The sequence below is a fragment of the Sorghum bicolor genome, chromosome 5 (assembly GCF_000003195.3).
Source record: "Sorghum bicolor cultivar BTx623 chromosome 5, Sorghum_bicolor_NCBIv3, whole genome shotgun sequence".
In the NCBI taxonomy this organism is placed as follows: Eukaryota; Viridiplantae; Streptophyta; class Magnoliopsida; order Poales; family Poaceae; genus Sorghum; species Sorghum bicolor.
Window position 1 is genome coordinate 58,136,064 of NC_012874.2, and position 72,089 is coordinate 58,208,152.

At 41.6% G+C, this 72,089-nt stretch overlaps 3 protein-coding genes and 1 pseudogene across 14 annotated transcripts; 2 read left to right on the plus strand and 2 right to left on the minus strand.

Moving 5' to 3' along the window:
• Positions 2,379 to 3,801, plus strand: LOC8054095 (nicotianamine aminotransferase A). 3 transcript variants are annotated; one of them, XM_021460929.1, is made up of 3 exons: positions 2,379 to 3,174; positions 3,257 to 3,349; positions 3,474 to 3,760. In XM_021460929.1, exon 1 carries the CDS (start codon positions 2,389 to 2,391, stop codon positions 2,977 to 2,979), a length of 591 nt encoding a protein of 196 aa, XP_021316604.1. In that variant the 5' UTR covers positions 2,379 to 2,388; the 3' UTR covers positions 2,980 to 3,174; positions 3,257 to 3,349; positions 3,474 to 3,760. The 3 variants fall into 3 exon arrangements, with proteins under 3 accessions (XP_021316604.1, XP_002449603.2, XP_021316603.1); XM_002449558.2 differs by having other exon boundaries at positions 2,379 to 2,705; XM_021460928.1 differs by having other exon boundaries at positions 2,379 to 3,349; positions 3,474 to 3,801.
• Positions 17,709 to 36,959, plus strand: LOC8056963 (metal transporter Nramp4). 10 transcript variants are annotated; one of them, XM_021461572.1, is made up of 15 exons: positions 17,711 to 18,072; positions 22,166 to 22,202; positions 23,747 to 23,825; positions 23,934 to 23,969; positions 30,616 to 30,656; positions 30,782 to 30,860; positions 31,520 to 31,624; positions 31,801 to 31,910; positions 32,246 to 32,427; positions 32,773 to 32,842; positions 33,358 to 33,528; positions 34,046 to 34,150; positions 35,473 to 35,598; positions 35,690 to 35,785; positions 36,329 to 36,959. In XM_021461572.1, the coding sequence occupies exons 1-15, from the start codon at positions 18,050 to 18,052 to the stop codon at positions 36,617 to 36,619; spliced, it is 1,551 nt and encodes a 516-aa protein (XP_021317247.1). In that variant the 5' UTR covers positions 17,711 to 18,049; the 3' UTR covers positions 36,620 to 36,959. The 10 variants fall into 10 exon arrangements, 8 of the variants coding, with proteins under 8 accessions (XP_021317241.1, XP_021317247.1, XP_021317249.1 ...); XM_021461571.1 differs by lacking the exon at positions 22,166 to 22,202 and adding an exon at positions 22,782 to 22,845 and having other exon boundaries at positions 17,919 to 18,072; XM_021461566.1 differs by lacking the exon at positions 22,166 to 22,202 and having other exon boundaries at positions 17,710 to 18,072; positions 23,744 to 23,825.
• Positions 45,568 to 46,984, minus strand: LOC8056964. The gene is made up of 3 exons (XM_021462091.1): positions 46,342 to 46,984; positions 46,111 to 46,229; positions 45,568 to 45,993 (listed from the first exon to the last, which is right to left on the minus strand). Exons 1-3 carry the CDS (start codon positions 46,982 to 46,984, stop codon positions 45,568 to 45,570), a joined length of 1,188 nt encoding a protein of 395 aa, XP_021317766.1.
• Positions 63,685 to 65,520, minus strand: LOC8056965 (annotated as a pseudogene).

Sequence of the window (72,089 nt, forward strand, 5' to 3'; positions counted from 1 at the left end):
TTATTTTGCACATGTATTCATGTAGTCATTTTTTGGTGTTATCCAACGTATATACACTCTATTTGCAAAATCGACCAAACGGAAAGGTTAAATGGTTTCTCTTAACTACACCTGTGACTGTAGCTTCGGCCCAAAGAAGTTCCTTAAAATTAAAGTTATTGAAGAACTATTTGAGATCAATTATGTCACAAGAAAGGTTAAATGGTTTGGCTATGTGCACCATCAAGAGAGATATCTTAGACAATATTGATTTTAATACCATTCTCGATGATTTTGCATCAAAAAATGTCCGAAGAAGTATATTTGTATAAGAAGCAATGAATATGACGGAGTTATTTTTTTTATGGTAATCGTATTAGTTTTAGAAGTACAAATATATTACTTTTTAATCTACATTGTTTCTAGCTATTGATAATTATCAAACATATTTAATTTTAAATATATTATTATATTTGATTTCTCTTTATAAATAAAATTAGCCTATATATTGTAGACTAGAGAAGCCGTCGCAACGAGCTCGCAAGAGGCCCTCGAAATCGTAGGCTGGCGCTGGGGGTAGACTCCGTCTACTTCGTCAATGGCGGCCGAACTCAGCGCTGCACGCTGAGCGGTCGCGTCCTGGAATGTTCGGTTGAGGGTGCGCGGGTGGCGCGGGGGAGAGACAACACGGGGTGATCTTGTTGCGCGGACCGGGTAGGGGGGGGACTAGATCAACGCGCGGCTTGGTCTACGACCGGCCATGGCGGAGGGAGGAGAGGTGAGGACCGAAGGTGGGAGATGACGAGCGGGACCCGCATGTTGGTGAGAGAAGCGGTGGGGCCGACGAGGAAGTGAGAGAGAGGTGAGAGCTGGTGGGCTGAGACAGGAGGAGGCACTGGCGCCCTACTGGGCTTGGCTGCCGACGCGACGAATGGATTGTGGGCCCTGGCGGGAGGAGGGGTGCAGGAAAGGGAGCTGGGCTGACCAGGTTTTGGCCCAGAGAGGGAGAGAGGTTATCTTTTTCTTTTTTTTTCTTTTTTTTTCAAAGCCATTTCAAAAGCATTTAAAATCATTTTCAATTTTGGATCCAAACCACTCAACAGAATAAATTATAAGCACCAGCTTGATTGCACAATCATGTTGCTAGATCATGTCAGGAATTTTAATTAAATAAAAAAAATATTTTTTCCTATGTTTTCATTAGCACCAAATACAAAACTAAATCATTAACTCTATTTGAAAAGATGCAAATTTTAGGATGTTAAAAAAGCTGCTTCATATTTTAGGAGACATATAGATTTTATACCCACCTCTGTTAATCCAAATTCTGAAATCGTTTTAGTAGTAGTGCGAGTAGCTAGACGAGAAGCTCGGCAAGCACGACCTCATTAGTGGAGGAAGGGGCATACATGGACCTTCGACATTTTTGGTAGGAGAAAGAGGTGTGGATGTTGCGGTCTTGGAGAGGCGGGGCTAGGCACGGGGGGCGTAGGTGCGGCAGACACTGTGCGGTGGGTCGGTGGATAAGGTGGCGATCAGAAGCCGCTATCACTACAAGAAATACATGATTTTTTGATATATTTAGTATGACAATAGACGTGATGTCATTATATCATCCAGATTATGACATTCTGTAATAAGCATTTTGACCTAGTGACATAAAAAGACTGGATGTCATAATAAATGTCATAGAACTATTCTAATTCCATACTATGACAATATTCACTATGTCATGAGGCTTAATTTATAAATGTCAAAACAAATTGACATAGGTTGGGTGTCAAAAAATATTTTTAGAAATATTTAAAATACTCTTGTCCATGTTGGCATGTCTAATTTCCATGTGGATAGTTTCTTTTCTTTTTTCACTATTTTTTCTTAGCCTGATTTCGATTGGTCGGCCCACTATATTTTCAAAATCTAATATCCGCACACATAAATTACTCTTCCACTTTATTTTTCATCCCACGGGTTTTAGAAAACACTAGTCATTTGCTATCTAAAAATTATGTCATATTTCTCATATTTTGAAATTTAAATTTTGAATTCTCCAATTGAACTCGTATGAAAAAAGAAGAAAAATAAAAATTTGTAGATCTTGACAAGTTCTACTACTTTGCTGTTGACTGTATTTCATTTGAAGTCATTTGCTTAGTCTTAGTGCTAACTAGTGTATTAATTAAACAATAATAAAGAAGCTTATTGAAAAGTACTAAGTTGCTTATATGACCCACGGGTCCCCAAAATTAATGGCCCAACATCAGTTTTAGCCCACTAAGCTTAAAGGAGCCCAGCACTATCCTAACCGATCTCGGCCGTCCATCTCAATCCGATGGCCAGGAGCAAATTTCGGGTGGAATAAAGCCCCCAGGCAGACGGCGCTCAAACCCTAACTTCATTTCTATTCCCATGGTGACCGACGGCGGCGAGAAGGACAGCGGGCATGCGGCGGAGTGGCGGTTCGCGCAGGCGGCGGCGGCGGCCAAGGATGAGGGCGCGCTGGCCGTGGCCGACGATAAGATGAGCATCCTGGCGGTGCGGTTCAAGATCAACGCGAGCGTGGATGCGCATGACCCGCGGCCCGTGCTGCCGCTGGCGCACGGGGACCCCTCGGTGTTCCCGGCCTTCCGCATTGCAGCTGAGGCCAAGGACGCCATGGCTACCGCAATCTGGACCGGCAAGTACAACTACTACCCCACCGGCGTGGGCCTCCCCGACGCCCGCTGGTACGTACGCACGGTTTGGTTACTTGAGGATTTGTTTATCGTGCCATGTCAGACTTGGAGGAGCACCACTTCGAATCGAAGGCCGACGCTGGTGCGTCCAAGACCTACCCGCAGCAGCCTGGCACCGTCCGCAAGCACGGGTTCTGATGTGTGCTGTGAACTCATTTCTGTAGGCCATCGATTAGTATCGATCCATCAGATGCCTGCTGTAGACCATCTCCCCTGTGCTTGGCTGTTTGTGATTATCCGATTCAACTCATTTCAGTACTATTAGGATGCATTTCTTTTTTGCTGCATGTGTTTGAAAAAGGACAAGAATCGCTAGTTTAATATTTTGGAGTATAATTGTTAGTCTTGTTTGTTTCAGTTAGCCCAGCTTGTCAATGGAATTAGAGGGTGAAATTGTTGTTAGAAGTTTTGTTCGTGTTTTGGTAAAAGAAATTCAGTATGCTTTAACCCAAAGCACATGGTATCCTTCCTTTGCATTTGACATAATTTTTGCCTTTCATAATATGGGAATTGTCCATCAACTAATACTTGTCTTCCTGTAGAAAAAATGCTAGAAACTCAAAAACAACCATGAGCAAGTTCAATACCATCAGATGACTGGATCTCGAAGCTATGTTGCTCAATGCTATGTCATGGTAAGAAAAATGAAGCCATCTGTTATTGTGCTGCTGCAGCGACAACTATTGTCCTGTTCCTGTCACTTTTGCAATTATATGCTCCAAATGCTTTTAGTTACTTTTGTGTTTGTTTGTATTTCAGAAGCAAACTAAATTGAAGGATGCAACACCAACTGCAATTGACATGTCTTGCTGTTATGCAAATTTGAGACAACAGTTTCTTGAATTGTAAGACTATTAGAGTAAAATTATTGTGAGGTCTTGCTGTGTTTGAGCAGCAGATTCTTGAATTGTAAGACTGGTGATTTGGAGATAATATTATCTGATGTATGGGCTGATTTCTGTAATGTATGGGCTGCATTAGCCGAATTCTATGATGTATGGGTTGTGTTGTGATTTATATGGGATGAGCTGAATTTTGTGGGCTTACATACGACAAAAAAATGAAAAGGGTTAGTGGGCTGAAAAAATAGATAGGTTGAAATTGTAGTGCTGAAATTGATGTTATCACATTTATTTTTCTGTGCCATGTCATCGCCACGTCAGCTTTTCATCTTACGTGGCATTTTGCCTTGTGGCGAGGTCTCAGAAACTATGACAAATAACCAATGTCATACCTTATGACAAAGAATATATAGATGTCACATTATTCGTTTATGACAGTGATTTTTTGACACATAGTTTTTTGTCAACTAATTGTCACAACTCTTATGTTGTGACATTATTTTCATATGTAATGACATAAATATAAAGTCAAAAAATCACAGGATTCTTGTAGTGTATGGAGACAACGGGGCTAGAGTGGTGGCGGCAAGATAGGGGATACAATGGTTATTGGGTTGGATGAGCTGAGCGATGGTGGCTATGTGGAGCGTCCTTGGCAAGGGAAGGGTGGTGGGTGTTGACGGTCCTTAAGTACTATAATTAATAATCAAATAAACATGAAAAAGGATCAATATGGAACAAACATCTAGAATTAGGGTTTTATCTGACAGAATTCCACGAGCTTTGGTGTTTATCTATTTCTGCAGGGGGTTATCAGAAAATATGGAGAGAAGGCCCACATGTCATGTTTACAACGAGATAATTACGTGCCGCACAATTTTTCTCAATCTAGAAGAGTCCAGAAGCCACAGGAACGAACGAGAAGGGAATCGGGCTCGGGGGCAGGGCGCCCGCCCACCCCCTTGGGCGCCCGCCCAGGGTTGGAACCCAATCAGGACTCTGCTTCGGGACTACGCTCCACCGACCAAAAGGATCAATCTAAACCATACAATCTATGTCGGTTTGATCTGACGGCTACATTCACTTGAGGGGACTATAAAACCAGACCCCCTGGCTCCTGGAGGAGAGGAGAAGAAATCATTATTCAGAGGTAGCCATCAAGTTAGGGTTTAGAGTTTCTCTCCCACAGAGAATTAGAATTAGCTACTCCCTAATCCTTCAAGTTTAGAGGTTTGATTAGATAGCAATTAGAGAAGTAGAGCACTACGCTTTGGATTCGGATCTTCGGTAATAAAGATTGGTATTATTCATATCTTTCTCTAATTCTTTGTTCTAATTGCATTATGTCTCTAATTATTATGTTCTTAGTTTGTTCTAGTTCTATATTTGATATAGTTCTAATTGATAATGAGTTTATGTATAAGTTTGCAAAGCGCTTAGCTCTTGACGCGAGGGAGTTAGGTGATAGATCACATGTGAGCGTGGTGCTTAGATGTTATTTATCTGCAAATGTATCCTATTGGCCGGGTCGTGTGGTAGTTCGCGATAGTGACAGCTTCGTTGATTCTTATATAGTCCACCCTCCGTTGATAGGACAGGCAGAACCGGTATTGTGGAGTAAGTCATGCGATGCTCTGATTTACTTTATCAATGTTCCCTATACATGATTGAAGAGTCTTTTATGCTATATATGATCTTGTAGATAACTAGAGTAGATTATGATTTAGTAGTTAGTAGATAACTTAGAATCCATTCTCTAGCTAATCCGACATCACCTACATATATGAGGAGTAGTCTATTTTCTAATCGCTGTGTTCTTTATCCCTTGAACTTATAATTCGTTATCATTATCTTTATGGTTTACCCCCTGCTAAAGTAAGTGACTGTGTGACGAGTTTCTCATTAGTAATCATGTTCTTGCAAGTTTATCTCTAGTCTATGCCTTGATAGATTTTGCCCCCTTATTTTAATTTCATCCCTTGAGCAAAATTATAAATAACGATAGCTGGAATACTTATCTTGGTGAAATGCTACAATGAGGTGTTTTATCTGTGCGCTTGCGGATAGAATAGATTATTTTCTAGAGAGCCTTTACATTTATAAATACCTTTGTACACTCTGGCGTCATGCTAGGGATGACAACCTAGTATCTAAGTGGTGTTAGCTAGTGTCAACAAGCATTTCTGGCGCCGTTGTCGGGGATATTATACGAGTCTCAGGAATAAGTCATAAAGGGGAACAAAAGGGTAACACATAGGAACGGTAAGGAAGCCAGAAAATCAGTCAAGGTTGTTCATATAAAATATTAGACTAGACTATAGAGAAATAATTGCATGAAAACAGCTACTAAGTGAGAAATCATAACAAGGCACCTCTGCTTTGGCAGGTTCACCCTGTTGTTTTTCTATGTTTATATTTTTATACAGGGTATATCAGGATTGACTTTGGGTGCATTCAACTCTTCATCGTCAGAACCAAAGCAATCAAGAGAAGAAGAAGCTAGCTACCAATTGCTGAAGCTATGGCACAAAAGACCTTGCAAGAATTCTCTGCTCCAAGTCTTGACAACATTCCAACTGGTCCAAGATTTGCAGTAGAAGAAGGAATACCCGAGTTTGAGCTCAAGTCAAGCCTCATCAATTTGGTACAAGCTACACAATTCAGTGGAAAGGCACATGAAGATGCTAGTGCACACTTGCAGAATTTCTTAGAGATTGGAAGCACAATCCACATTAACGGAGTTGACAAAGACGTCATACTACTTCGCCTTTTTCCATTCTCACTAGAAGGGAAAGCGAGGAAGTGGTTCTACACTCATCAAGATAACATCAACAACTGGACAAACTTGTCAAATGCCTTTCTATCAAAGTTTTTCCCTATAGGCAAAACAACTGTCTTAAGAGGAAATATTGTCAGTTTCCAACAGCAGAAGACAGAAGCCATTTTAGAAGCATGGGAGCGTTTTCAAGGATACATATCAGACTGTCCTCACCATGGAATGGCCACATGGTTACTTATGCAGACCTTCTACCATGGATTAACCCAGAAGGCTCGTGAGTGCTTAGATGCATCTGCTAAAGGATCATTCTTGGAGCTTACAACTGGAAAAGCAGAGATACTTTTGGATAAGATAGCAGAAAACCAAAGCTGGTTCCAAGATAAAGCTCAACAACGTCATCAAACTGAAGAAATACCAGAAGAAGTAAATGCATTATCAACTAAGATGGAAAATTTGCTCCATTGGATTGACCAGAGGGCCGAGTTCAAAGAAGATCAAAGGGCCATTGAGACAGCATACAAATATCAACCAACTTCGAGTCAACCCAATAGCAAAGGTATGAATTCAGGTAATACATTCAAGCAACTTTCATTAAAAGAGATAATTGCTCAACAAACCAAAATTAATGATGAAGTTAAACAAAGGCTAGATACAAATGAATCATCTCTAAAAGATATACACAATAAAATGGATTTTCTACTAACTGCCTTTGATGAGCAAAACACTCTTAATAAAAGGGTAGAGCTTAAATTAATAAAGTTAGCTGCTGCACTGCCTGTTGCTACTAACATGGAGCAGGTAAAGAATATAACTACTAGAGGAGGAAAAGCTACCAGAGATCCCCCATACACAAAAGAGAAACAAAGAACATCAGCACCAGTGCAACCAGCAGTGATAGAAGAAGAAAGCCCAGTTGAAGCAGAAGATCTGCTCCAACCACCAAGAACTAGAGAAATGAGGAAAGATTTTTACGACACCAACTATTTGCCATTTCCCAGAAGAAATAGAGGACTGCAGTCGGATGAGCAGTTTGGTAAGTTTGTAGAGGTCATTCAGAAATTATATGTCAACATACCTCTGCTCGATGCCATACAGGTACCTACATATGCAAAGTACATCAGAGATATTCTTAACAAGAAGAGGCCACTGCCCACCACTGAGGTTATCAAGCTGATAGAAGAATGTAGTGCGGCCATCCTCAACAAACCACCAAAGAAGAAGGAAGATCCCGGATGCCCCACTATTGACTGCTCGATCGGAAACCAACACTTCAACAATGCACTTTGTGATCTCGGAGCAAGTGTCAGTGTGATGCCAGCATCAGTCTACAAAAAGCTTGAGCATGCGACCCTAGAACCAACATCAATGTGCCTACAACTAGCGGATCAATCGGTTCGACACCCGTTGGGCATCGCCGAGAACATTCCAGTCAAGATCAGAGATTTCCTGGTGCCAGTAGACTTCGTAGTACTAGACATGAGTCCTGACTCAAAAGTGTCCATCATCCTTGGAAGGCCATTTCTGAGCACTGCCAATGCCCACATTGATGTCGGAAAAGGAGAAATCAAGTTCAACATAAACGGTCAAGAAGAACACTTCACATTCAAACCCAGACCAGAGAGAGACTCTACAGTGAAGGAAGTTCATGAAGAACCACTGGAGACACCATCTCCAGAGGAAGGTAACTCAGAAGATTAAAAGATTTGGAGGTCTAGCTTGGGGGACCTAAAAATCCCAAACCCTCACCGGGAGGTAAATCGGTATTTATCCGCATTATTAATTTCTTCATATTTAAATTCTTGCATAATTAATTCTTGCACTAGTCATATATATTCATATCATTATTATAATAATCAAAAGCCCCATATAAATAATATTCATGGTGTGTAACAACCCATATTTATTAATTAGTGTGGAGGCACAAAAAAATATTTTCCATAATCATTTTAATTCTCATAGATTTTCCTGCATTATAATTAATTATATTAATCTTCTAGAAGCATGACCCACACTCCTTGGGTCCCACATGTCATACATTTCACCTCACATATATCCCATCACATAATTTCACCCACCAATATGTTTCCACTCACCTGACATCTTTCCACCGTCCAACCACCACCAACACAATATTATTCTGCGTGAGATCAAAGCAAGGAAGCAAGTGGAGGAGGCACACCCAGGATGGACACCAGGAGTGGGCGCCCGCCCACCTACCAAGGGCGCCCGCCCTGTCCCCTCTTGCTCCTATAAATAGCCACATTCTACCTCCATCCTCTCCACACAAGCACTCCAGAAAACCACACAAGTTTCAGTTTCCCGAGAAGGAGCTCTTGTAGAAGAGAGTAGAGAGAAAGAGGAGAGTGGAAGAGAAAGTTGGGAGTTCTTTTGAGAGAGTGATTATCACCTAGTAAGTAGTGATCCCGTTGTCTAAGCAGAAGTAAAAGTTGTTTAGGGAGGTTCTACCGAAATAGAAAACTTATCTTGAACGACTAACCCCTGGACTACTGACACTCCGGACAACTGACCACTAACATTTTCTCTCACATTTTCCACTAGTTGTGTTTTTGCCAACTTTTGTTTGCAGGATGTTTAAGAAGGTGAAGAATGCAGGGAAGGCTCTCAAGAACATTGGTACAAGGAGTTCAGCCCGACACTCCTCACAGCCATCAGAGATGAGCGTCGACCCGACACCCACACAAGCTCCATCATCTTCATCAAGTCAGCAAGTTAAGGTCCTTCTCAAGATAGGAGACCTTGGACTGAAGACCCGAAGAGAGAAGGAAGTATATCAGCAACTGAAGGACAAAGATTTCATTCACACCCCTACTCTTGATGCAATCTTGCTACAAGAAATAGGTATGGACACTGAATTCGACTTAATTTTTCAGATGATAGGTTGGACAAATTTTTGGAATATAACTGAGCTGGGTTCTCGTCTTCTCACCCTTGAATTTCTTTGCACTTTACAATACTATGAGGGGGGAATTGTTTTTCGGATGTTCAAACAGGAGATTATGTTGTCTTGGAGAGAGGTGAGCGACCATCTTGGTTTCTCTTCAAGATGCATCCTGAACATTGACTCTGATTTACCCAACTTTGAGAGACACCAGTTTTGGAGGGAAATATCTAGAGATAATTTTTATAGTCAAGCCCGAACCAGTGACATGGAACACCCTACTCTTAGAATGTTCCACAAATGGCTTGGGTACAATCTTTTCTATCGTGATGATATTAGGAAAGTAAGAGTAGGAGATTTACAACTTTTATATGTTGCTATTAGTAAAGTACCCACTTCACCTGTTACACTTTTAGTTTCACATTGGCTTAGTGTACCTAGTCTGCAGGGACCAGTAGAATGTACTTCACTTATCACTCGTCTAGCCATTAATCTTCACTTACTAGAAAACTCGTCATTGGATTTCATAGAGGAATTAAGAATTTACCATGGCTATGACACGTTTAGACAAGCTCGGATGTTAAAGAAAGAGGGGAATATAATATATATGCTATATGATGATAGAGGCAAGATTCGGTTACCTAACCCGAACCTTGGCCTATACGTTGTCCAAAATTTTTTGATTGAGATTGCAGCAACACCAGTGAACCAAAGAGCTCCACAGCGAGTGGCATCTGAAAGGGTGACCACCCATCGAGAACTCACCTGGTATGGAGCTGACCCTGGACCAGAAGAAGCAGCACACCTGCATTATTGCGATTACAACCCTCGAGTCCTTCGAGACCCATGGGTTCGACATGCGCAACCACAAGAGCCAACAGAGGAGACATGGCCGAAAAGCCAAGATCACCAGTGGACAAACCCGTCTTTCCATACGGGCAGGTACTCCACTGATCCATATGGAGCTTCAGGATCCAGACCTCCGCCCCAATTTGATGCAGGACGATACTCCGATGCCTCCTACGCCTTCACGAATGACTACTATCAAGAGGCCGGTGCTTTCTTCACTCGTACCGACAACACCCTCCTCGATATCCAGAACACGCAAGCAGAACATGGAAGACTCCTAGAAGAACAACAAAAATGGAACCAGGACCATGCTGCTGCAGTACAAGAGCTGAGACAAGATACAACAACAATGAATGACAACATCACAACTATGATGCGGTTCTGGAACATCGGGTAAGACCGACGTCAACATCCAGCTTGGGGGAGTTCCTCCCCAATTTATCAAGTAAGTTTTTATTTGCTCTTCTTATTTATTCTTTTCTATTTTAGTATTTTATCTTAAAAGGAAAAAATTAGAAAAGCCAATAAATATTTTCTTACTTTAATTTACTGCATTTTATAAACATGAAAACAAAATAAAAAGAGTGTGTAGATGAGTGTGCTTTATTTTCCTGCTAAGTTTAATCTCTAGACAAATAAAAGACCAAAAAGATACGTGATGGAAATAATGAACAGTTGCTCTGGTTGCTTACTTTCAAGTACCTAGCTTTTACATTAGAGTTCTTCCAGGAATTACTAAAACTGAAATTATTTTCTTTGGGAAGCATAAAACTAAAGTCTAGGTAAGAGAAAGGCATGATATAAAAGTTGAGTTGCTGTTTATCTTGTTCCTACTACACTAAGTTCTGGAGATTTATTTTGAAAACTTACAAATCACATGATGAGTTCCTAGCATACAAAACTACCTACCACAACCATACTTGCTATAACATCTTTTACTATATTTACATTGAGTTTGATCGAGCTGTGTTGACCCTTAGGAGCTTTTCATGTGGTTAAATTAAGATATTCACTTGCACACATCTACCACACCATCCATCACCATTCATTAAAATTGTTAAAAAAAATAAAAATAATAAAAATAATATATATATATATATATATATTATCACTCACTGTCCCAAATATTGTTATTTTCTCTCTCTAAAAAGATTCAATGCAGAAGAGGCATGGGTTATGCAAAAATATACAAGGAAATAAAAAGGGGCAAGTGCCCGGAACCTCGATAAAAGAAAAAGAGTGAGATGAGAGGTAAAAATGGACAAGTGTCCGAAGTAGAATTAGGGGTACAAAGATGCCCACTTGAGCGGAAAAAATAGACAAGTGTCCGACAGTAGAATTAGGGGTATCTACTACCCACCTGGAAAAAAAAGAAGAAAGAAAAGATAGCCCATGTTCTCCCAAAGTAAAGATCAAAGAGGAGGAGAGATAGCAATATGAGGAGCAATGAGAACTAAGTTTTATTATCACTTATGCATTTTCACTATCATTTACTCCACCACACATGCACATCTTGATTTAATTATATGCTGAGTTCCTTTGGATCCATAGCTCGATTAGACAACATATGTATGAGCTGTTTTTCACTCCTATGAGCTCCACTTAAATATTCCATTAGCTATAGGTAAGTGACATTATGGTAAGGATCCACAAATACCACATATAGAGAGACTTGAGAGATCATTGCTGGGAACTCTGAGTTTTATTTTGAAAACTTATGAAAAACTCTGGAACAAAGGTGAAGTATGGACAGGAGAAATAGCGCTTGACTTAACTATTTGTCTTTCGATTACTTAAGATTTAAGTGCAGGTACTAAACTCCATAACACTTCACACTAATCTGGAAGAATTTTTATAAAAGCATGTGTGCCTATCAGGAAAGAAAACATCGAAGCAACTTCTGATTCGTCTAAGTTTAGCTGTTTCCTCAGGGACGAGCAAAGGGTAAGCTTGGGGGAGTTTGTTGACGGTCCTTAAGTACTATAATTAATAATCAAATAAACATGAAAAAGGATCAATATGGAACAAACATCTAGAATTAGGGTTTTATCTGACAGAATTCCACGAGCTTTGGTGTTTATCTATTTCTGCAGGGGGTTATCAGGAAATATGGAGAGAAGGTCCACATGTCATGTTTACAATGAGATAATTACGTGCCGCGCAATTTTCCTCAATCTAGAAGAGTCCAGAAGCCACGGGAACGAACGAGAAGGGAATCGGGCTCGGGGGCAGGGCGCCCGCCCACCCCCCTTGGGCGCCCGCCCAGGGTTGGAACCCAATCGGGACTACGCTCCACCGACCTAAAGAATCAATCTAAACCATACAATCTATGTCGGTTTGATCTGACGGCCTACGTTCACTTGAGGGGACTATAAAACCAGACCCCCTGGCCCCTGGAGGAGAGGAGAAGAAATCATTATTCAGAGGTAGCCATCAAGTTAGGGTTTAGAGTTTCTCTCCCACAGAGAATTAGAATTAGCTACTCCCTAATCCTTCAAGTTTAGAGGTTTGATTAGATAGCAATTAGAGAAGTAGAGCACTACGCTCTAGATTCGGATCTTCGGTAATAAAGATTGGTATTATTCATATCTTTCTCTAATTCTTTGTTCTAATTGCATTATGTCTCTAATTATTATGTTCTTAGTTTGTTCTAGTTCTATGTTTGATATAGTTCGAATTGATAATGAGTTTATGTATAAGTTTGCAAAGCGCTTAGCTCTTGACGCGAGGGAGTTAGGTGATAGATCACATGTGAGCATGGTGCTTAGATGTTATTTATCTGCAAATATATCCTATTGGCCGGGTCGTGTGGTAGTTCGCGATAGTGACAGCTTCGTTGATTCTTATATAGTCCACCCTCCGTTGATAGGACAGGCAGAACCGGTATTGTGGAGTAAGTCATGCGATGCTCTGATTTACTTTATCAATGTTCCTTATACATGAATGAAGAGTCTTTTATGCTATATATGATCTTGTAGATAACTAGAGTAGATTATGACTTAGTAGTTAGTAGATAACTTAGAATCCATTCTCTAGCTAATCCGACATCACCTACATATATGAGGAGTAGTCTATTTTCTAATCGCTGTGTTCTTTATCCCTTGAACTTATAATTCGTTATCATTATCTTTATGGTTTACCCCCTGCTAAAGTAAGTGACTGTGTGACGAGTTTCTCATTAGTAATCATGTTCTTGCAAGTTTATCTCTAGTCTATGCCTTGATAGATTTTGCCCCCTTATTTTAATTTCATCCCTTGAGCAAAATTATAAATAACGATACCTGGAATACTTATCCTGGTGAAATGCTACAATGAGGTGTTTTATCTGTGCGCTTGCGGATAGAATAGATTATTTTCTAGAGAGCCTTTACATTTATAAATACCTTTGTGCACTCTGGCGCCATGCTAGGGATGACAACCTAGTATCTAAGTGGTGTTAGCTAGTGTCAACAGTGGGCAAGCAGAGCATGTTGGAGGCTAGTATACCACACCGGTGTGGTGCGTTCTCGCCGCCTACCGCAGGCGACAGAGATAGATGAGTTTAGGATTAGGGTTTGAGATTTGAAAAATATATCCAATGTCCTTCAGCCCTACATGTACGGTGAAGGGCGGTGGACGGCCAGTTGGCGGTTTGAGCACGAAGATGGCGCTATTGTTGATCAGACATTAGAGGACAACCAGAAGGGTATGGTTAGCAGCAGGGATGACCGAGCACAACATTAGTAAAGGGAGGGGCTGTGGTGGCAGCGATAGGAGGTGGATGGGAATGTTGCCGTCACCTCGTGAGGCAAGGAAGGCCAGCGGGGAAAGGGGCGGTTGAAAGCCCTAGTTTGGTTTTGGGTAATGGATGAAACCCTAGTACTAACCTCTCTACTAAGTGTGTGTAGACTTAATGAGGTTGGTACATGCCAAGTGATGGAGCAAGAGATGATCATGGTGATGATGGTGATGACCACAAGATGATCAAGTGCTCAACTTGGAAAAGAAGAAAGAGAAAAACAAAACCCTATGGAGATCAAGGCAAATGTATTGCTTAGGGTTTTGGTTTTGGTGATCAAGACACCATAGAGGGTGTGATCACATTTAGGATAGATAGCCGTACTATAAAGAGGGGAATTCTTTGGCTAAGCGGTTACCAAGTGCCACTAGGTGTCATTGTTTATGTGCTTGTATTTAGAACCTAGTGAGCTAACTTAACTCCTTCGAAGGAAATGATTGTGAAAATACACACGTGCACATGTTGGTTTACATATTGTGGTGTTGGCACACTTTGAGAAGGAGGTGGAGTTTGAAGGGTAGAGAGAGGATGGGTTCCTCTCTCCCTCCCGCCGAGCTTGTGAGGCGGGATTCGACGCTTTTTGAGAAAATGAAGTGCATATTTTCTATTGCGCCGGTGGGAAAATTGGACAAGTCGTGGGAGTGTTTCTCGCTAAGGAACACTCACGGGACGCGTCCGGTGGCCTGCGCGTTTTGCAGACCTCTCTGTGTTTAAGACCGGTGCGCACCGGACGCGTCCGGTGCCAACTTGCTTAGCGTCCGGTGCTCTGCAGGTTACCGTTAGACTCTGACATGTGGCTGACTTTGGGGCACCGGACGCAGGTGTTGAGCGTTCGGTGCCCCTTTAAGAGCGTCCGGTGACCCCGTGTTCAGCCCAGTGAAAGAGCCAACGACTCTATTTTCTTGAGGGGCTTATAAATACATGTTTGGCTGGCTTGGGGCTCACACTCTTGGCATTCTTGACTACTAGACATCTTTGTGAGCCTAAGCAAACACCTCCCACTCATCTCCTTCATAGATCATTCATCTTTGTGAGATTGGGAGTGATTCCAAGTGCATTTGCTTGAGTGATTGCATCTAGTGGCACTTGGGGATCGTTCTAGTTGTGGTTTTTTTGTTACTCTTGGTAGTTGCCGCCACCTAGACGGCTTGGAGCAGCAGAGAAGCATTGGCACGAGTTGATGATTGTTTGTGGCCATCTCCCGGTGATTGTGAGGGGTTTGTGCCTACCTCGGTGGAGAGCCAAAGGCAACATTAGTGGATTGCTCATGTTATTGAGCTACCTCACTTGTGGGTAGGTTCTTGTGGTGTCTTAGTCAGGACGAGGTTCGTGCTACACCTCTTAGCCACCGAACCACCAAGTGTTGGTCGACACAACGGGGACGTAGCGTGCCGGCAAGCACGTGAACCTCGGAAGAAAATCATGTGTCTTCATTGTGTTTGTTGATTGGATTTCTTCCGGTGATTGGACTTCATATTATTGATTGGTTCATCCCCTCTACGTGGCGGTATAAAGATTAAACTATCTCTCTTATATTCCCGCAAACTAGAGTAGCTTACTTACTTGTATAGTAACTTTAGATAGCTCTCTAATGTAAGTAGTGTCATAGCTCTTGTGTGCCTAGTGATCATATCAACTAGAATTATGGATAGGTGGCTTGCAAACATCCCATTAGAGCTAGAGCATAAAGCTACGCTTTGTTATTTACTAACCACTTGCTCTAGTGAGTTTTGTAGAATTTTTAAATAGGCTATTCACCCCCTCTAGCCATATTAGGACCTTTCAGCGGTTGGGAGAGATGAACGGATGACATTAAGGGGATGTTTGGGACTGCTCTGCTCTCATTTCTCCAACTTCGCTCCAGCTCCGCAGTGCCAAACACGTCCACCTCCAAAAACTCCGCTCCCAAAAAAGGTGGAGCTAGAGGCTAACTCTACATTTTTCCTGGAGTACCTCAAGGGGTACTCTATTTTTTAGAGCTTTGTACTTACACGTGGAGTTCTCATGTAATTACCCACCTTCCTACTGATTAATCACCATCCCATCTCCTAACCTTTCAACTCCCGTACCGTACGTAACAGCCTGTTCATCTCTCTCTACCACCGCCCCTACGTCTCTCTCCGCCACCTTGCCACCGATTAATCATGGCCTTTGTGAAATTTTCTATCATTTATAATTTATCAAGCTATTATTTATATTATAATTATGGCATGCTCAGTTTATGTATTTTGTATACGCACATTGTTCTTATTGCGTATAAGTAGTCATATATGTTCGACCAAGTGTAATTTCAGCCAGGGCACAGTGGACTATTTGCATGAAAACAACTCATTTCTGGAGCTGGAGCAAAGTTGTGTGCCAAATAATACTGTTTGCTCCACAAACTCCACGATAGAGCTGCTCTATGGTGGAGTTTGTGGAGTAGAGCTAGAAAAACGGGAGCAGAGTAGTGCCAAAACACCCCGTAATACGCTTTCTGATGTTTCTCTTAAATTCTTCCCCCAACGTGCCCTCGAGAGTGGTCCGTTTCAATGCACTGTTTCCAAAACAAATCCGCTGACAGAGCATCAATGAAACGAATAATGAAACAACCTCCACAATGCATGAGTTTCACCTTGACGTTTTCTAGGTTGGGCAAAGCATTTAACTACTGCAAAATGATTGGAGCACATGCAAGATGGTGAAACGATTTAGCCTTCAGTGGGGATTTTATCTCGTTTCACCACGTGGGAAACAACACCCTCGGGGTTTCACCATGGTGAAACTACTTTCTTCTCTCTCCTCTTCGTTTTATGCAAAAAAGTGTAATTTTTTACCACGTGAGAAACAACACCCGCGGGGTGGTTCTCCGCCTCCTGCTCTCTCACTCAAAGCCCGTCCCTGCTGCTTCCCCGCGCACTCCACACTTAGCCCGTTGGTAAGTGCACGCTAGCGCTATCCCCTTGGTACCCAAGAGACGCACACGGCGCACCTAGCAATTCAGCACAGCATGTGGCACGTACGCGCGCACCCCGGCGACAGTTCCGGAAGAACCAACAACGACTGCGCGCACGCATGTGAAAGTGAATGGCTGGCACGGCGCCGCGATCGAGATGCTGACCGTGCACCAAGCTAGCTAGGCCGGCCGGCCACCTGACCAGCAGCGAGGTCGGATCGGGAGGTCCCCGGTCGCCCCCCCGCTCGATAGATCTCATCTCAGGCAGCCCTGGACGTACTCTGTATCCATCGCAACATCCGTACCAGTAGGTAAAATCCACAGCTAATCTAAAGCGAGACTCACGCTATGCCGTAGTACGCGTAGTAGAGCCGTGTGTGGCCCTAAAATAAACAAAAAGCCCTCCAGACAAGGCCATTAAGTAGTAGTACTACATTTTATTAGTGGATTAGACCACCATTAAACTTACTGGTTAGGTGAGTTCCGTACGCCAGCAGTGCAGTGTACTCTATATGCACAGCGACGACTTGTTGCATTGCTTTGCTCCCTCGACGCTTGCGTCTCAACCGAAACGATAGATCCATCGCGGGCCTTATTTAGTTCACACTAAAAATCCAAAACTTTTAAGATTTTCTATCACATCGAATTTTTCGGTACATGCATAAAATATTAAATATAGATGAAAATAAAACTAGTTACACAGCTTGTAAATCGCGAGACGAATCTTTTAAGCCTAGTTACTCTATAATTGTACAATATTTGTCAAATAAAAACGAAAATGTTACAGTATCGTTTTTTTAAAAAAATTTATAATTGTACAATATTTGTTAAATAAAAACGAAAATGTTACAGTATTGTTTTTTTAAAAAAATTTGCAACTAAGGCCCGAGTAGTATATCACCGACGCATGACAGGGAGCTAGCGGAGAGTTGACCTGCGTTTATTTTGAGCGCGCACCGTACCCCAAACCCCCCCAAAAAAAATCGCAGGTCTCGCGTTCGATCCGGCAACCACTTGCAAGTCGCAACACGCAGCAGCAGCAGCAGCCGCCATGGAAGAGGAAGCCGGGAGAAGGATGGAGAGAGGCGAAGGTGATCAGCTGCGTGGGGCGACGACAGGTAGCCGGAGGGTGGCGGCGGCCGTCGTCGGAGCTAGCGGCGGCGAGATTGAGATACAGATGGAGGCCGCCACGGTCGGTAGCGGGGCATCTGCGGCGGCAGCGGCGGCGTCGACGTCGTCTGGTCAGGAAGGCGATGCGGAAGACGGCCTCCAGCAGGTTCCATCGCGCTTTTCAATTTTTTTTTCTGCCTCTCTCGTATACAGTACTTGTGTTCGTACAGCTTGCATGCATATCGTGGTTGCATCACCGATATATCTGAGGTGTTCTATATCCTTCATAATTATTGAGAATAAAGAATTTGTGGAAAAGATATATTCTTTATTAAATTGTTTAATTGGATATCTAAATATATTCGATTGCTATTTTGATTTCTTGCTAAGCAAAGATAGACAATAAGAATGACTATATAGAATATGTCTAAGATAGAGAAAAGCTATTGGAGAATGAGAAAAATATAGAAAGCTATTGGAGAATGAGAAAAAAATAGAAAAACGTATTTTCATTAAATCGTTTTCTAAATATAACGATTTAGAGAATTAGAGAGTGAGTTTTAGAATTACCCTCGGAGATTCTCTTATTTGAAGCACTTTAAGCTGATGTATTAGTGCTACCGGAGTAAACGAATTCTTTTAGAAGGCCAAAGAGGGTGATTTTTCTCTCTGAATTGGAAAAGTTCATATATATAATGACGACATGCTGTTCAATTTTATGTCTCTAAGACAAAAAAAACATTACAATTTTACATGATCCACACTAGGTCAGACGACTCGGCATTTGGTTCAAACCGAGAATTCAGTTCGGTTTATAGAAATTTCGGTTTTCACCAATCAAGAACCGTTTAGTTTATTTTAATTAGAATTAGAAACCAGTAGATTCGACTTCAGTTTTCTCCTTTGATTTTTGGTTAAAACCGATATAACCGAAGTTCACAACATGGAGGGATAGTTGCAAAGAACATCCACCATACCAGCCGCCGCTCGTATGCCTCAGGCCTGATGCCCTGTCCTTAGCTGCACCACACCTCCACCCTAGGTCGGTGGTCCGTGCTCGGTTTCCCACCCGATGCTCACGTGCTCCAACCTTAGGGCCCATTCGGTTAGGAGTGATTTTGGATTGGAATCGTTCCTGGTGATGGTAGCTATAGAAATTAAAGAAGGAATTCCGGTTGGAATGCTTCCACGCCTTCAAAACTTGGTAACTGAACGTAGCCTTAGTTGTGCTGCCCCCACACTGGTGCTTAGCTTGGCTCGAACCTCCACCGTTGTCTGTTGCACACCAGTCTGCGCCACGCTTCTGCCCACCATCGTTCTCGCACACACCAGGTTGCGCCGCACCTCTGCCCCCGGATAGCCTTTGACTGTGGATCCCGGTCGGCCTTCACTCCCTTGCAACGCAGCCAAATGAAGATGGAGATGGGGTACGGGATGGGGAGCTCTAGGTTTTACAGACTCACAGTTGCGTTGTGTCCGTGACTTGTGTGGTTGTCTCCTTGCGACGATGGGAGTGGGCTTGACATAACTAGGCCGAGGTGTGTTGAACTCGTGAGCCCATCGGTTCGGACCGACCATTAAGAACCGGTTGTACTGTTGGTTCAATAGTTTTAGACCGGATGAATTGAACTGTCCTCGAATACTTCAGACCGGTGCAATATAATAAGTGCAACAATATAGCATAGTACAGTTGATCATATATACAAAATAAGATGATAAAGAACACGATTATAAAATCAACTTCCCACTAGTATAGCCACAAGTCCACAACAAGTATCTCAAAATGCATATGAAAAGGTAACATTTGGACCACATACAAATGGGTAAAAAAGAACTTAAATAGTAATTTAAATACCCACAGTTACAAACAATCTTAAATGCTAAAATGGAGTACATCATTGTCAAGTGCTTGTTGAGATAATTAAACTAGATATATTATTTATTTAATTTGGAGCTTGTATGAAAAACCTATAAAATTTCAAAGATAAAAATCAGTACTTATGTAAGCTGGCCAAAAGTCAACACCAGCAAGTGCATGCATTCAGGATTGACGCAACGTCCAGCGGAAGCAGCAGCCAATGGGAGATCTGGTAGGGCCCACCTGCGTCAGGTGCTGCTTGCGTAGGCCACTAGCCACAGCCAGGAGCCGACGACCCTGGAGCAAGCCGCACGCGCGCGTCAGCTTTTTTTTTTTTCACGAGAAACATAATGCATTTATTTTTTTTCACGAGATACATAATGCATTTATTAATAGGAAGACGCTGTGAGTAACCTTATAGTAGGTAGAGAAATATTGTCGAGAGCCTGAAGAACAGGGCACTGGTCACCATGAGCCTCGAAAGAACATTCAACTTAATTTCGAACCGCCTCGGTACACACAGCTCAATGTTTTTTTACAAATTTGATTCCACACACCGTCTTTTAAGTGAATTAGACCGATTTAGACTCTGGTTTTATCTTGGTCTTTTAAGTGAATTAGATCGATTTAGACTCTGGTTTTATCTTTTATGGTTAGATAGTTGGTCAGGTCTAATCTGGTCCTAAGAACTGTCGCAGGATGGACAACTGATTTTTGTTGGGTGGCCAGACAAGTTTAAACTGCTCTTCGGTTTGGTTTTTGCTCAAAACCGAAGTCAAAGCAGACAACCAAAGTTCCCAGAACAAAAACCGAAGCTGAACCGAAAAACCAAAAACCAACAATGTAGGTTCAGTTTTTGGTGTTCGGCTTAAATGTGTCCACCCTGAACTCTAGGGCATGCCCCAATAAAGTCTGCAAGCTCTTTAAATAATGTGTCATATGATTCGTACTCCATCTGTCTCATTAAAATAACGTTTTTGATTTTTTATATTGTGTTTGACTATTCATCTTATTTTTTTACAAATTGTAAAATAAATAATCACTATTAAAGTAGTTCTAATGATAAAATAAGTCATAACAAAATAGATAATATTTATACAAAAGTTCTAAATAAGACGAATGATCAAATAAGATGACATTGAGTTGGCCTCGTTTTTTTTTTGATGCACCCAAAAATCCAAAACTTTATAAGATTCTCCATCACATCGAATCTTGCGGCACATATATGAAGCATTAAATATAGATAGAAAAGATAACTAATTGCACAGTTTACCTGTAAATCACGAGATGAATCTTTTAAGCCTAGTTGCTCCATGATTGAACAATGTTTGTCAAATAAAAACGAAAGTGCTACAGTATCCAAATTCAAAAACTAACAAGGCCTAAAATGTCACTTTCATTTGGATGGAGTACATGACTGCCGGGTCTAAATTTTGCACTCCAAAATTTTGCACTACTGCTCCCAACAATGATGGGTCTCGTACGTCTTGTCGGTTCAAAAACGATGTGTAGAACATTTTACTGGCAGTGATAGCATGAGGCGTCACTGTTGGGGTTTAACTTTTACCAGACAATGATAGCTTTTAGGTCACTGCAAGATCGATGGTAGTAATTCGCAAGACGATCCTGAAACGGACCAAGCTATCCTGACAGTAAGCTTCTCAAACTTCAGTCACCATAGCTCCACCTCCACACCAACTCCACAGTCCAATACCTCTTCCTGAGCAAGCTAAAGAACTCGATCTGAAGAAGGTACTCCAGCATTTCTTAAAAAAGAGACCTTGCCCAGAGCATGGTTGGTAGGCATGCCCTTTATAGTAGCACATATTTCGTCTTTTGTGAAAGGATCATCCAATGAATTAGCTCGTAGAGATTCAGGTACGTGCTCTCTCTGTCCCCAAAAACATATGATGGTTTAAATCTTGTCCCCCAAAACATGTAAATCTAGTGTGGAGACAAGCTTTATGGTGGGACCCACCAATAAAGAAATACACATAGAAGTGAAAAATCATGTTAACTTTGCACTTCCAGTGAAGATTCTAGATGATTCTTTTGAGTTCTAGGTGTTTGTCAAGAAGATAGCAGGAGCACATGCGTAATTTCACATTTTCACTATGGCCTTGAAAAGCAGATTTATATCATGTTCTTTGGGACAGAGAGAATATATAATAAAAGCTGAGATCGATTCTCAACCTTTCTGTGAATAATTCCATAAAACTTCAGCCTTTAAAACATGGTTAGTTACAACTGACCCATTGAACAAATTGAGACGAAAAATTCTGAATTTCATTCCCAAATCGAGCTCACTTCACTTTGCTTCGCTGCTTCCAGTAAACTCTCTTGGCTTCTAGAAGTTTGTGTATGTAATGTTTAACAATTCTTCTCAATTCAATTCCACTAGGTTGAAGGATCTTTGTTCTTCAAGACCACCTAGCAAAGTAAGTACCCAACCATAGTTGTTGATAAGTTTGTCCGGAAAGATTTCTACTCCAAGTTCTCAGTCCATGCATGCCTGACTTGCTTAGACCTTGAGATAACTTTGTCTAAGGTGATGAGGAAGAGGAATGCCACATGGCGTGCGTAGCCAATGCTTATTCGAAGGGTGAGCATGTGACACATGGTTCCCACATCACCATATGGATAGTTTGGCCTAAAAGAAATATTTAGAGGACTTGAGTGGCAAGTTTGATGCTTTAAGGACTAAGTGAGCGTTAGAGAAATGTTGGATGGCAGGATGGGATCGAGTTAGGACATTTTCCAAATATATCTGAATGAAGCTTTATTATGTATGAAATTGTCACTCTCAAGTAGATCAATAGGTTTGCCATTGATAAGGGCATTTGTAACATATGAATACTAAATTGTGGGTTCAAGTCCATAAATTGCATGAGAGAAAAATCATGTGATCTATGATTTGTGAAAAGGCATATGTATTTGCATTGTCGACAAATCATTTTGGTAGTTCATAAAACTGAAGTTATTTTTTAACTTGAAGTGATGAGGAAATTTTCTAGCAGAGAGAGTTCATGGAAGATTGTTGGTCATGTACTATGGAGGCCACTGATGGAGGCACCAATCGAGGTAGATGATGATATGATTATTAGCATGTAGGCCTAGTATAGGGGGCTAGGTAAGTGAGACCATAACTTCAGTTTAATAGTTTGTGGACCAAAATTCCATTTGGGGTTAGAATTGAAACTTTATTTCCTCGGGTAGCTATTGGTTTGTGCTCCTTTATTGAAGAAGCAATGCATTTCTCATTGTTAGTGACAACAAAAGTAAAAATTTCAAAATGATGTTCAATATTATGTTGCACAAAGAGAACTTGATTGTAGAAGAATGATCTTATGTGTTTAAAACAAGCAATGCAATCACATCCTCTAAAAAAGTTTGTATATTGGAAGACGAGGATAGCAAGATGATAACTGGAGAGGCTAAATTTTCACATTCACTTTTTAACACATGAAATGGGTGTTGTCTTGATGTAGACACTCAATTCGTTCGACAAATAGGTTTACTTCACTGTGTTAAAGGGGATTTATACGATGTGGACATTCTTGTAAGTATGGACAATTTGGCTATGATCATTATGGTGATACCTGTCTACCCAGTTTTAAGTCCTAGACTGGTCACCACATAGTGTGATTTCATTACAGGATGGAATAATATATGTAGGTGATGAATTCTTTTATTTAGGAACCCTAAAGTATTTTTCTATATTGTTTTGAATAATTCCTATTAGTTAATTAAGGCAATGTTGTCTCTATACTGTTGTCATACCACTGTTCTTGCCAAAATATACCATCCAAAAGTTGTAACATTGCCCAAATAACTCCAGCTTTGTTTCTGATGGCCCTTTTCAGATTACATCTTCTGATGAGTTATATTTTAGCAGCATAGTTTGAACATAATGCATAATGCTATGGAGTCAAATCATTTAAATATTTCTTATTGTTTTTCCTTACCACTATGTTTTTAGCAGACGCCAACATGGAAGAGATTTCTAGCACATGCTGGACCCGGTTTCCTTATTTCCTTGGCCTACCTTGATCCGAGCAATGGTAATAATATCCATTACTCTCTCTCTCTCTCTCTAGCTCTCTCATCTTTCCATTAACCAAACCTCACCAATATATCTATTTATGCTTTTTTTTTCTCAAAAAACGCAGGAGAACTGCATCTCATTGTATTAAGAAGAAAAGAGGGTATAAGAACCTAGAACTTACAACGCAACCCAAACACAGCTCACTCACATAACACATGCTAATAGATGCATCTAAGCTGGCAGCAGGGTGACCGATGGGCAGTCAAGAGGGAAAGCCCTTGAGCCCCTGTAGTGGACCACAACCAGCGCTCCTCACCAGCCAGCACTAAAGCCCTAGCCATACTTGGAGCCGCTCCATAGAAAACACAGCGATTTGCGATAGTTCCAAAGCGTCCAGCCCCCCAAAATAATTAGGAAATTAACCCCTTGCCTCACCAAATCAGAAGTATCATTATTAGCTCTCTCCCACCAATCCAATCCAGGAAGAAGTTATCAGTAGGTTGGGGAGACAGGGCCTGGAGACCGACCTGCTGCGGCAAAATAAACCAAAACTCCCTAGCGAAGACACATTCCACCAGGAGATGGTTGATTGATTCTTCTTCTTAATCACAAAGCAGACAACAATCTGGGTGAGGCATTCCATGACGTGCAAGGCAGTCGGACGTCCAACATTTGTTGTGGGCCACTAACCACATGAAGAATCAACATTTTGGTGGCGCCCAAGTCTTCCAGACTAGCTCCTAGGAAGAAACCCTCATATGCCGCCTTGGCTCAATATTGGCCATTTGATGAAAGCCTCCAAATATGTTTATCCTTCCTTTCTGGTTGCAGAACAATGCCTGAGAGGATGTCCCACAGCTGGAACACATCAAGCAACACTTCCACAGTTATAGCCCCTTGTATATTAGCAATCCAAGCCCGGTTATTAAGCTCTAACTTGACTCTATGCTGCTTGATCCTTCCTTTAGAGATGACAACAAATAAACGAGGAGCCAGTTCTATTATACACTGACCATGCTGCCACTTCAGCCCCAAAAAGGGTATGTTCGCCATCACCAACTTCCGAAATAGCAGCCACTGCAAAGAAGGCCTTCACGTGACTAGGGACTTGAATTGGGAGATGTGCCCAAGGGCGGTTAGATTCTGTTTTCTGCAGCCATAGCCACCTCATTCTCAATGCGCAGCCAATGGTTTTTAAATCTGAAATTCCTAGTCCACCAAGTTCTGTTGGGCGGCAAACCTTTAGCCATGCTACAAGACAATGCCCTCCCCTCACTTCCTTGTGACCACGCCAAAGAAACCACGCCTTATTTTGTCAATTACTTTGATAGCCCAAGTTGGAAGATCAGACGCCATGACAATGTAAACAAGCATACCAGACTACCAGTGAGTACAAATTGAACCTGAATCATCCTTCCTGCCCTTGTCATCAACTCCACCTTCCATCCCAGCAACAACAATGGGTTGCACTTGACTCTTACTTAGCTTTTTCAATGATGAGGAAAACCTAAATATTTGCAAGGGAACTCAGCAAGGGAACAGGGCAGCAGGTTTTAAATAATGTCTAGTCCAAGTCACCACATCTAATTGGCGGAACGCTGCTCTTCTGAAGATTTGTATTAAGACCTGAAGCTTCACCAAAGATTTTAAGGATATCCATTGTCATAGAGATATCGCTAGCCAATCGACAGAGGAAGAGCACCACGTCATCCGCGTACAGAGAGATTCGGTACTGCATATTTCTTGCTAAGAGAGGCTGTAAAAGGCCCTCCCTTGCAGCTTGGGCAATCAACTGTCCTAATACATCCATGACCAAGATGATAAGCATAGGAGAGAGGGGGTCATCTTGCCGTAGTCCTCGGCGATGGGAAATATATTTTCCTGGGACCCCATTCATTAGAACTTGAGTGGTCAAGGAAGATAGCAGCCCACAAACTATATCTCTCCAGATTTGCCCAAAACCCAAGTGTTGCAAGACCTCTAAGAGGAAGGGCCAAGAAACTGAATCAAATGCCATGGAAGTATCCAATTTAAGGAGTATGCGGAGCTGTTTTTGTTGATGAAGATATCTAGCTGTTTGTTGCACCAAAATAAAATTATCCTATATGAAGCGCCCTTTTATGAATGCACTCCATTTGCTGGAGATGAGCAGCAAGCCGATTAGCCAATAACTTGGTGATAAGTTTAGCAAAACTGTGCACCAAGCTGATGGCCCGAAAATCCTTGGGCTGCTCTGCACCATCCTTCTTGGGAAGCAGAGTGATGTAAGCTGAATTGAGAGTGCCAAAATTCATAAACTTCCTTCTCCAAAGTGCTGAGACTGCCGCCATGATGTCCTTCGTTGTTATTGGCCAACAGGATTTGAAAAAAAAATGTCAAGCCATCCGGCCCTAGGGCTTTATCTGATGGCAATTTCAGAAATGTCTCCATACTTTTTCCTCACTAAAGAGATGATCCAAATCAGCTATGTCATGCAAACTAATCCTGATCTCAGCCAAATTAACAATATATGGCCTGTCTGAGCAGCTTCCAAGCAGATTTTCATAGAAATTATCAATGACTTCAGCTTTGTCTTGGTGGCTTGTGTAGATCCAATCCCTGGAAATGAGATGACCAATAATTTTTCTGTCTTTCTATGAAGGGCATGCAGGTGGAAAAGCATAGTGTTGGCATCCCCTTCCCGGAGCCATCCAATACGTGACCGCAGCCTATCAATAGTTCTGCTCAAGGAAGCAAGAGCAAGGCTGTGCTTCTTCAGATTATTTTTCAGCCATAATTCTCCAGGAGATAGGGGTTGATTGTCTTGAGCTATCTCAAATTGATGAAAGATTTCCCATGCTAAGCCAAGCTGAAACTTCAAGTTACCAACTGTTTTGTTGCTCCACCTCTGTAATCCCCTAGCGGTTGCTTTAAATTTCTGGCTTACAGATAAGTAGGGGCATGAGCTAGTAGGAACTGCAGCAGCCACCGCCCACTGAAGCCCATCAATCTTGGTCCAGAACGACTCAAAATGAAACCTGCGCCTTCCTACTTTATTGTCTAGAAGTCCCAACAAAAGCGGGCAGTGATCAGAATGCTCTAAAGCCATACTCTAGAGCAAGCAATTAGGGAATTTATCCTACCAGTCTACAAAATAAAGGACCCTGTCTAGCTTTACCAAAGTAGGGCAGTCTTGATGATTAGACCAAGTGTATTTATGACCATGGAGGGGAATTTCTTTGAGGGCCATATCATTAATGAATCGCCTATACTGGCCCATCATAGCCCTATTCTAGTTGACATTGTTCTTATCCTCATCTTCGTAAATCAAATTGAAATCTCCTGCTACCATCCAAGGCCCAGGACAAAGCTGCCCGGATGTCACGTAGCTCCTATAGAAACAAAATTTTATCCTCAGTCCCCTGTGGTCCATCAACACAGGTCAGCCACCACGCTTGTCCATTATCCGTGAAGAATTGAATGCACATACTGAATCTATCAATCCTCTAAGCACCAAAGACTCCCACAATTCCTCCAAGCAACTAGAGTACCACCACTAGCCCCGGCTGAGGGCAAAGCTAAATATCCTATGAAATCAGACCCGAAAGAAGATAGAAGGACTCATTGAGACATGGCAATGATCTTGGTCTCCTGCACACATACAATATCTGCACAAGATGAAACTACCATAGAACGCACTACATCTTATCTAGTAGTAGAATTTAGACCCCTCACATTTCAAATCAAAACTTTTGTTGGATCCATTGAACACACAAAAAGAATGACCACAATCCGACCCAGATCTGACCCACACCGCCAGCACATCCTCATCCCTGGGCTCTAGATCCTTAGGGGGAGACCAATTTAATAGTGCAGTTAGAGCCTAGAGATGGGAATCCGAGAGTGGCTGCCCAAACAACTTGAAATACTCTTCCTGGGCATGTTGAGTTATACCTTCATGCTCGCCAATGATGTTGAGGGATCTCATCGCCTTCTTCCTTGGTCTTCCCCTCAAGTCTACAGGGATCTCTTCAGCCTCGACACCAGCAAGCCAATGATTGTGGCGAGGGCAGACCCTGGGTGGCACAAACTTGCTTCTATGTTTGTTGATGACAGGAACAGGTAGCAGGCCATTAGTGCATTGAGTTATCTTGTCAAGGAATGTTGTCCGAGCATTGGGTGGATAGGGGGACCAGGGAGGACACCCACCATAGCCAACAAAGAGGAGAGATCTCCTACGACCGCTGAAGTTAAGACCGTTGTGGCTGTCGGATGGGGCACCATCGCAGCCACCAGAGGAAGCACCGTTGTGGCCACCTCATTAGGGAAGATCCACAAAGGTGAACACGGTGAGGCCGGCAAGCGTTACATTGCCTCACTGTGACCCTCCATTTTAGTCCCAACAATGGAAGGCTCAACATCCTTTTGAGGCCCAAAGGTTGAGACCACAGGGCCATGGGCAGCCAACCCAAGTGTACTAGAGATGGTCCAGGGGAGCTTTAATTCCTCTTCAACTGCAAACTGCACGAGCATAGGGGATACCACCGATGGGGCCGCTTCATGCAACAAGAAAGGCTTGGTGGCTGCTAGCATGTCATCGAGGGGTTCTATCTCTAGGGAACCCCAAACATCTAGCATGCCTAGGAAACCTGTGATCTACTCTCGAGGAGCCTAGAGCTAGGAGGTCACCATAATTTTGATGCTTGAAGGGGCCGCCATGTGGTCTGCACAAGACGAGGAAGGTCCCCCCTCTCAAGGATAGGTTGATGCTAAGAACCAATATCACCATGGTCCCGACTCACCGATGATGAGGACTGGTGGTGCTACCATCGACAAGCAGGAAGTCATCTCCACCATCATCCCCAGCAGGAGCGCCAAGCCCGAGCAAGATGGAAAACTTGACTTCAATGGGGTAGGACTATAATATCTTCATCAAGGGGTCCTGCATGGAAGCGACTGGAGGTTCAATGACCTAGAGCTCCTAAGTCGTTGGAAGTGTAGCCAAATCCTTGCACCATGCTGAACATATGAAGGTGGATAGGCCCCTCATCCCAACGGTCTCTGGGTGAACTTGCTGGATGCAAGCTTGAGGATTCAAGAACTACTCCACAATTGAGGTCTCCTAGACATGCGCCAGAATTCCCTGAAGCTTAAGATCAACCAACAATTCCGAGGCACCGGCCAACAGACTCCACCGTTTGCACAAGATGGTGAACGTAGGCGAGCGGAGGCAGGGTTGTCACTGATTCACTAGGTGCTAGACAAGGCCAATATCTAGGAGGATGAGTACATAGCTCGAGTTGGGAGCTTGACAAAGCACCAGGGATCCAGCCTCAACACCCAGACAAATAGCTAGTACCTCCACAACCTCCCTAGTTGGGGCCAAGGGCTCCACACCACAAACCGTCACGATCACGCCATGCTCGATATCCTCTTTTGCCATAGCCATGTGATTATCCCAGATGATAGTGCATGGGGGGACTGCATAGGCATGACAAAAGCTTCAGGGGGAGCCACCGACATAGAAACAAAAGGTGTAGGATCAGCATCCATGGAAGATTGGGTAGGCTAACAAAAATAGGGTCGACATCGATGACGCGTCGACCTCTCCCTGTCTCCCACGGCCGCATCTGGTCCCAGCGACAAAGTACTTCTGGCAGTAGAACGTGCAGCTCGACCCAGCTCAGCCCCCGCGCCATCGCCATTAAGGACCTCACACACCAGAATGTTGTTGCAGGGATTGGAGTTGGCTAGGGACTGGGCTAGAGATTTGCATCTCCAAGCACGCATGGCAGCTCTCGGGGCATGCACAACACTTGCACCATTGCCGGTATAGCCACAACGACCATAGACTTCTCAGCCGCCGGTGAACCATTGTGGGAATAAATGCCTAGCTGCGACATGGCTAGCCCAATCTGCCTTCAAATTGAGGTGCACTCCGACATAGTCGACTTCATGGGACACACGTAGGAGAGGTGCCCCAGTGAACGGTAGTGGAAGCACCTGGTTTTCTGCTGACATAGGCTAGCAGTATGACCGGCAGACAAGGAGTTGAAACACTTCCCCACTAGATCAGCAGGGACTTGAAGTTTAGGGGGGCGTGCGTCCCACTGGTGCCGCCGCCGCCGTGGACCTCACGACATGAACACCTCCCAACCTCCTAGACCAGGCTTCTCCACACTCTGCCGCCAAGCATCAGGAGGGTAGATACGGATGAACCTGGGAGAGGCAGAGGCATTGGTATAACTTCCACTGTGGCAGGGACTCCGCCACCACGGCCGCCGAAGGTGCCGAGGAGCTTGGGCCAGTAGACGAGATGACAACATCATGGAGGGACGGAGTAGAACCATCGGAGAACTCTAAATTTGGGCTGTCTCTGCCCCACCTCTGATGCTTGGAACGACCACAAGAAAACAAGGGAGGGGGAAAACCATCGCCAATGGGGATGGATTGGGATTGGGAGCCTACATGGCCGAGGAGGAGGTGGCCGGTGGGCCCAGGACGGGCACTGGCCGGGGGGGGACAGGGGTAGGCGAGGCGACGGGAGAGGGAGTGACGCTTGGTATCCCTTCGCTCTTGCGTTTTTGCATTCTGTATTTATGCTCCATGTTAGCTTGGTTGTCATGATGTTTTTGTCTAGCTGTTTGGAGCTGTGTTTTGGTTATGTGGACCAATTTTTAATATGTTGTGCTCATGTTACACTTCATTCAAGTTTTCTATAACTGCAAGGCTAAGGTGTTTTGTCTACTATAACATTAGCTAGTATATCCAAAAGAAAGACTATCATTCGCCTTTATTAATATTTATATTTGATTGGGTTGGAACAGTGCAAACTGATTTGCAGGCTGGATCAATTCACAAATACGAGGTAGAACTCCCAACTATACTTCAATTTATGAATTTTTTGTTTTCACTAATGGGAACAGATTATGACATTTCATTCCTACATAATTTCATTCTATAAGAATTAGAACTAAAATGGTTTTTTTCCAGTTGTTATGGGTTCTATTCTTTGGGTTCTTTTTGGTATTGGTCATACAATCTTTGGCAGTAAAACTGGGCATCATTACAGGTGAGCCTATTCTATCAAGTTGGTAATTATGAATGTACTCTTAGAAATATTCGACGAATGTCAAGTGTAATAATGTGTAGCGACAAGTATCTACTAATAGGATTTGAGAACAGAATTGAATTAATTCCTAATTTCATTGATAGTTTACATCTTTCAAATTCAGCCATGCCCATACCCATGACTCAACGTAAATTAGTTTGAATTATAATTAAACAATTTACTTGTTAGATCACTATACCTGATCCCATAGCCTGAACAAAATGTTTGTAAAGCCTGTATCCGTGCATATAGTTCTATTTGGTATTAAGTTTTGTTATTAGAAACAGTTCTTTTATTGAAAATTTATTTCTTTGTTGCTGCATATGAAAATGCATCCCGTAGGTTCATGGTTGTACATAATGGATCCAAAACCTTGTTAGGTCCATTTGAATATATCCCCTAGGTTCCATGGCTGTAGACAATGAAACTCCCTGCAACACCAAAATGGATCATGAAATGTCTTTGTTATTTTTTGGCCAACTTTTATTGATCAGAGAATTTTGAACATTTCAACTTTGATATAAGAAATAAAATTCTCATGAATTTTAAAATTGACAAATTTTTATTGTTATTATCATATAGTAGCAAATACCATCTTAATTTCAATGTAACTACAACAGGAAGGAATCTTGCTGAGATGTGTATGTATGAATATCCAAAGTATGTGAAGTATGGCCTTTGGTTGCTCATTGAGGTTGGCGTGATTGCTGCCACTATACCAGGAGGTATTGATTTTGCTCTTGTTCATTACTTCTCCCTACTTTGGATGCTATGAATGTATTGAGAAAAATTAAAGAGCAGTAGAATTGTACTAAAAAATAATGTTATAAAACAAATGTAAGTTTAGTATGTATATCAATGTGAGAACTCATTGCAGCATCTTTTTTTATCTATTGTATAGTTTTAGGAACAGCTTTGGCATACAACATATTGCTCAACATCCCTTTTCTGGCTGGTGTTCTGATATGTGGAGCAAGCACTTTCCTGCTTCTAGGTTTACAGACCTATGGGGTAAGATTCTCATGTCATCACAAAATATACAAGTAATTAATATTGTCTGTCACCACCTAAGTTTTATAAATATCATATGCATTTTCATTTAACTAAAAGAGCCCACAAGATACTTTCAGGAAATGATGGGTATGTGTGTATTTATATAATTCTTTCCATTTCACTTCTAAAAAGGAAAAGTATTTTCTGTTATGGAGGTCAAATAATAAGGGCATAAATATAAGAACAATTATGCAGCACAAAAAATTCCGGTGACTAAACAGTAACATATATAGTGCTTCAACTTTGGTTAGCATATAACTGACATGCAAATGATTCTTTCTTTTTTCTTGAAGGTTAGGAAAATGGAGCTCATAGGAGTTATTTTTATGCTCCTTATCACTGTTTGCTTCTTTATTGAACTTAGTAGTGTCAATCCTCCTATGGGTGAGGTAATTGAAGGCCTATTTATCCCAAGATTGCGAGGGGTTTATGCCATGTCAGATGCAATTGCACTATTTAGCGTCCTCATTGTGCCGTAAGTATATACAATTTTGGATTAGGATCTTGTTATGAAATAGACCCTCTGTTCCAAATGTGTCACTATAAGATTCAAAATTTATCCCACAATCTTGTCATTGTAGCTTATGGACAACTAATCGAGCTATCAACTTTCATTCCATCCCTCATGCATACACAACCTGGGGAAGATTACAACCTTTCCCATTTCTTAGTGTGATAAACAGCGTAGCTCACTGCAATAATTAGAGCACGTACGTAAATTACCTTTTGCACAAATCTGTCTTAAAATTGCTATAGTGACATGTATTTTGGGATTGAGGGAGTATCAAATATGCGTCTCTCACTACTTTTTTGATATTAGGCATAACCTCTTCCTGCATTCCTCATTGGTGGTATCAAGAAAAATATCACCTTCTTCAAAACGATTTAAGGTAAGTGACCAATATTCATAATAATTCACTTTCAATCATTAGAGCATTGCAACTCTAGTTAAATTTGGAATCTAAGAAGGTTGTAAGGTATGTTAACAAATTTATACACAATCTTGAGGTTGATGTTTATGCATTAAGGATTGTAAGAAGAAAAATCATGTAATTATTAACAGTTTACTCCCTCCATCCCAATATATAAGGTGTCACTTCTTATTCATGTCCCATGATAAAAGACATGCTCTCTCTTGAGGCACATATTTCAATGTAGTAGTGCTATGCTGAGAGAATAAAATGTGTTTCTTGGTCTTTGAACCAAATGCGTGGTTACGGATGGAGTATAATGGAAGTACATGGTGCATTAAAGTTTAGATCATTGCACGCGATGTCTCACAAAGAATTGTATAATACCAATAACAAGGATATATTTCGTTAAATATCACTTGTTTGAGTTTATTATGCAAAACATTTACATTTGAAATTCCAATTACAGTTTATTTTGGCCCTTGTTTATCCAGGACACTTCAACATTCTTCTTGATTGAGAATGCATGTGCTATGCTCCTTGTGCTACTTGTAAATGTAGCGATTGTGTCAACTACGGGGACTATATGTGCCAATACTCAGCTGGTTGACAACATCGATGCATGTAGTAGTCTTACACTGAAGTCGACATCAATATTATTAAAGGTTAGTACTTTTTTTTTTGCGAAACTACTATAAGTTAGTACAACCCAACATTATATTGTGCAGGATTTGTTGTAGATTTTAGTCACAGAGAAGAACGTTAGTTATTTAGCGTTGGTCTATACTATATATTAATAACAGTAACCAAGCACATTGCAATTATAAAACTTATTATACCTTTTCATTGCAACCAATTAACCCCTGCCAAGAACCAAATGAAAAGGGTCCTCATCTGTTTTTGTATACTTTCCCTTTTGTCTATATATTCCGCCTCTCAATCATCTACGCTGCTTTTAATTATCACCCAATAAATTTGCCTCGTATTCTTTTCAGTGGTGGCCATGCATGATTCAGGTCCATTGGAACATATAACAGTTCTGTAAAACATCTGTAGCTTATAAAATAACAAATTAAACTATTTTTTGACTGTAGAACACTGAGGAAGACAAAAAAAAACAATCCCATATGGATCTTTATTATTTAATATTCTTTTAACACATTATCAAATATTTATGTGCAGAATATGTTTGGCAGATCAACTTCAAAAATATATGGCTTGGCATTATTAGCTTCTGGTCAGAGTAACACAGTGACTACCAGCTATGCTGGACAATATATTATGCAGGTAATGGATGACTATAGGGAATGTAAGTTTCTATGCATATTATATTATATTGTATTGTATTGTATTGTATTGTATTGTATTGTATTGTATTGTATTGTATTGTATTGTATTGTATTGTATTGTATTGTATTGTATTGTATTGTATTATATTATATTATATTATATTATATTATATTATATTATATTATATTATATTATATTATATTATATTATATTATATTATATTATATTATATTATATTATATTATATTATATTATATTATATTATATTATATTATATTATATTATATTATATTATATTATATTATATTATACATGGAAGTGTAGGCATGGGAGGAAACTAAAAATAAAACTCATATGTGCATGGCTTCGTCGTAGGGAATGGGTGACGCTCCAAGGAAAGATGCATGTTATGAGGCTAATTCATGGTGTCCAATGTCATAGTCTCATAGATAGGAGGTGCCAATAGCCTTAGGAGGAGAGACATGGTGAGTGAGAGTGGAGGAATAAACTTATAAACCTCTTCCCTACTTAATTAATCTTATTACTAAGTCCATATCCTTTCTTTATTTAGTGAAATAGTTAATTTGAAAAAAAAGTCCTGCCAAACGCATCACATCAATCTATGATTCTTTAATTTTCACCATGCAAGACTCCCCCACCTCAAGAATGAATGAGGAGCCTGATTTCTTGTACTGTGGCTCCACTACCACATAGTAGGGTCAAGCAAAACACGTACCTAGACATGGCTATGTAACCTACCCCTCTCTCTATCTCCCTTAAAACAACTATGAAATATCTCTCTATTTCAACCCATTTGGAAAAGCCCAAAATTAAAGCAGGATGTAAGGTGTTGCGAAAATTGTACCTACGTGGCAGCAGCAACTTCTACAAAAACCGCTTCAGATTCCACCGACTGCAAAAGCAGCTTTAGATTCCACTGATTTGGTTGGTGTTCCACTTCTTGATAGTAGAAACACTTTGTATAACCTAAATTAAGCACAGTTGTTCCCTTATTATATTGTCCATAATACTATGTCAACCTCGAAACTAGATAATAGTAAATCACGTATACTAGAAATTAGTGTATTATGACCGAACACATATGCTTGTCGTGCACTTTGTTTTACCAGAATTAACCACCGTCAAATAAATTAATTTTTACAGAAACAAAGGGAGTTTATTAAATATTTAAATTTGCCACAAATGAAGTCATATATATTGTGAATTGTTTTCCTGTTTATGTGTATTTTTTATTAGAAATATGATCCTACAACCTATTTGAATGACAATTGAAAAATATCAGTCTTCTTTTGGTACAGGGTTTCTCCGGGATGAGGAAATGCATCATTTTTATGATTGCTCCCTGTTTCACCGTCATACCTAGTTTGATAATTTGCAGTGTTGGTGGTGCCCCTAACATTCGACAACTCATCAACATATCTGCTGTAACTTCTCTGATAACCATCTTCTCGTGATACATGAATAATCAATATTAGTAGTGGTATAGAATTCTGATAATTTTTCTTCATCTTGCAGATCATCCTAGCTTTTGTGTTGCCATTTTCCCTAGTTCCTCTCCTAAAATTCAGTAGCAGTTGTGTGGTGAAAGTACCATACAAGAACTCAAATAGTGTAAGCTATCTAATTCAATGGATTAATTTACGTACAATTTCTCCATGACATTCATGATAAAATAATCAACATGTTGATGGTAGGACCATACAACAACACAATATATGTAAGCTATCTAATTCAATTTGTTATTGTGTGATTTCTACATGACATTCATGATCAACTAACCAAATTTCAATTTTGATAAATTAAATGAAAATATTCCTTAGGCTTTTCTTTAGCATTGTTCACCTAGTAGGCTTGTACCTATAATATCTTGCTTTGCTGCTTACTGTTGTATCATATTTCTTAGTTAACACTGATATTCTTTCACTAGAAAAAGGAGAATTAACAAAAGAAAAGTTTTACATTGAATTTTAGAGGAATGCATGATAAAATTTGTTTATGCATTCACTAATTGTAGGTCATTTCCTACAAGTGGAATCTTGTTTAGAAAAACTTTAACTTTGTTGTCAAATATCTCTACCTATGCTTTGCATTTGTTAATGTAGCATTACTTTTGTTATTTGTTATACTCACATCAATTTCTGTCTTCACTTCTAGATTGTCAAAGTCGCATGGATTCTCTCCGTTGTAATTATGGGGATCAATATTTATTTCTTTTGCAATAGCTTCATAAGTTGCCTTGTACATAGTGAACTTCCAAGAGCAGTCAATGCTATAATTAGCATCCTTGTCTTCCCATTCATGGCGGCATATATCGCAGCTTTAATCTACTTGGCTTTCAGAAAAGTTAATGCTGCTGGGCTATTCCCATCCGTGCCAGTTTCCAATGGGACTGAAGTAGAAGCATGGAGGCAAGAACGCATCGCTGATGATATTGGTGTACGTTGATATGTTTAAAACATAGTATATAAATCTATTCTTTCATGGAAAAAAAGAATTTATTCATACAGCACATAATCTGGGAAGATGTCAAACCATTGAAAGATGTACATATATAGCTATACATATAGTTTGATGATATGGGTAGATTTGTTATCTAATTAGGCATGTAGTATAAGCAGTTTATATTTTTTTATCTACTTTGGTATCTAACATAAGTTATTTACTGTTGGCGGTTCCTCATATTATTTGGTTGGAGCGATGGTTAGGGCCCATCTGAAATGTGAAACAATTCTACAGAACACTAGATGTAATTGTTTGTTGTTAATTCATTTGTTACTTTCTGCAACATGGAGGAAGATAATATGCTGTCCATGGTGGTTACTCATATTATCTCATTAAGCAATTTTGACCCATCGGGAATGTGAAACAGTTCAGAGGACAGAGAACAGGATCAGCACTGTTTGTTCTTAGTTCATTTGTTACTTCTTCACAACATGAAACAAGACTCATAATGAATAGATAGAATTGTTTGTGGGTGAACTTTTGCCACTGAAAAGAGGCTACAACAGTAGATCAAAAGAGCACAATACCATCCTTTTGGCTTTTGTGGTCACAAATGGTATGAATCAATAAAAACCTGATACTGCAAACCTAGTTGTACCATAAGTTCCCTACAAAACTAAAATAGATATTTCGTGAGGATTGAACTTTTTTTCACAAAAATATGAATACCGCCAAAAAAATAGTGTGTGATGGTCATCTGTCTAGCAAGAACCCTCATGAATCACACACTAAGGACATTGCATTTTTTAGGTTGTCAACTACAATTTAGTCTTTCATAACGTACACTACTCTGTGATGGTCACCTCCATGAACATGAAGTGATAGTCAGGTTTTGTAAGAACATATATGTTGAAGGCCACCTTGAACAAAATAATTAAGTAGATCTCAAATCCGTCACAAAAATATTGTTGTAGAACTTGATGGAATCGGCGTATTCCACCGGGTGCTTAGAGGGCCTTCGCTTGATGTGGCGGAGGTCCCAAGTGTAGAGAGACAATAGGCAATGGAGAGCTAGGATTTCATTAATTCCTTTCACCTACCTCCCTTACATGTATTTACAACATCCCTTTTATAGGGCATAGTACTCCTTGTCGCTATTTTACACAAACATCCCGTGACATGGCAGAATATCCTAGCATATACCTCTTGTAGGCTAGTCCTGGCAGGGTCACTAACATAATATCCTCCACGAACCGCCTTCAGCTTGATGGGCCTAGGAGCAAGCCCGTGTAAATCCCAAGACAGGGACTTCATTATGAGTTGGCCCATTCAGCTCCGCACCTTCGTCCTTCGGACCCATCGAGTGTGTAGGGCCTCGGATCGGCGCATCGCACATGGTGAAGGTTTTGGGGGAAAGCCATCTTTAGCTTCGCTCACCCGTATCAGCATCTTGTGTAAGATTTTCCAGGTTATTGGTGTTAGTTCCTGCCTCTGGAATATGATCTTCATCCTTTGATCTCCAAAGGTCACACGCTTCCTCATAGAGAAAAGCTCTTCTCAAAATCTCTAGGCTCTACGACAATATCCGCCAGCCTAGGGCCTGCCCACAGCTGGACTATTAGGCACTTCACCCTCCTAGCAACCTTAGGCCTTTGATAGTCCTACCTGAGGTTTGAACTGGTCATGCCTGGTTCTACGCTCTGCTGCGCCTTCACCCTCTAAAGGGATCATGTCCCAATAGTTCCCCCCTTTTGAGGTAAGGTTTGATCCTATGGACCAAGAACTCAAAACTCTGCTCCAGGGGTGTGCGGGAGTGTGTGGGTTGCCGTGATGTCTAAGCTTTATTGTGGACCATGAAACCAAAGCTCTACTCTATTCTTTTTAGTTGTTGCTTTCTCTATTTTTGTGTAGAGGTTCCACTTTCCCTTAGTCCATAGGTCTGGACCATTGCCCTTTTCTACTGTTTTGATGTGACCATTTTGTCTTGAGAACTGGAATGGTCTTGTCTTATCAGATGACCATTGTGATGTGGAAGCCGAACCACCATCGCACGTCCTATATAAAGGGAGTGGAGGGTTTCCTCCCCTGCCTTGCCGCTTTGATGCCTTCACTTTCATTAGCTAGTTCTACCATGCGTTTGCTTACTCTTTTGCTTTTACTCTACATTCTGTGATGGCTTCTTCTCTCTCTTTGCACCCTCGCTAGGCTGCCTTCGTCAGGCCCTACTGTCACCTGCTCTCTATTGGGCTAGCGGATAGCTTTCATACTTTGAAGAGTGCATGGTTGATATCACTGTTGCTCAAGAGCTAGAAGAAGATGTGGCCAGTGTGGAAGCCTCCATCGGTGATCTTGTTGGTGCGGAGGAGTTTGTGGTGATGGCTGGTCTGACTTGGGAATTCAGAGAATCTATGGTCATAGCTAAAGATATTGCAGAGATGGTTGAGGAAGAATTTTTTAAGGAGATTAGGGGGAAGCTTCCCCTGCTGGTTAGGTCGTGTCTGAGCCAAAGGAGGGCTCTGTAGTTGTCTTGCTTGATTTATTCTTTTGCAGCCTCCGCCGACCCCCTTACGGGTTTCTTTGCAAGGTGCTAGAGGTGTTTGGACTTCAGCTACATCATCTTACTTGCAATGGCATCCTAACTCTCACCAAGTTTTGTTGGTTCTACGAATCGTACAGAGCCATTCCCAACAATGATACTTTTTGCATATATTTTGAGCTGCAGAAGCAATCGAAGAATATTAAGATGGATCAAGGTGAGCTGATTGCTTAGTATAGCAGTTGTGCTTTCATGCCAAAGAGGAAGGAGATGGGTGCTCATCTTGAAATTTCTTATTATCAGAAGAATAAATGGGATCATGACTAGATGGTGCTCTAGTTCTATGCAAATACTCCCAACTTGGTTCAGAATCTCGAGGACAGCATGAAGGTTAATGTCTGGCCTTACGCCTCCAAGATGAAGGAAATCACATGTTTAGCCAAGCTTGACCCACCTGTGGTCATGACCACTGAGAGGGAGGCCTATGATAAGTCCTTTGCCTTGGCCTGCCACTACTTCGAAGGTTAGAATCTAGTGGAGGAGATGGTTGCCTCCAACTTCTACCCTTTGGGAGGAGAAATGAGGAGTTCTGCCTTGATATGGTGCATGTGCTAAAGAAACAGGTGAGGCAGTGCCAGAGGCTCCTAAAGCCTTCGTCTATTAATCCAATACCCGCACTGCTAGGGGTGACTTCTCGAAGACTGAGGGGGCTGCTGACACTGGCTGTGGGCAAGTTACATCTATGGGTAGGTCAGGGTTGACTAGATCTACTCATGTCCATCCAGGTTACTAAGACAAAGGAGGATTCTAAAGCTGAAGCTGAATCCCATCCTCTGTGTGCTACTAGGTTGGAGTGAAGAGAGAAATCAAACCTGCAAGAGAGATGGAGGAATGCACCAACTCAAGGAGGTAGACGTGCTAGCTGCCAAGATGGACCTACTGATGAAAAGGCTTGATTGGAGAACCAATGAAAAGAAGGAAGTCATGCACATTCATGATTCTGGCATGACTTGTGAAGAGTGTGGAGAAACTAGGCATACAAGTACCAACTGCCCAAAGCTGATGAAGAACGTAAACTACATCATCAACAACAACAAATACTACCATCCTCAGTAGAACCAAGGCTAGGTCCAGCAACAGCGGCCTAACTACTTAGGTAATTACCAAGGTAATAATTCTTACAATAACACTGATCAACCAACTTTAAGAGAGTTAGTGCTTAATCAGGCCAAGTTAATGGATAGCCTGTCTAAGAAGCTAGCATCTAATGATAAAACTTTAGAATCAATTAATATTAGAATGGACAGTTTTTCTAATACTATCAAGAATCAGCTTAGCTTTAATAAGATGCTAGAATCTTAGTTGCAACTGCTTGCTCCCTTTGCTGCTGCCAACGATCAAGGTAAGATTCCTGAACAACCAGGGGAATTAGAAACTGCAAATCTTATAGACATCTTTAATACACTACCAACCAAGAGGGAGATCTAGGGAGGCCGGTTATCCTGATCTCCATTGGAAGTGCAAACTTCGATGAGGCGATCAATGACTTCAGTGCAAGCATCAACATCATGCCTAAGGTGATATAGAAAAAAACTTTTCAATTATCCTTTATCACACACAACCATGTGTTTGCAGTTTGCAGATCAGTCACTTTGCTACCCCATGGGAATCATGGAAGAAATCTGTGTGCGAGTAGGCAACTCGTACGTACCTGCAGACTTCACAATGGTGAACACTGGTACCAATTAGGGGTCGCCAATCATTTTGGGATGACCATTCTTGAACACTGCCAGAGCTATCATCTACGCCAGTAATGCCAAGATTACTTTCAACATCAAGGGCAACAGGAAAGCCTTTTCTTTCAAGAATAGGACATTGTCATTCCCTACTCAGAAGAAGACTGTCGGTAGTAGGAACAAGAGTAATAACCAGAATAAAGCCAAGACCAAGAACAAGGGCAAACAGAAGGCCCAAAAGACAGAGATAGCATAGATGGTCACTGCAATCCGCAGGGAGTATGACCACATGCTCAAGTGTCCACATCTGATCAAGAAGGATGATCTAGGTGTCCCAACCATTCTATGCTCCATCAACAGATGCTACTTCTACAACACTATCTGTGACATCAGATCAGGCGTCAATATAATGGCCAAGGTAACATATGAATATCTATATGGTACTATGCCTATGGACCAAACCTATGCATAGCTGCAGTTGGCGGACCAATCCTTTCGCTTTATGGAAGGGATAGTACAAAATGTTTCTATCTAGATTGACGACCACTATGTCCCCACTGACTTTCTAGTCATCGACATGGGAGAAGAGTGTGATCTTCTTCCTCCCTATTGCCGCCGATGAGTGATCACAACACCAGGTCGAGGAGGCCTTTTGGAACTGCTATTTTCCTCTAGTAGGCCTTTTCCTTTTGCATCATCGACCGTTATCTGATGTTGAGGGTCCACCGATGCGTTCTTCTCAGCAACTTCTGATGTCAACACCTTAGTTTTACCCCTGGCATCGAACATATTTGTTGGAAAAGGATGCTTCTGAGTCTTAGAGTTATAAAACTTAATCCTCCCAGATTCTATAGCCGATTGCAACTGCTGCCTGAACACTTGACACTCATTTGTGCTATGTCAAGTTGCATTGTGCCACTTGCAGTACTTGATCTTCTTTAGCTCTTCTACCGATGGAATCACATAATTAGGTGACAATTTAATTTGACCCTCCTGAAGCAAAAGGTCAAATATCATATCACCTTTGGTGACATCAAAGGTAAACTTTTCTAATTCTTTCTAACCAAAGAGACAAGATATCGGCTTTTTGTTCTTAACCCACTCAGCTAAACCGATAACTAGTTCTTCATCACAATTAGAGTCTTCTGCTTCATCGACAAATGACACCTTTTTGCTCCAATTCTTTCTAGGCTCAAAAACCCTAGTATCCTAATCAGAAATTCTCTGTATAAGATGGCTCAGGCTTTCAAACTCTTGGGAAGGTGTATAAGGTGTGGCTATAACCCTTGAAAAGCCAGATCAGTGAGCTGTCGATCATCCAGCACCAAGCTATAGCACTTGTTCTTCATATCTCGTAACCTCTACACAAAGCTTTCTACCGATTTATCATTACGATACCTCAATCTCACTTGATGTAAGCTTCTTTTAATGAATTCCAGCAAAGAAGTAGTTATGAAACTGTTCCTCTAGATTGGCCCAAGTAATAACAAAATTGTAGCAATGATATAAACCAGGTGAATGCCGATCTAGACAAAGATGATGAAAACAATCGCACTCTTAGTTCATCTCTGTTAGCTGCCTCTACACATTGAATAATGAAGCGATTGACATGCTCCATTGTCGATGTATCATCTTGTCCAGAGAATTTAGTGAAATATAGCACCTTATACTGATTTGGGAGAGGAATTAAATCATATGCTAGAGGGTATGGTGTCCGATAAGAATAAGTATTAACCTTGGGTTTTATCCCAAACTGATCTCTCATAATTTCCGCTATCTTATCGGCCCAATAAGCATCAGCTTCCTGTCGATGAACTGGTTGAATCTCTACATGAGGCATCTGCTGATATGCTTCCACGTGTCTCTATGGTGTGCGATCCCCAGCAAAGGGTATAATCGCTACTACTTATGGTCCACCAATCTGCTAAATAGGGTTCATCGGCTGAGCTACAGATGCCTGATTCTGAAAGCCAACCTGCATATGACCTTGCTGAATCCCTGCAACCTGATGGTTTTGTTGTACTGTGTGCTGAATAGGTAATTGTCCTGACCAACCATTATTAACATTCATCGGCACAAAGCTTGCCGATGGTTGGTAACTTGCTGACATCACTAGATTAACATTGCCAGCTTGAGACATGAACTGTGCTGCAGGTTGATTCATAGTAAGAGTCCTCTGCTGCGTCGACAATGGATTTGCCGATGAACTTGTATTAGGTGCTTGAAACAATGGCATCTGAAAACCCCCTGAAATTGGTCGCACAGTAGTCAATGTAGCATATTGAGGTACTTGAGTCATCGGCAAAACTGGAGGAGCTGATGGTACAGGAGCCTTTCCTGCTATATTAGACACCTGAGATAATCTAGAATTAATGGCAAAAAACTCTAGAGGCATACCATACCCCCACCAATTAGGAGGAACCTGACTATTCTAGAACACAGACCCTGACATAGCTGATGCTGCTGATAGATCTGTATTGAGTTGAACTTGCCCTTCTGAAGGCATTGGATCTGATCTCATCGGTGTAGATTGATCATTAGGCACACCTACCAAAATTGGAGGAGAAGTCACTTCTGTACCCGCAACGGCTGAGGGAGCTGATGGAGCACTAACCGATGGTAGCCCTAGCTGATGATAAGCTAGCCCAGCATAAAGTGGTGGTGCTTGTTCTTCTTTGACAGTTCGAACCACAACATTGTAAACAGTGTTGGACAGCACATTGGATCGGAGTGGTTAATTAAAGCATGATAAATTGCAGAATTAACCATCTCTTGAAGTTTACCAGATTAGAGTCAAAGGTAACATGCCTAGGTAACGACATATCTTGCTTCTAGGTGACTTCTCCACTCCCTTTTAAGCTGAACGATTTCAAACAAAGCTGCCTATAATTCTCCATAGCTTTTTCTATAGCTTGTTTCTACTTTTTTTTGAGATATGCTTCTGTCACCGTGGTGACATTGTCTGCGTCGACCTCAAAATTGAACATGTTGATGACGTTGACTTTGTCCTACCGGGCATGCAAAAAGATGTGTTGATGCAAAAGTAGATCTGTAAACACAAAGGGCTAATACTCAATCCGGTATCCAAGACGTGCCAGTCGATTTGACCTATTAATCGACAAGGGTAGTAATTCGAGCACTTTGGTCCTGACAACAGCGATACGCCCGGAAGCCACAGCCAAGAGGTACTCACACGGAACTCGAGGTCACCAAAGGTCGCACTTGAAGCAATGCAACTCGCCGAATCGATGAGGACTTGTAAAAAAGAAAATGTACGAATTGACGAAGTCCTCAAAAAGTAAGTAGATGCAAAATAGGAGTAAAATTGTATTGATATTGATTGATTCTCTATTACTTTGTCTCTCGGCCTATATTTATACCCTGACCTAAAGAATTGCAACCAAATACGACTACGATACCAAATCTGTCTCTAAGACAAAACAGGACTCTTACATAAGGCATACTTTTAACAAATATAGAAAAGAGAAAACAACACCTATCTCCTTTCGTGTCCGCCTTAATCACGATGAAATCTTCATCGGCTCCTGCTCCATCGACATGCTTTCTATCATCATAAGCTTCACTATCAGTCGTCTTCATGTCTTCCTTCATCGACATCGGCAATGTATCATCATAAGCCCTATCAGCAATAGTTTTCAAATCGACATCGGCAAACACCATCTCCGATCTTATTAATCAACACTTCTGAATTTTAGTTAAAATACAATCCTTCCACTGATCACCACCTCCCATCGGCAACAATCTCCATCAGCTGATCTTCATTGACATCTTTCTGTTAGTACAATGTAACAACTTCCCTTCTGCCGATTGGTCCACTCTGATTATCTTGACACATGCTAAAAGCGGTGTCAACACATAGCACTTGGCCATTACTCTATGTATCTATAACCTTCCTCCATGTTTATGCATGAAATAGAAGTTCATTATGATGTCGGTGTTCATCCAAGGCCTGAAGCAACCTAGCAATGACATTGATGTCTACCTAAGGCCATTAGTTGAGGAACTCCTGCTTTTATGGAGCAAACCAGGTGTGCATGTGTGGGATGAGTACAAACAGGAAGAATTCGACATACAAGAATTGTTGTTCGTGACAATCATTGATTGGCGAGCTCTAAGTAATCCTTGAGGACAGATAAACAAGGGATCAAGGTTTTTGATCGCGGGCTATTTTATTTCACGCAGACCTCTTTAAAACGCTAAAAACGCTTTAGCGGACGCTATAGCGGCGCTATGGCATCGCTATAGCGGCTGCCATCTGCCATAGCGTGGTGTTGTTGGCCACGCTATTGCGGCGCTAAAGCGACGCTATTGCGCGCTATTCAAATGGAACACAAATAAATAGATAATGGAAAACATCAGGTACTAGCCTACATCAGTCCATCACAGATTCACAGGTGTATTATATCATTGCATGACATTCTGGACAACAAATAAGTGGACGGCCACTTAAGCAGTACACCACAACAAGAACAGTTATTAAGTGTAGTGCATTACAACATGAACTTAATACCAGAACAAGAACAAGACTGCATACTGCTAAACTGCATAAAAAATTAACAATTATTAAGTCCACACCCTAGAAGACTTAATACCACATGAGCTTAGTCACTTGAAGCACCAGGGCACCACATAGCCAGCTGCACCATCACTGATCATGATCATTCACTGTGAGAAAGTGAATCTGAACCAAGTTCAGAACTAAGATAAGAAGGCATTTCAGTGTCTTCTTCCCCATCAGAAGATGGAGCAGATAACTCTTCATCCTCAAAAGAAGTAGGGATCAATCTCAATCTCTTCCTCTTCTTATTCCTGTTTCCTCCCCTCCTTGTTTCTTCTCTTTGAGGTGGAGGTGCAACTCCCTGTGATGATGCTCCAGTTTCTCCCTTCTGCAATGGATCTTCCTCTGTTGGCTCAATACCAGTGATCCATTCATTGTCTTCATCTTCTAAAACATCAAGCACGTGTTTCTCAAGAGGATCTTTATCCTTGTTGTCTTTCTTTTGTCTTAGTCTACAGTTGAACTTGATGTAGACAAGATCCCTCATTCTGTCATGAAGAAGCCTGTTTCTTGTCATTGTGTGGACCTGCATAGGTGTGATCAGATTATGTCAATGAGAATGAAAGAGGAGAGGAATGATAATGAAGAATTGCTTAAATAATAAATTATAAATATTAAATGCACAGAGGGATCAGATTATTACTTGTTCAAATGAACTCCAGCATCTCTCACAAGCTGATGAACTGCATGTCAAACTTAGAATTCTAGCAGCTAACTTTCTGAGGTTTGGTGCACTACTTCCATGGTTGAGCCACCACTTAGCTAAATTACAAAAAAATGAAGAAGTAGAACACACGACAAATTAAATTTTATATTTCATATACCAAGTTTTTATTACCAATAGTCCAATAATATATATGGCAATTTTGCATACCTGGAACAAAATGAATATTTTTGCACTGCCTTTTAGCAATATCTTTGCCAAATGATCCTTCTGCATCTTGAAACCTTTGAAGCTCTTCAATAATCTTGTCTTGAGTATCTTCATCTGGAACAAGCTTTGTGATGCATGTTATTACACCATCTCTGAATGACTCATTGTCCTCTATAGCCTTCTTGTTTTGATAATAGTAGAAGGGGTTCAAGTAGTAACCAGCCCTATGCAAAGGTGTCTTCAGCATGCTGTCCCACCTTTTGTCAATGTACTGAAAAACTTCCTCATACTTTTTTCTATCATTGTTGAACCTCCTAGAGATCTCATTCTTAGCCTCTTGTAGATACCCATATAGGAACCCCATTGCTGGCACATCACTATCCATTCTCCTCAACACAACAGCTAATGGCTCAAAGAAATTTACAGCAGTTTGAACACCCTTCCAAAAAGATTCACTTGTCACAATCTTGTGTGCTTTCTTACCTTTGACACTCTTCAGGTAACCTAGTTCATTGAGCTCATCTTCCCTAAACAGCCTCTGCAATTGCTTCTTGTTTTCAAGCAAACTCTTCAAGTTAAGATATGTTGTAGCAAACCTTGTGACACCACATCTGACCAAATCTCTAGAGAGATACTTCCTCATAAGGTCTAAAACTCTAGTATGGGCATACAAGAAAACAGTCAAGCATTTTGCTTTAGTAATTGTTGCTGCAACTTGTGGCATCTTTCCTATGTCTTCAAGCATGAGATCAATAGTATGTGCAGCACAACCAGTCCAGAAAATAGAGGGATGCTTTGCTTTCAACAAACTGGCTGCTGCCTAATTTGGTCTAGCATTGTCAGTCACAACTTGAACAACATTCTGCACCCCAATTTCTTCAATACATCTATCAACTAGTTCAAAAATGTATCTCCCATCTTTCTTAACAGCTGAGCAATCAACTGAATCAAGGAAACAAACTCCATAAGCACTATGAACAACCAAATTCATCACACCTCTACCCCTTTTGTCTGTCCAAGCATCTGTCATTACTGAACAACCATGTAGTTCCCAAGACTCCTGGTGAGACTTCAAGCCCTCTTACACTTTTCTTTTTCTTTTCTGTAAGAATTTTCCACTCATCTCATATGGACTAGGCCCCCTCAAGTTTCTGCCAAAATCTCCAATGGCCTCAAGCATCAAATCAAAGCTAGGAAGTGTGACAGTGTTGTGTGGAATACCTGCTTCATAAAATTACTGACACATGTACTGACATGCCCTATCCCTCTTCTCTTCTCTTTTTTCAGTAGACAGCTTGGACTGCACCTTATTGTCAATAGATTTGCCCTTCCTTGCAGCAATTACTTCTTCTGGAGTTAGCTTGCAGTACTTATCCATGGGACCACCTGAAGAACCACATTTGGTACTGGCCTTCTTCAACACAATGACTGAATTACCATCTCCATCACTATACTCCTCTCCTTCAGAATGGCTCAAATCAACTTCAGCTCTCTCATCTTCCTTGTCCTGTTTCTTCTTTTGCTTGATATCTAGTTACTTTGACGGTAGCTGCACCATTTCTTTTTGTATATCAGATGGAACTTTGGTGCACTTTGCAACACCATAGCCAGGAACCTTACCAAGATGATACTTTATTCTAGTAATTCCACCATTATAAACATTACTACAATAATTACACATTAGAGAATTTTTTTGGTGACATCTGGCATTGTGCAATGCTTTCAGGCTGGGTCTGATGGTTCAGCAACAGTTTCAGCAACAGTTTCAGGTTAGGCTGTAGATGCAGTGCTAGATAAACCTAATTCATAATGGCATTATTAACAAATTAAATCGGCAATAGTAAACTACAAATCAAATTACTAATTTAGAATGGCATTAACAAATCAAATGGCATGGCTGGTGTCGTCGAAGAGCAGGGGAACAAGAACTAATTAAGAAAATCTCATTATCTCAAGAACAGGGGAACAAGAACTTGCCTAGGGTTTGCGCTGGTGCACTGCCATCCGGTTCTGACATTGTTGGGCTCGAGATTTACTTGAAGACGTACCACCTAGCTGGTAGGGAAGCCATTGCCGCCGTCGAAGCCTTGCCAAGTCCCGTCCTTCTGCCGCAACCGCCGCCGTAGCCTAGTCGGCGAGCCGTCAATGTCGCTGTCGCGGTGTCGCCCGTCTCCGGCCGCCGCAAGGCAGAGGAAGAGGATGAAATGTGCGCTCTAGGTCTAGGGTAAACACTCAGATAGGGAAGGCGCCGTATATGGGCCCTCAATGGGCTAAATTCGGTCGGGCCACCGCTGTTTTTTGGGTCCGAACTGATAGCGCGGTTTTAGCGGCGCTAAGGCGCTAAATGCATTTAGCGGCGCTAAAGCGCGCTTTAGCGCCAAAAGCGCCAATAGTGTGGAAATGGACGATATCATCGCGTCGCCTGTTCCTAGCCGCTATAGCGCAGCGAAAGCGTTCAAATAGCGCGCTATTTAAATCCATGCAAGGGATATAATGCATGCACCCATTGTTTTAGTGACATTGAGGCTGTCTATTTGAAAAAATGTCGAAAGGTCGTGTACCTTGGCTATCGTAGATTTCTTGCTAAGAACCACCAGTTGAGAAAGAAAGGCAAATATTTTAAAGGTACGGCAGAACACCGGTCGAAGCCCGGCAACTGAGATGGGGTAGAGTATTTAAGATGGTTAAGGATTTGAAAGTAGTGTTTGGAAAGGGACAAGGTAGCGAACCTATTCCAAAAGATGCTTCGGGGCGCGCCCCAATGTGGAAAAAGAAGTTAATATTTTGGGAGCTACCATATTAGAAAGACCTTGAGGTCCGCCACTCAATCGACGTGATGCACCTGACAAAGAATCTTTGTGTTAATCTCCTAGGATTCATGGGTGTGTTTGGAAAGCCTAAGGATACCTTTGAGGCACGAGAGGACTTGAAGCGCATGAAAGAACGAGACAACCTGCATCCAGAGAAGACTGATGATGGACGCAATTACTTAAAACCTGCTAGCTACACTCTTAGCAACGAGGAGAAGGAAAGCATGTTTGAGTACCTAAGCAGCACAAGGTCCAATCTAGATTCTCCTCTAATATAAAGCGTATAATAAATGTGCCGGAGAAGAAATTTGTAAACTTAAAATCAAACGTCTGGTTGCCTTATTATATAAAGCGTATAATAAAATGTGATTATGACACAACTGCTTCTAGTTGCCTTAAGAGGAATTCTACCTCCACATGTACGTTTGGCCGCCGTGAAGCTATGTGCATTCCTCAATGCAATTTCTCAAAAGGCAATCAATCTTTTGGATCTAGCTAGTCTACATAATGATGTGGTTCAATGTCTTGTCAGCTTTGAGTTGGTGTTCCCTCCATCCTTCTTCGATATCATGACACATCTCCTAGTTCATCTGGTCAAAAAGATTATTATTCTGGGTCCTGTTCCTACACAACATGTTTTCCTTTGAGAGATTTATGGGTGTACTGAAAAATATGTTCACCAACGGGGTCCGCCAGAAGGAAGCATCGCCAAGGGATACAGGATAGAGGAGGTCATTGAGTTCTGTGTGGACTTCAGTCCTGACCTTGACCTGATTGGTCTTCCTGAATCACGGTATGAGGGGAGACTTGGTGGAAAGGCTACACTAGGAAAGAAAACATATATCAGCCAGGGTGATGATTCATTTAATAAAGCGCACTACACAGTTCTTGAAAACTCCACTGTGGTGGAACCGTATATTGAGGAACATATGGATTTTGTATGATCCGAGAATCCTGGGAGGAATGAGGCTTGGATTACATGTCATCAAATGAAAACATTCGGTGATTGGTTGCGAAAAAAATTTAGGGTGACAAAATATTGGAGATGAACTATATTTGTTAGCTAGGCAGCCGGCGTGGCACGTTCTCACATACAAAGGGTACGAGATAAATAGAAATATATTTTACACCATATCCCAAGATAAACAGAGTACCAACCAAAACAATGGTGTCTGCGTGGATGCCACGAAACCGAATGGGAACATACACACATATTATGGTCGCATAAAGGAAATTTGGGAACTAGATTATGCATATAATTTTAAAGTCCCTTTATTGTGATGCTAATTGGTGAAGATGACCGGAGGAGGGGTATCAGTCGATAAGGAGTATAGAGTGACAATAGTGGATCTCAACAATACTGGGTATAGAAATGATCCATTCGTCGTTGCTGCTGATGTGAATCAGGTATACTATGTGAAAGACATGTCTACAGAACCCAAGAGAGGGAAACACAACAAAAAATCAACCAACGAGCCAAAGCAAAACATAGTTCTTCTAGGGTAAAGAAACATCATGGGAATTTAAGACAAGTGAGACATGTCAGAAGATTATGAAAAAGATGAACGAATCCCACCCTTCTGTGTGGCCAAAGACCCAAGCATCCTGCTCGCTGCTGAGGACACTCCATGGTTACGGAACGATCATAACCAAAGGCATTACATGAAGAAGAAGTTTACCATTGTGCCCGCTCGATATAGCTAGTGATATCAAATTAATAATGTGAATTAGACATCTTGTGTAATATAATTGTAACTTTATATGTTGAAAATTAAAAAATTTGAGTGGTACTCATGACATTTGTAGTTGAGACCATCCAGGGTTCGGTCCAAGTGTGTGTTTCTAAAAACCAATGTTTTGATTTTAGTCAAACTTGGCGAAATGACCCATTTGATGACTTCAAATAAAAAATTTTTGAATACCAAGTTTTTAGAGCTCATCAAGATCTACATTTGATATAAGGTCCATTTTTCATTTGAATAAATTTTAGCCTGTCCTAGACACATATTTTTAAGATCCAAGACCGGTTTTGGTCAGACTTGGTCAAATAACAGACTAAATGACTTAAAATGAAAAACTTTTGAATACCAAGTTGTTAGAGCTCATCAAGTTCTACATTTTATACATGGTCCATTTTTCATTTGGATAAAATTTAGTGAGTCCTAGGCACATATTTTTAAGATCCAAGACGAGTTTTGGTCAAACGACAGACTAAATGACTTGAATTGAAAACAATTGAATACCAAGTTTTTAGAGCTTATCAAAATTCAAACTTTTTATATAGACCATTTTTTCATTTGAGAAAGTTGTAGTAAACAATAATTGTAACACCCAAAATGTGAATTTCAATTAATAGGAATTAATTGATTTATCTAAGTATTTATGTGAGCATTTAAAACCTAGTAAATAAATAATTTTTGTGGAAAATAAAATTTATCCTAAGGTTAGGAACATGTGGTGCATACATGCTGGAGCATATTGGATCTTTCATTGTGTTTGGCTGGAATTTATTCTTTGCTCAAAACTCTTTTGGAAAAGATTTGAAAAGAAAAGAAATGAAAAAAAGAGGGGAAGAACCCCGCAGCCAGCCAGCCCAGTTTCCCCCTGGCCCTTTTTCTTCCCTTCCCCGGCCTAGCAGCCTCGTGGCCCAGCGCTGCCGCGCAGGCGCGCCTCCCTCCTTCTCCTTTTCCTCCGCTGACAGCTCGGCCCCACTGCGCAGCGGCTTCTTCAACCTGCCGTCAGGGACAGCGGGCTTTCCATCGGGGGGGAAGCCGAATCCACCCTACCCGCGATTGCCTTGCCAAAAACGTTCTTCCAAGCCCTTTTAATGCTCGGTGACCGATCTCGCAGCTCCCCATCACAGTTTGGATCCCGATCGAGGGCTCTTTCCGCCGCCGCACGGGGCTGCACCTCCTCAAGCTCGCTCCGGCCGTGAGATCATCCTTGGTGAGCTCGCCACTTCCTTCTCTTCCCTCCGGTGCTTTCGGTTCAGTTTTTGGTGCTCAGGAACGAGAAGCCGGACGACGCCGGTGAGCTTTGGCTTTCTGGCCATCACGCCGCCGTGTCGGGGCCATCTCCGGCCGGCCGACCGCCGCCCGCCTCCCTCTCGCCTGATCTCGGCCGTCTGTTTGGAGATCAACGGCCGAAATTCGTGCGTACCCCTTCGCGGTGGCCATTTTGTTTAAGAGCCCCTGGAAAACTTGATAACCAACCCGCGGTCCAAGGCGTAATCACTAGTTTATGTTTTCCTTTTCAGAAGGCGTATTCTGGTCGGCTGAATCTAAAATACGTTTTCAGTTAATTACAGAATTGCCACTGGATTTGTTTTGCTTATAAAATGCTCATATTAACTCCGTTTTTGTCCATTCAAATTCCGTTAGATTCGTATTTACGAGCTCTACATGTTAGAACTATTTATTCTCTGTTTTGAAACTTTTTAAATTCCTGGTTCTATTTAATTAATTATTTCTCTATAGGAAATCTTAGAAAATTCATATCTTCGACGTTTTAATTCCGATTTTCGTGAACTTTACGTTTGTGTGATCGTAGCGCTGCGTAGATTATTTTCATAAACTTTTATCTTTGTTTTACCACTGTTTGGTGTAATGTTCTAATTATATTTTCTTTGCTTTGTGTATGATTGTCTCCATTGGATTGCGTGTTGTTGATTGATGGTTGGGAATAGACGGTGAGCCGTACGTTGGTGATCAAGACCAAGCTTTTGAAGACCAGCAGGCTGAGGAGAGCTTTGAGCAAGGCAAGTATAACTTGGGATCATCCTTGTTACCTATTCACTTATAAATACATATATATCATATGCATGCTATCACCTTGTCGACCTTAGCAAAATCATAGATGTTTGTTATCCTGGATTCCTTGCTACCTACTTGATATGCATTTGGTGTAGATGTGCTAGTGCTTGATATAATCCATGATCTTGTAAGATGATTAATAGCTATGCAATGAACATAAAAGAATGACAAATAACTGTATGAGATCTTGTCTGTAAGTGATCACCGGGACAACAGTGCAACCATGAGGGCTATAATGGCTCTGGTTTTAGCTCAGTATGAAGCCCTTTTCTAGCTTGTTAGAGGTTACCCGAAAGGGTGGAGGGGCTGAACCGTTTTGGGTATAGTGTGGCCTCTGTCTGTATGTGTATAGGTTGTGAGTCATTGTGCCATCGGAAGGGGGGCTCTATATCTACGCGCAAAGGAAACCTTGCGGCCCTAACATGTTAGACGAACTTTTAAAAGGCTTCATAGTGATCCCTGCCGACCTCCCTAGGAAGGGGGTTAAGAGATTAGCTACCTCAGGCGAAAGGGTAAATCATGACTCATGGGTAAAGATGTACAACCTCTGCAGAGTGCAAAACTGGTATACTAGCCATGCTCACGGTTATGAGCGGCCTTGGGGGTTCTTGCTGCGCCAACGATGAGCTTATTAAGTTGTTGTGTTCATTTGATTATCGTTTATGCTAAGAATTAATTATGCTTACACTTGATCATGTGATTAATGGATTATTTATGCTACATTTGCTATTTAGTTATGAACATGCAATCCACTATTAAAAGCTAAATGCAGTCAAACCAGTGTCAGCTATTTGAGCCTCATGAACCCCTGGTTATACTTGTTGAGTACGATATGTGCTCACTCTTGCAATTTCCCGGCACCTCAGGATATGATAATGAAGATGACTGGAATGAGGATTACCGTTATGAGTACTAGGTTTGGAGTCAACCAGTCAACAGTGTCCCTGTGTGGAGCTTCCGTCGAGAGCGTTGTCTACTTTATGTTATCATCCTTGTATGAGACTATGTGATATTTTATATTCCGCTATGTAATAAACACTGCAATGGTACATTTGAGATTTGTCTACTTATGTGTGTGATAGTTTCTGGGGCACATATGAGCCTTTTTATGCATCCTATTTTGTTCTTAAAATATGGGTGTGACAAATTGGTATCAGAGCTTTGTTGACTGTAGGACGCAAACCTAGTTAGCAATGGTCGAAAATTTAGGTCCTTTATTTTACTTACTTCATGCTGCCCAGTATGGCCTTGTTATTTGCTAAAAGTTTATGCTTCTCTATCTTGCTCTATTGTGAAATTATTGCATCCATCTGATCCATGTCTAAAAACATTTTGTAGATGCCGCCCCGTACCCATAATGCTACACGTATGGCTGCTGAGGAGTACCGTGCCATGTTCAACCCAAGAGGACAGCATGTGGATGGAGTTCCTGAGTTGGAAGATGAGGAATCAAGGGTGGAAGCTCAGGAGTAAGTGCCTGAAGATGAGGAGATGCAAGATCCACCTCCACCACAGTCTGCTAATGCAAGGATGGGATGGACTACTGAGATGTGGATTCCAGAAGCAGATCCCAAGGCTTTCTTCCATGAGAATTTGGTGTTGACATCGGAACACCATTACCCGGATTAGCAAGCCACACTGGAGATAACTGCACTGAGCACAAACACCCTCTGAAGAGATCACTTTGGGTTGCAGAGCTGGTGGTCAAGACACTGGATGCCACTAAGGGGATTCGAAAGGTTGAATCAAAACACATCTCTCAAATCAGCCGGGACACGATGAAGGAAAGCATGGCAGATGCAGCTTACCAGGCCTTGATCTTTTACCGTGGTAGACGCTTTGAGGATGTCCAGTACAATGCAACATTCCACTATCCTCGCTTTGTACCAGAGAAGATGACTTGGGCCATAGAAGTTGCAGATGCTTCACAACCAAAGCTTCAAGCACAAGTGGAGTTGACTTATGAGCTGACCGTCAAGGTGATAGAGTTGGAGAATGAACTGCACCGTGAGAGGAAGCTGCTGGAGAAAGAGCAAAGGGAAGCAGATGACCTTCGAGCGGAGTTAGGCCGTCCCAAGCTCCATAAGAGGCTGCGTCTTGAACCTATCTTGAAGGATGCTGCTCCCGAGGAATAGAAAAGAACCCATATGTAATAGGAACGTTAGTAATTTGCGAGTTATTTCGAGTCCTTTGTTAGTGTGGTGTGAACTTGGTGTGCTTGCTGATTTGTTATTATGAATATGTGTGATTTGGATTTTTGTAATGAGTGCTGGGATTTTGTGGGCATCTCCACAAGTTCCCTAGTTAAGAACCTTAAGTAAGAACATGAATAAATAGTGGTTTGGGGTCATATCCTGTTTCTGTCTTTTGCTGTTTTTCTGGAGCAGTCTGCAATGATTCTGGTATAAATCAAATTCTGTTCGTGCAATGTTCATCAAAATTTTCTGGGAACAAGGAGACTTTCATATCTTTCCAATGCCACAAGAATGACCATATTATCTATTATTAGCTGTGAGTTATGACTGTTTAAAGTTGAGGTTTCTGCGCAGTCTGGAATTCTGTAAGAGTTTCGGTTGTACCCAGTTTTTGATTAACCTAACGTTGGAATCTGGTAATATGATCTAAATGAAAATTGTAGACAATTTCTTTATCTTTCCAACGGTGTACAGCATGTATTCTTTTGAGTTCTGGAACTCGAGATATGACTGATTTGCTGATCTGCTGATGTTGGATGTTACCTAGAAAATTTTAGATTCCGTTAACTCTTGAAATTGTCATGTTAGACATTACTAAGATGTGTTTATATACCTTGGAATGCAGATTGCAGCAAGGGGAAGAGGCAGAGGCAGAGGCTATGGCAATGGCAATGGTGGCAATGTCCCAATCACTGTGGAGGAACTCATGCAAACCCAAAATGAGATGATGCACGTTTTCATGCAGCACCTACAGCAGCAACCTCCACCAACACCACCACCTGTTCATGTGAGAGATAAGCGGGGGGAGTTTATGAAGGGAAGACCTCCAGTATTTACATACTCAGCTGATCCCATAGAGGCAGATGATTGGTTACGTGCTGTGGAGAGGCAACTAAACATAGCACAGTGCAATGACTTGGAGAAGGTGTTGTATGCTTCTGGACAGCTTTAGGGGGCAGCTCAGATATGGTGGGAGTCATATCAAGCTACTCGTCCTAACAATGCTCCTCCTGTCACATGGCTGGAATTCTGTAGGGACTTCAGAGCTCGACATATAAATGAGGGAATGATGGAGCTCAAGCAAGAAGAATTCAGATCACTCAGGATGGGCTCCATGATTATGGCAGAATATCATGACACATTTGAACAGTTGGCTCGCTATGCTCCGAACGATGTCAGGGAAGATGCTGATAAGCAGCGTCTATTCATGAAAGGTCTTTACTACGAGCTCAGGTTGCAGTTGGCTGGAAACACCTATCCTACCTTTCAAGCTCTTGTGAATCGTGCTATTGTGCTTGATAATATGCGGAAGAGTCAGGATAAGAAGAGAAGGATGCTGGCACAAGGTTCTGAGAGCAACAACCGTCAGTGTTTCAGTTCCCATCAAGGCCATCAGCAGAGGTTCCAGGGACCAGTTAGTCAGTTGAACCGCAACCAGCAACCCCAGCGTTTCCAGAATCAATCACAGAGTGGGAACCAATGTCCTCCATTCCAGCAACGTAATCCCAGACAGCAACAGAATAGTCAGCAAACCCCTCGCACTGGGAATTCAAGTGCTACCCCCATGAAAAGAAGTGCTTCCAACACTCCTACGAGGTGTTTCCAGTGCGGGAAGGAAGGGCATATGTCATACGATTGTCCAGAGAAGTTTAACAAGCAGAACAACAACCAGAAGTCTACAGCTTATGCGGCAACCGTGAATAATGTGGCTAGAGAGACAGTTCATGAGGGACCAGAGATCATGATGGGTACGTTCAGCATCAACTCTATCCCTGCTATAGTTTTATTTGATTCTAGAGCTTCGCATACATTCATATCACAAGCATTTGTTAGAGTTCATAGCATTCCTCTAGTTGCAATGAAAACCCTATGCTAGTTAATTCACCGGGTGGGACTATACCAGTTTCTTTATGTTGCCCCTCAACAAGTCTTTCTTTAAGGGGGTAGATTTTCCTATCAGTCCCATGGTTATGAGAACTTCAGTCATAGATGTGATCTTGAGTTTGGATTGGATGAAGCAACATGAGACAAATATTAATTGCAAAGAGAGAGTAGTGGCTCTGACAACACCAAAGGGGGAATGAATCAGTGTTGATGTGACAGTGCAAGCACCACTCACAGGTAAAGTGAACCAACTGAATGATGCTGTTGATCCTCAGAATTTGGTAGTGGATGAGTTTCCAGATGTCTTTCCAGATGAATTGCCAGGTATGCCACCTGACCGAGACATTGAATTCATTATTGAATTACTACCTGGTACTGCACCCATAGCTAAAAGACCATATAGAATGGGGGTTAATGAACTAGAAGAACATAAGAAACAAATTAAGGAATTGCAAGATAAAGGGTTCATTCGTCCTAGTTCATCACCATGGGGTGCACCAGTTATCTTTGTTGATAAGAAGGATGGTAGTCAGAGGATGTGTGTTGATTATCGGTCACTTAATGAGGTCACTATCAAGAATAAATACCCATTGCCTAGGATTGATGACTTGTTTGATCAACTAAGAGGTGCTTGTGTGTTCTCTAAGATTGATTTGCGTTCTGGTTATCATCAATTGAAGATTCGGAATTCTGATATACCAAAGACAGCTTTCACAACAAGGTATGGGTTGTATGAGTATACAGTTATGTCTTTTGGTTTGACCAATGCACCATCTTACTTTATGTACATGATGAATAAAGTATTTATGGAGTATCTTGATAAGTTTGTGGTGGTCTTTATTGATGATATTCTAGTATTCTCTAAAACCAAGGAAGAACATGCTAAACATCTGAGATTGGTCTTACAGAAACTTAGAGAACATAAGCTGTATGCCAAGCGTAGTAAATGTGAGTTTTGGTTGGAAGAAGTTTCTTTTCTTGGTCATGTTGTTTCTAATGGTGGTATTGCAGTGGATCCCAGTAAGGTGAAAGATGTGCTGAATTGGAAACCACCTACAGATGTAAGTGAAATTCGCAGTTTTCTTGGGTTAGCTGGTTACTACCGTAGATTCATTGAAGGGTTCTCAAAACTTGCAAAGCCTATGACTGCTCTGTTGGAGAGAATGCTAAGTTTGTATGGTCTGATAAGTGTCAAGCTAGTTTTGAGGAGTTTAAGAAGAGATTGACTACTACACCTGTGTTGGTATTGCCAGATCTGAGTAAGAGTTTCTCTATCTATTGTGATGCTTCTCGTCTGGGTTTGGGTTGTGTTCTTATGCAAGAAGGTAGAGTTGTTGCTTATGCATCTAGACAGTTGAGGAAACCTGAACTGAATTATCCTACTCATGATTTGGAGTTAGCAGCTGTGGTTCATGCATTGAAGATTTGGAGACACTATTTGATTGGACATAAGAGTGACATATACACTGATCATAAGAGTCTAAAGTATATCTTCACCCAAACAGATCTGAACTTGAGGCAACGGAGATGGTTGGAACTGATAAAGGATTATGATTTAGAAGTGCATTATCATCCTAGAAAGGCGAACGTCGTAGCTGATGTACTTAGCAGGAAGAAATATGCTAATGAGCTTCGGGCGACACCTGAATCTGAGGAGTTGTGTGCTGAATTTGCATATTTGAACTTGGGAATTGTAGTGAATGCTATGGAAATTGAAGTCACTCCTACCCTAGAGGGAGAGATATTGAAGGGACAGTTGGAAGATGAGAAACTGAAGGAGATAGCACAGAATGTGGTACTAGGCAAAGCACCAGGATTCAGAATAGATGACAATGGTGTATTGTGGTTTGGAAAAAGGATATGTGTTCCGGAAGTGAAGGCTATTCGAGATATGATTCTGAGAGAGGCTCATGAGTCAGCATATTCCATTCATCCTGGTAGTACTAAGATGTATCTGGATTTGAAACAGAAGTACTGGTGGTATGGTTTAAAGAGAGATGTGGCTGAATATGTTGCTTTGTGTGATACTTGTCAGCGAGTGAAAGCTGAACATCAGAGGCCAGCTGGACTGTTACAACCAATGAAGATTTCAGAATGGAAGTGGGAAGAAGTGGGTATGGATTTTATAATGGGTTTACCACGAACACAGAGAGGGTATGACTCAATATGGGTGATAGTAGATCGATTGACTAAGGTTGCTCATTTCATACCTGTCAAAACTTCATATAGTGGAGACCGACTGGCAGAGTTATACATGGAAAGAATTGTTTGTTTGCATGGAGTACCTAAGAAGATTGTGTCAGATAGGGGTACTCAATTCACATCTCACTTTTGGAAAGCAGTGCATGATTCCTTGGCAACGAAGTTGAATTTCAGTACAACGTATCATCCACAGACAGACGGACAGACTGAGAGGATCAGTCAGATATTGGAGGATATGTTGAGAGCTTGTGCTTTGTAGTATGGGACTAGTTGGGACAAGAGTTTGCCATATGCAGAATTCTCCTACAACAATAGCTATCAGCAGAGTCTTAAGATGGCACCGTTCGAGGCACTGTATGGTCGGAAGTGCAGGACACCTTTGTTTTGGAATCAGACAGGAGAAACTCAGGTGTTTGGTACAGATGTGCTCAGACACGCAGAGCAACAGGTGCGGACTATTCGGGATAACTTGAGAGTTGCTCAATCTTGTCAGAAAAGCTATGCAGACACACGTAGGAGAGAGCTGGTTTTTCAAGCAGGTGATTATGTCTACCTAAAAGTATCACCAATGAGGAGTGTGAAGAGGTTTAATATGAAGGGAAAACTAGCTCCAAGGTATGTTGGTCCGTTTAAAGTATTGGAAAGGCGTGGAGAAGTAGCATATCAGTTGGAAGTGCCTGAAAGTTTATCTGGCGTGCATGATGTGTTCCATGTGTCACATCTTAAGAAGTGTTTGCGAGTACCTGAGGAGCAAATACCCTTGGAGGAGTTTTCTGTTAAAGGTGATCTCACTTATGAAGAGTATCCGGTCAGAATACTGGAGACAGCTGAGAGAGTCACCAGAAGTCGGGTCATCAGAATGTGCAAAGTGCAGTGGAATCGGTATTCAAAAGCAGAGACAACATGGGAAAGAGAGGATGATCTGAGGAAATCATACTCATACTTGGTTGAGTAAGCACCTTTCAATCTCGAGGACGAGATTCTTTTAAGGGGGGTAGAGTTTGTAACACCCAAAATGTGAATTTCAATTAATAGGAATTAATTGATTTATCTAAGTATTTATGTGAGCATTTAAAACCTAGTAAATAAATAATTTTTGTGGAAAATAAAATTTATCCTAAGGTTAGGAACATGTGGTGCATACATGCTGGAGCATCTTGGATCTTTGATTGTGTTTGGCTGGAATTTATTCTTTGCTCAAAACTCTTTTGGAAAAGATTTGAAAAGAAAAGAAATGAAAAAAAGAGGGGAAGAACCCCGCAGCCAGCCAGCCCAGTTTCCCCCTGGCCCTTTTTCTTCCCTTCCCCGGCCCAGCAGCCTCGCGGCCCAGCGCTGCCGCGTAGGCGCGCCTCCCTCCTTCTCCTTTTCCTCCGCTGACAGCCCGGCCCCACTGCGTAGCGGCTTCTTCAACCTGCCGTCAGGGACAGCGGGCTTTCCATCGGGGGGGGGGGAAGCCGAATCAACCCTACCCGCGATTGCCTTGCCAAAAACGTTTTTTCGAGCCCTTTTAATCCTCGGTGAACCACCTGGGATCCCCCTTTTCCGTTTAAACACGCTCGAGACCGATCTCGCAGCTCCCCATCACAGTTTGGATCCCGACCGAGGGCTCTTTCCGCCCGGGGCTGCACCTCCTCAAGCTCGCTCCGGCCGTGAGAACATCCTTGGTGAGCTCGCCACTTCCTTCTCTTCCCTCCGGTGCTTTCGGTTCAGTTTTTGGTCCTCGCGAACGAGAAGCCGGACGACGCCGGCGAGCTTCGGCTTTCCGGCCATGGCGCCGCCGTGTCGGGGCCATCTCCGGCCGGCCGGCCGCCGCCCGCCTCCCTCTGGCCTGATCTCGGCCGTCCGTTTGGAGATCAACGGCCGAAATCGTGCGTACCCCTTCGCGGTGGCCATTTTGTTTAAGAGCCCCTAGAAAACTTGATAACCAAACCGCGGTCCAAGGCATAATCACTAGTTTACGTTTTCCTTTTCAGAAGGCATATTCTGGTCGGCTGAATCCAAAATACGTTTTCAGTTAATTATAGAATTGCCACTGGATTTGTTTTGCTTATAAAATGCTCATATTAACTCCGTTTTTATTCATTCAAATTTCGTTAGATTCGTATTTACGAGCTCTACATGTTAAAACTATTTATTCTATGTTTTGAAACTTTTTAAATTCCTGGTTCTATTTAATTAATTATTTCTCTATAGGAAATCTTAGAAAATTCATATCTTCCACGTTTTAATTCCGATTTTAGTGAACTTTACGTTTGTGTGATCGTAGCGCTGCGTAGATTATTTTCATAAACCTTTATATTTGTTTTACCCCTGTTTGGTGTAATGTTCTAATTATATCTTGTTTGCTTTGTGTATGATTGTCTCCATTGGATTGCGTGTTGTTGATTGAAGGTTGGGAATAGATGGTGAGCCGTACGTTGGTGATCAAGACCAAGCTTTTGAAGACCAGCAGGCTCAGGAGAGCTTTGAGCAAGGCAAGTATAACTTGGGATCATCCTTGTTACCTATTCACTTATAAATACATATATATCATATGCATGCTATCACCTTGTCGACCTTAGCAAAATCATAGATGTTTGTTATCCTGGATTCCTTGCTACCTACTTGATATGCATTTGGTGTAGATGTGCTAGTGCTTGATATAATCCATGATCTTGTAAGATGATTAATAGCTATGCAATGAACATAAAAGAATGGCAAATAACTGTATGAGATCTTGTCTGTAAGTGATCACCAGGACAACAGTGCAACCATGAGGGCTATAATGGCTCTAGGTTTAGCTCAGTATGAAGCCCTTTTCTAGCTTGTTAGAGGTTACCCGAAAGGGCGGAGGGCCTGAACCGTTTTGGGTATAGTGTGGCCTCTGTCTGTATGTGTATAGCCTGCGAGTCATTGTGTCATCGGAAGGCGGGCTCTATATCTGCGCGCAAAGGAAACCTTGCGGCCCTAACATGTTAGACGAACTTTTGAAAGGCTTCATAGTGATCCCTGCCGACCTCCCTAAGAAGGGGGTTAAGAGATTAGCTACCTCGGGCGAAAGGGTAAATCATGACTCATGGGTAAAGATGTACAACCTCTGCAGAGTGTAAAACTGGTATACTAGCCGTGCTCACGGTTTTGAGCGGCCTTGGGGGTTCTTGCTGCGCCGACGATGAGCTTATTAAGTTGTTATGTTCATTTGATTATCGTTTATGCTAAGAATTAATTATGCTTACACTTGATCATGTGATTAATGGATTATTTATGCTACCTTGACATTTGCTATTTAGTTATGAACATGCTATCCACTATTAAAAGCTAAATGCAGTCAAACTAGTGTCAGCTATTTGAGCCTCATGAACCTCTGGTTATACTTGTTGAGTACGATATGTGCTCACTCTTGCAATTTCCCAGCACCTCAGGATATGATAATGAAGATGACTGGAATGAGGATTACCGTTATGAGTACTAGGTTTGGAGTCAACTAGTCAACAGTGTCCCTGTGTGGAGCTTCCGTCGAGAGCGTTGTCTACTTTATGTTATCATCCTTGTATGAGACTATGTGATATTTTATATTCCGCTATGTAATAAACACTACAATGGTACATTTGAGATTTGTCTACTTATGTGTGCGACTGTTTCTGGGGCACATATGAGCCTTTTTATGCATCCTATTTTGTTCTTAAAATATGGATGTGACAATAATCACCAATTCTTGAATCTCACATAAACTACATGAAACTATATGTGAGAATTATATATTTTCAACTACACTTTGTGAAAACTTTGTCAAATGCAAAAATGGTATATATATCAAATATAAATCTTGATGAGTGAAACATGACTTTTCTAGTTGAGACAATCTAGGGTTCCGAAAACTAGTGTGTGGCTATGAATTATTTTAAAATTCAAAATTAAGTGGTTCAAACCTTGGTAAATAAAAAGTTGACTATTAGACCAAATGTAGACATTGATGAGTTTGACAAATTTTGTATTCATGACTATTGCATTTGAGACCATCCAGGGTTCAGTCAAAGTGTATGTTTCTAAAAACCAATGTTTTGACTTTGGTCAAACTTGGTCAAATGACCCATTTAATCACTTCAAATGAAAAACTTTTGAATACCAAGTTGTTAGAACCCATGAAGATCTATATTTGATACAGGGTCCATTTTTTTATTTGGATAAATTATAGCCAGTTGTTGGCACATGTTTTTAAGCTCCAAGACGGGTTTTGCTCAAACTTAGTCAAATGACACAATAAATAACTTCAAATAAAAACATTTGAATACCAAGTTGTTAGAGCTCATCAACATCCAAACTTTTTATATAGATCATTTTTTTATTTGAGATAGTTTTAGTAAATAATGCTCATCAATTCTTGAATGTCACATAAACTACATGAACGTCTTGTTCTTTGTTCTTTGTGACCCAGCTTCCCTTTCCGCGCAATGGCCTCCATTAGAAACTACTCTTCAGTCTTGGTGTCGGACTTACCATTGCACGCATGCAACGCCATCGTCTCGATGGTGAACCCCGGACCAAACCCCACCATGAATCCCCACTCGCAGCTCGCCTCCTCCTTGCCTTGCCGGCGACGGCGAATGACCTCGTCAAGGACAAAGATCAGAGTCGGGCCCGTCATGTTGCCGTACTCGCTCAGCACCCGCCGGGTGGCCGCCAACTTCCCGGGCTCCAGCCCGAGAGCCGCCGCGAAGCCGTCCATGACCATGGGGCCACCGGGGTGCACCACCCAGAAGAGGTCATTCCATCCAACGCTACCAATGCCGAGCGACGACAGCGCGTCGACCAGGCAACGCTCGATGTTGCCGCCGACCTGCGCCGCCAGCTCTCCAAACTCGAGGATATACTCCAGGCCGCACTTGGTGATCTGGACGGCAAGCGCGTGGTCCAAGCCCGGCACCGTGGCCTGCGACGCGGACACCATCTCCAAAATCGGGCGCTCGACGGGTGCCTGCGGGTCGGCTCCGACGACCACTGCGCCGGCGCCGTCGCCGAAGAGGGCGCGGCCGGTGATCCCGTAGCGCTGGACCACGTCAGGGACGACGTAGGCATCCATGACGCTCCACATGTCGGCGCAGGCGACGAGCACCCGCGCGCCGCGGTTGTTCTCGGCGATGTCCTTGGCAACGCGCAGGGCGGTAGGGCTGCCGCTGCAGCCATGGAAGCCGATCACGGTGCGCTGCACTGTGGGGTTCAGCACGAGGAGGGAGGCGATGCGGAGGTCGATGTGGGGCAGCTGGGCGCTGGTGCTGGTGGCGAACACGAGGTGGGTGATGTCTCCGGCCGGCCGGCCCCATTCGGCGAGGGCTTTCACTGCGGCAGCCGCTGCAAGTTTGGGCATGGTATTGGCCACGACGGCTAGCTTGCCCTGCAGAGTTGGGGCTGCAGGGTCCAAGAACTCCGGGTGCTCACGGAAGAGCTCCTCGTTGAGTTGCAGGTAGCGTTTTTTCGCTTTCATCTTCTCACCTGGATGACATGTAAACACGACACACCATATGGTAAATGCATTTCCAATTTCATGCCATTGTTGCTGCTGAGCTTTTCACTCGAGCCAGAATAAACACAATTCTGAAACATAGCCTGGTTCCACTGCAATTTTCACTAGGTTCAGAGATTGCTTCCATCTTCTCTAGAGCTAAGCTCTTAACTTATTCAAAACATTGCTCGCAAAAAAAAAAAAAAAACTTATTCAAAAGTTCGCTTATAAAAGTAGGAAAGGAGCTGGAGCTGGGCTTGTCGAGTCCGCTTCTGAGCTCGACCAAGATCAAGTGTTTGTATGTCAAAATGAAGAACCTTGACACTTTGTACTTTTTCCATTTAGAATAGAAATAAAAATGCTTAACTATTGGCCTGTTTGTGACTACTTTAACTCAAAGACTCTATTGTGGATTTTGAGCATCGGCAACAGTTTGGACCTCCAATCTTGATATTTTGGTAGGATGGAGAAAAATCATTCTCCAACCACTCCCTATCCCAAATTTGTATCTATCAAGGCATGCAAAAACAGAGGCAACGCAGACGAATAATATTACTCGTTAGAGATCTCAAGAGTTTCATAAATTTTTCCTCCTAAAAACTTCATTTTTTTCCAACTCATAAAAAGTTACTGGGAGAGAAAAAAAGAAGTCCATCTCCGTGAATATCCTAAAAATCACTTCTAATAAATCAAATATTGGGCTCACAAGGCTTTTTTTGCCACGATCTAGCTTTTTTTGCACCACAGTGCAGGTTCACGCGATACTTGGACGCTGCCGCCTCCCTGGCCGGCGCCATGACTTCCCAGCCAGCCGCTGCACTCCTAGGCAGTCGCCGCCTCCTCGGAGCCGGCCACGCCTTACTCCCAGCCGGCTGCCGCCATCTTCCCAATGGCGCGATGGCACTCCTCGAAGATGAGGAGCGGGGAGGAGCAGATGTGGTCTGCGAAGTAGCGGAGGAGCAGCACCGTGATGAGGAAACGTCACGACCTTTGGCGCAAAGGGGGAGACTGCAGGGAACTTCGGTCATAGGAAGGAGGACACCACGCCATGGGAAGCACGTAACTTTAAAAAACTAGGAGGACGGATTAGGTGTTATTGGAGAGGTTTTTTTTTTTCCAATCTTTCTCAAAAACAAGAATTAGGAGGAGGTTTAGGAAACTCATGGAGATGCCTGTGGGCGCCAATTTTGCAATCATCTCGACCACATTGACCATCACCGCCAAAGGTTCACCAGAATTGAATGTTTGGCTACTATTTTTATATAAGATATACTAGGAACTGGAGTAGATATATAATGGAGATTTTGTTTTGTAGGTTTTGATATTATGAGCTAGTGTACTTGTCAGGATGACCAGCAACAATGGGCCATGGATGCAATTGCGATATAGTCACCACTATTTTCAGATTTGAGAATACAGGAGAGTAGAGTATGCAATGGAGATTCTGTTTTTGTGGTTCTCAGTGTGAATTAGGTGCTGGGGTTGGCCAGTTGTGGTTTGGTAGCCACGGCAATGACACTGGCAGCAGAATGGCATGTGCAGTAGTGGCCCTCTTTTAGGAGTAAAAAATTGGAACTATTGGAGACATGCAATAGATAAATTCCATGTTTTTAGTCACTTATAATACTTATCATCAATTTGCCAAATATTGTTTTAGAAACTATATATCGGAGATGCTCAGTCTCAAACACTTCAAGTCCAGTATATATTTCCAAGAGCAGCTAACTCTGTTACAGAGTAAAGTTTCTTATTAGTTCATTTTTCGTGGAGTAGGCAAAGAGGTACTCCCCATGTTATGTTTTTTTTATGTATTTTCCACCACGAATTTTTTTATAGCACAATATAAAACTAAGTGAAGTAGTCACAAACAGGTCCACTTATTTGTAGAGCTAAGAATATCCCACTCGATAAGTATATTGTTTGGAGCTAATAACTACCAATGGAGCCTCAATACTGTTATCATAAACGTTAATTGACAAACAGTTTTTATCTACCATTTCGACGATCAATAGCTAGTCACTGTTTATTTATTCCTTCCCCATCCCAAACTAAATCAGTTTTCAGTTGTTTCTTTAGTCCTAGTATGAGCCACCAATCGAGAGTAAAGATTCCCTCCTAAAAGCTACGGCTCTTGCTATTGGGCATGAGACTTCAGTTCTGGTTGGTGGCTCCAACTAGAACTAATTCTTTGTTTAGTCTTGGAGCCAAAAGTGGCCCACTAAAGCCTTGAATTAGAAGTTTGTTCTCTACTAGTGATCAAAATATTTTAAATTTGACTAGATTTATAGAAAGAACACCTATATTTGTGACACCAAATTAGTATCACTAGATACATCATGAAATACATTTTAATAATACATTTAATTGGTGTCATAGATATTGTTATCCTTTTATACAAAGTTGGTCAAGCATAAGATTGTTGACTTAGGGTGACTTTTGAAATTGATTTATTTTAGTATGAAGGTACAATCATCTTATAGCGTTTAAATTGACTTAAACATTCTAAACGTTTTTCTTTAGCACCAGTAAAATATATACATTTGTATGTATATATAAAAAAATTACACAATCAACTCCTATAATTTGTTGCTTTCCAGGGATAGCTACGTGCTTTGGCTTTTGGGTACTTTTCTTTTCATTCTTAGAAAGGATTTATTCCACATAGAAGACTTGTGCGGCACGGTTAGCAAGGATCCATGGATCATCTTTGTAACCTACTTTACTTAGGTCAAGAACTCTCTGGCCAAAGTTATCCACACTGACATGTTTATCTTGAACCCATCGGCATCGGAACACTGGAATCTGCAGGCGTGGACCATATTCTACCACCCATATGTCATCAATGAACTCTCAAAGTATGTAGTTGTTTCACCAGTTGCATCATCTATAGCCTCACATTGAATGCCACTATTGTGTGCCATGCTCTTGGTGTCCCTATAGCTGGTGGAAAATGAAAAGCCACTAATGTTATAGCTCTGCCATGATGTGACCTGGCTTGATTGTTTAGATGCTAGAATCTTGATGGTTTCTGATTCCTCTGTCATGTCCAAATCCTTTAACCATGCGGTGAACTGACGCTTGTGTTCCTTGTATACCCAATCATTTGTGCATCCTGGATTCTCCACACGAAGTTCTTTCATGTGTTGCTCAATAAATGGGTCCATTATTGTGAGTTGTTGTAGTATGTTGTAATGTGCCTCTGGGACTATGTTGTAATCTGGCAGTATTAATGATTTCGGTCCCATCCTCCCGCGTCCATCAAGCCTTCCCTCATGTCGCAATGGAGGCAAACCAATTGATACCTAGTCTTTTAGGAGATTATTACATAATGGTCCTCCAAACTCAATGGCCTCTTCTGTAGTGTACGCCTCTATCATGGAACCCCCTGGATGAGCACGATTTGACATATAGCCATTCAATATTGACATGAAACGATCATACGTCCACATTTCATGGAAATACATGGGACCCAATGCCTCTATTTGAGGCACCAAATGAACAACAAGGTGTACCATGATATCAAAGAACGATGATGGGGGAAAGCACATCTCCAACTGGGTCAATGTCTCGGCAGCAAATTTCTATAGGGACTCTAACTCATCACGGACAATTACCTTCTTAGATATCTTATTAAAGAAGTAGCACAACCATGTGATTGCCATATTTAAGAACACTAGATTTATAGCCCTGATGGTGATAGGAAGAAAAGTGGTCAGCATGACATGACAATCATGTGAGTTGTAGTTGGTGAGTGTAAGGTCTTTCATCGACACAAGACTCCTTATGTTGGAGCAGAAATCAAATGGAACTTTTAAATTCTTCAACCACACACACATTGCATGTTTCTCCTCTCTATTCAGGTTGTAGCTTGTTGTCGGTAGCTGGTACTTCCCATTCTCTAGGAGTATAGGGTGAACTCTTTCTGATCTTTAAATGTTGCATGTCCAAACGTGAATTGAGACCTTCCTTTGTCTTGCTCTTTATGTCTAGCAAGGTTCCAATTATGCTTTCAAACACATTCTTCTGAACATGCATACCATCGATCGCATGTCGTACGTCTAAGTCTTTCCAGTACGATAAGTACTTGAAGAAAATGGACTTCTTCTTGAATGTGTCCCCTTCATTTGCCTTCACAACCTTTCTTGGTTTCCCATCTTTGGTCTTCTTTCCAAAAACAAGCTTCACATTCTCAACTATCTTGTACACTCTATGCCCTTTACTACAACCTGATGGAGAAGTAGATTTTGATTCGCCAATATTGTCGAAGTACTTATTCATCTTTTGTAAGCGGTACTTATGGCCTATTGGTAGCCATCTTCTATGCCTCATGTACACTATCTTATTAGATGCAGGAAGAGACAACCTTTCCCTTGAACTGACCTGATAATGAGAAGAGAGCAGGGTAATCATTAATTATGACAATAATAAGTGCTCTCAGTGTGAATGTCTCTTTGCGGAACGCATAGATCATGTCCACATCTACTTCCCATAGTGTTTGCATGTCTTGCATTAAGGGCTCTAGGAATACATCCACACCAACTCCAGGTTGTGTAGGTCCAGAAATAAGAATGGTTAGCAAAAGATATTTTCTCTGTTGACACAAATATGAAGGAAGGTTGTATATTATCAGGATCATCGGCCATGTGCTGTGCGTGCTGCTCCTTTCGCCAAATGGATTCATTCCATCAGTACTCAGTGCAAACCTTACATTCCATGGATCGATAGCAAAGTCCAGATATTTCTTATCGAAATCTGTCCATTGCTTTGCTTCGGCTAGATGTCGTAACTTTCCATCATCTTTCCTTTCATCAGAAGCATGCGAGGTCATAAGTTCTGCGTCTTCAAGGTTTGCAAACAAACACCTCAAATGATCAACCACCGGGAGATACCACATCACCAAAGTAGGAATTCTTCTCAATGCATAATAGTCCACTTCTTCATTGCTACTAGGCTTTGAGTGTTTGTCTTGTTGAGTCTTTGTTTGGGTCTTCTTTCGCTTCCTCCCTGTAGAAACAGAGGCTCGATTCTCTTCCTCCTGATAATCTTTGTTCATCTTGTACCTACTGGCACCACAGTTTGGACAACTGTCTAAGTCTTTATACTAATCACCCCGATATAGAATACAATGATTTCTACATGTGTGGATCTTCTCAACAGCTATCGTAAGTGGACAGACTAGCTTCTTTGCATAGTATGTGTTAGCAGGCACTTTGTTCTCCTTAGGAAGAAGGTCTCCAAGTACACACAAGAAATCATTGAAGCTAGCATCAGACCAACCATGTCCAACCTTCATTGTCAAGAACTAAAGAGCGGCATGTAATGTCGACCAATGTTTGGTACAACCTTTTGACTCATCGTACAAAGTGTCCTATGATGTCTTCTTCAATGCTTCCATTCCCTTCATGAAGAATATTGATGGATCTGCACAACGGTTCATTATTGCCTCTAAGAAATCTGCATCTTCAACAATATCTATGTTAGCATGTTGAGTTTCATTGACATCAGACGTAGCATTATGAGTTTGATTGACATCTGGCACAACATGATGGGTTTCATTGACATCTGGCATAGCATGATATTCATTGAGAGGTGGCATTGGACCCTCCACATTGATGTTAGTTGCAGTGTTATCAGTTGTCCGCATATAAGGTGCAGAACTACCCTCACCATGTTTTGTCCAAATCAAGTAGTCCTCCATAAATCCTGTGCAAACCAGGTGGAAAGTGATTGGTTCTACATTGTCAAATACCATAATATTTTTGCGGTCTGTGCATGGACAATGTTGGGCATTCTTAACGTCATTACCAAAAGTAGACATAGTTTTCTAATTCTAATAACGGCACCAAAAATGCCGAACCTATCCCTCATGTCACTTAAGCCAAGTTGTCATCCCCAGCATGACATGAGAGACATGGTATTGAAATATGCAATTGCTCTTGTGAATGAATAATAAATGAGATCTGTAAGCGCACAGATTAATATCGATGTTGTATTTTAACCGGGAAGTATTCCAGGTATCGTTATTTATATTTTTACCACTGGGAAGGGATTGCTAATCATCAATGTTGATTATGGAATGGAATATAGAATTGAGTTTCTATCATTGCATGTATAATAGAGAGCATTATCTATCTCTTTCATACAGGGATAAATGTCACATAAAATATAGATAAAGTATGAATGGTGACAAAGATAATTAATCTGATCAGCATAACTAGCCACATATAATAATGATAAGCACCTCAACAGATATTCTAGCAAGTCATTAGCATGGAATTAGGATGAACTATAAGAATATTTCCTAAGTTATTGTTAACTATAAAGTCTAGCATATCATAGTTAGTGCAATTATACTTGGCAATCATTGCGAGATACGACTACGCCCATGCATAGTGATATTATCAAGGAAGTTGAGAAACATAACAATCACTCCCCTTTAATAATGTTGCTCTGCCTGCCCTATACACGAGAGGGAGACTATATAAGAATCAATGGAGCTGTCACCACCATGAACTACCCCACGATCTGGCATATAGGGTACAATCGCAGATAAATACGGTATAAGCACCACGCCTACACAATACTTATCATTTACCCACTGTACACATGGATAAACGCTATACGATCCTAAACATGTATATAATTCCAATCTAACTAAGCAAAGAATATAACTATGATAAACTAAGAACAATATAATTGCAAATATAAACAAGTGGAGCAAAGTCATAATCAATATATTGAAGTAGAACAAAGTCATATTCATAATATTGAAGAACAATGATGAACAATTGAAGAACAGTAGAGGAATTACCAAGAATCCTTTTGAACAGATCCGGAAACCAATCGAAGATTGACTCCTTCAAGTTCTAATCCTATGTAGCTATGCTAAACTAGAGATCTATTGATGTGGTGGCTCTATGGCTTGATCAGACACTACAAAAAATGCATGATTTTTTTGACATATTTAGTATGACAATAGACCGTGATGTCATTATATCATCCAGATTATGACATTCTGTAATAGGCATTTTGACCTAGTGACATAAAAAAGCTGGATGTCATAATAAATGTCACAGAACTATTATAATTCCATACTATGACAATATTCACTATGTCATGAGGCCTAATTTATAAATGTCAAAAAAATTAACATAGGTTGGGTGTTAAAAAATATTTTTAGAAATATTTAAAATACTCTTGTCCATGTTGGCATGTCTAATTTCCACGTGGGTATTTTTTTCTTTTTTCCCTATTTTTTCTCAACCTAATTTCTATTGCTTTTGATTTGGGCCACACGCCTGTGCTTGGTCGGCCCACCCGTGCGCTCTCACAACAACTTCAAACAACATTTCAGAGCGGTAAATGA

Bases quoted from the DNA above. Each gene is read 5' to 3' on its own strand.
- LOC8054095 (XM_021460928.1), top strand. From the start codon at position 2,389: ATGGTGACCGACGGCGGCGAGAAGGACAGCGGGCATGCGGCGGAGTGG.
- LOC8056963 (XM_021461566.1), top strand. From the start codon at position 17,848: ATGGAAGAGGAAGCCGGGAGAAGGATGGAGAGAGGCGAAGGTGATCAG. The intron at 31,911-32,245 runs GTAAGATTCTCA...TTTTTCTTGAAG, and splicing joins TAGGTTTACAGACCTATGGG to GTTAGGAAAATGGAGCTCAT. The intron at 34,151-35,472 runs GTAATGGATGAC...CTTTTGGTACAG, and splicing joins CTGGACAATATATTATGCAG to GGTTTCTCCGGGATGAGGAA.
- LOC8056964 (XM_021462091.1), bottom strand. From the start codon at position 46,984: ATGAGGAAGTATCTCTCTAGAGATTTGGTCAGATGTGGTGTCACAAGG. The intron at 46,230-46,341 runs GTATGCAAAATT...TTTGTAATTTAG, and splicing joins AAATATTCATTTTGTTCCAG to CTAAGTGGTGGCTCAACCAT. The intron at 45,994-46,110 runs GTAATAATCTGA...ACACCTATGCAG, and splicing joins GCTGGAGTTCATTTGAACAA to GTCCACACAATGACAAGAAA.